Source organism: Lotus japonicus, chromosome 3 (genome assembly GCF_012489685.1).
Source record: "Lotus japonicus ecotype B-129 chromosome 3, LjGifu_v1.2".
In the NCBI taxonomy this organism is placed as follows: Eukaryota; Viridiplantae; Streptophyta; class Magnoliopsida; order Fabales; family Fabaceae; genus Lotus; species Lotus japonicus.
Genome location: NC_080043.1, coordinates 34153321 through 34225004, shown reverse-complemented (window position 1 = coordinate 34225004; position 71684 = coordinate 34153321). Strand labels below are relative to the sequence as shown.

Sequence of the window (71684 nt, the reverse complement as noted above, 5' to 3'; positions counted from 1 at the left end):
CTTTACTTTGTTTCAATTTTTTTCTAGCTTACTGCATCCTTCCCTTTCGTTTTCTGGTGTTTATTTTGGCCCTGCGTGGCCCCTGCTTTTATTTTGTTGTTTTGTAGCTTTTTTTCAGTTTAAATTTGTTTTTCTAGACTCTGCACGTTTGGGTTTGATATCTTTTATTAATATATGTATTTCCAAAAAAAATCATGTAATGATTAGGAAATTTTGTGGGAACTGTAGCTTCTTGTGGATCAATTTTTCTTGAACAAGAACATATGTGGATCTGAAGGTGTGGGGAGGAAGATGGTTGTGTGGTGGCTGGAACTTTCACGTGAAGGTTGAGGGAGGGAGGGTGGCTGATGATGAAGATTGAAGATGAAGAGGAAGAGGATGAAGGAAGATGAAGATGGTGATTGGACTGGGCGGGGCATCCCTAATGTGATGCCCGCCCAAAACACTCGTAGAAGATGGCGGCGCGCCAGGGCTGGCAAGGGTCACGGGCGATGATGAAAGGTCTGTTGTTCTACCGGTGGTCCCATCTGCCAGCTAGAAGAATATTTTGGATTTGTCTTATCTGTATAGGGATTTGGGTCTCGTCTGTAAAGGCTCAAATATGGGAACAATCTAGATGTTGACCTCACCCTCTATAAAAGGGAGGTTTTTACCATGTATCTGACAATTTTGATGACAATTAAGGAGAATATTTCCTTTTATTATATCATGTCTTTATTTGAGCTCTGCTAGGGTTTTCTGAGTGTATTCTTACCTAAGATATTCCCTAGTACAGAACAAATGTGTTAAGTTCCAAGTTTTTTCTGACCTGCATAAAGCACCGCCGGAACATCTGACAACCATGATGGCACCGTGGCCCTTTGCTATGTGGGGGACAGACATACTAGGTCCATTCCCTGTGGCCAAGGCACAAATGAAGTATATTGTTGTGGCGGTGGATTACTTCACTAAGTGGATAGAGGCTGAGGCGTTGGTAACCATTATCGCCGCCAAGATAAAAAAAAATTTATGGCGAAGGATAATATGCAGGTTTGGTGTTCCTATGACGATGGTAATGGACAACGGGACCCAATTCACTAGTAATTTGACAAGAGAGTTTTGTGGAGATTTGGGGATTGAAATGCGGTTTGCATCAGTAAAGCATCCTCAGACCAATGGACAAGCGGAATCGGCTAATAAAGTAATTTTAAATGGTTTGAAAAAGAAGTTAGATGAGGCAAAGGGTCTTTGGGCGGAGGCGTGTTACGGGCGTACAATACAACTGAACAGTCAAGTACTGGAGAAACGCCATACCGTCTGACCTATGGAACTGATGCTATGCTCCCAGTAGAAGTCGAGAATCAAAGCTGGCGGGTAGCTAGGTTCAATGAATCAGACAATGGAGAAAATCTGATTGCGAATCTAATCATGCTACCTGAGGAACAGAGGGAGGCACACTTAAGGAATGAGGATGGAAAGTTAAGGGTCGCCCGCAGGTTTGCAACGAAGGTCGTTCCGAGAACCATGAAAGCGGGAGATTTAGTGCTCCGAAAAAGGACGATACCCAACAAACACAACAAACTCTTGCCCAATTGGGACGGGCCTTACAGGGTAATTGCAGATATTGGAAATGGGGCCTACAAGTTGGAACAATTGGATGGGAAAAGGGTTCCACGAACATGGAACACTTCGCATTTGAAGCAGTATTTTAGTTGAAAAAGAAACAACAAAAGTTGAAGAAGCCGCACTCTTTTTTCCTATATAAGGTTTTTAATGAGGCGGCAAATGTAAATGAAGGGATGATAGCTCCCATATTTTGGAAAATCAATGAAAATTTTTCAACTTAAGTGATTTTAAGTTCTCAACAATTTATATTTGAATATCGGGCGGAATAAATCAACAAAAGGAACAAGTTACCGCGTGTAAATTTTTCGGAATAAGAAAACATCGTCACTGAGTACACAAAGCCTTGGCAATTCAAGTGGCGACTAGAAACCAAGCCTCGCCAACGAAATTGACTAAGGCAATAAAAGCCTAAATCTACAAAACTCAGTAAACAATAATAGCAATAACATGAATGACGGAACGAAATTTCATTAAGATAAAAAGGGGCGCGGCCCATACATGTTTCAAACAAAAAAAAAAGGGCGAAGTCCAAAACAAGGCATGGCCCATAAACAAAATGAACAACAAAACAAGATCAAGCCAGGTTTTCATTATTGGCGTTGTTGTCTTGGCTTGCAGTAGCTTTGGGGTCCCTTTCTTCTTCATCCCCATTCTTGTCCTTGCCATGACCATCTTCACCATTCTCCGCCTCAGATTCACTTTCAGAGTTAAATTGAGGAAGGAGGTCGATGTCAACATCATCATCGCCGACTACTTGACCATCCTTAATCTCCTTCAAAAAACCGATACGGGAAAGGTCAAAGCCAGGTTCAACAACACCGATCTGCTCTTTAGCCTTGAGAAAGCCTTGAGCAAATTGAATGGATGCACGCCCAAGAATGGAAGCCTTCTGTAAGACCTGGATTTACAGAACTAGTTACTTTTCCGACTCACGCGTAGGATCAGTGTAAGCGTGACAGGAGTTCGCCGTTTGAGAAAGATTAATGAAGAAGAAAGTTCAGGAATTGCTTGAGGAATGTTTCATAGTTGTTTTAGGAGTTAGTGCGAGTCGTCTGCACACCTGCCTTATGGCGAGAGTGTCCAGAATAGGCTAATTTCGCTCTTAAAGCAACGTTTAGGTGAGATTTCAAATCCTTGGGAAAATAAGAAGTTCTCTTTATTTTTCCTTCGACCAGTGTTTCATTTCGGAACCCTAGACTGTACGCACGATAGTATTCACTTCTCGGAAGTCCGACGACGCTAATTTCTTTGCTTCAAAACCCTAAATTCAATCACTGAATGAAGACTTTTTCTATTCGGAGCTTTTAACGAAGTTCCCGTCCGCGTTGCCAGATTTGTTTCGATGTTTCCAATCTTTCTTCAGAACGAAGTTTTGTCATCTGACCTTCACAGCAAAAAGTAGTTTTCCGGGACAGATTAACTTACACCGCTTTTGGGATTTTAGAGATCGTTTTTCCCTAATTATAGAGATTTGTTTTGAGTTCTGGAATTCTGTCGCCAGAATCTCTCTTAGAATTCACTGATGAACGTGCTGCAAAAATCGGAATCGCGAAATTTTCATTTTCCCGCGATTTCACCTTCTTATAAATAGTAAAAAAAATTCAAAATATCTCACAAAACACACCAAGGAGGCCGCGAGTTTAAGGGGAGAAGAGGAGAGAAAGATTTTCGCCGAAACTTGACCGATCTTAGCGCAGTTCGTCCCTACTTCAAGGTATCGAGGTAACTAGCTTGATTCTTACCTCTGATCATCGTTTTACTGCTTTTCTTTAGCCGTTTCTGTGCTCAAAGTTTCGAGCTTTTCGTAAAACCATCCGTTTTTCTTGATTTTTCGCTTGGGTTATCTTCTGTACTTACCCAAGAGCCTGGAACACTCGCCGATATACGCCGATTTTGATCGAGTTGTCAAGGATCTGAAAAACTGATTCAAAACCCTTTTTGCGCACATTTCGAAACTTTAATGTCGAAAAGTCGCAATCCGACTTCGTGCCTTTAGGATTAGTTGCTACAAATGTCGTTAGGAACATCGCTGTCAAATTTGTTTTCCGAAGTTTTAACTTTGATGTTTTGAGCTTTTATTCTGGACCAAAACGCCCCTGAATAGCCGTAATTCGATCCGATCGTCCGAAAATTTTTCCACAAGTGAAGAACGGGAATGCTTCACGAAGGTTGGGGAATTGCCTTCATCGAAGAACACCTGGGTGTATCTTCGGCATAGCGGGCTGAACCGACTATGCATGGGTTTGTAAGCGACACCCGAGCGGAAATGGTTAAACACTAGGCCGGTGTTAGGACTGACTCGATGGTGCCCATCCCAAACAACTATCCGGATCATATTGAATTGCATTTCACGCATACATTCACCCTGACTGGAATTGTGTGCTGTTTGCATTACTGAATTATTGTTAGAGCCGATAACATGCTAGGAATATATTTATATATATATATATATATATATATATATATAATGACATATATATATATATCCCCTAATCACATGTTGTTTGTATATCTACTCTATTCCGTGAGTTGACCCTAGCGCCTTGGCTTTGGTTTCATGTTTGTGTTTGGGCGGTCGGCCTGCTGCCAGATGTCGACGGTGGACTGGGTTTCGATAGTCTCTCCCTCGGGGGGGGATCAGGTTTGAGTTGGTTGACCGTTATGCCCCCACCGCTTGGGTGATCGATCTTGTGGATCATCAGGCGACGTACCGGGGAAGGGTCATGGAGGACCGGACTGACGAGCGTGGACGTCTGACGAAGGGAGTTTTACGACGCATGGAGCTGAGCTTCAACTTGCCAACTTCAGTTCGCTGTGGACTCGGTACTGGGAGGGTAGGTTTAGGCAGGCGTCATATTTTGTGTAGAGCTCTGATTCGTTTTGCTTTTGGGACATGGTAGGTTCCCGACACATGGCTTTTCGTGTGGTTCTCTTACTGAGGGATCACAGTGAGTCAGTCGGACTGTAGGGGTCTTGCTTAGGCCATTTTGAGGCCGACTTTCTCCTAGTGGATTGTACTTATAACTTTCTCACTCACACTTCTGGATCTGTATATATTTGCCTACGGGCACACTACTTTGGAGTCACTGCGAGTGCGCGTGACGTGGGAGTGCAGCTGAGGCTGTACTTGTTTATATATGTTGTACATCGGTTAGTTTAGTTTGCTGGGTTAAGTCTTTATTCCTTATCGCTTTAATTAAAAGGAAACAAACGAAAAAAAATACTTGTTTTTCGCGTAAAATTTATTTTTGTGTTACTAAAGTGACACCTGGAAATCGGGGTGTTACACCTTCAAGCGCTCATACTTTTCCTCCATCTTCCGGCACTTAGCCTGAGCAGCAGTTTGTTTGGCATTAATGGTTTCCTTCAAGGACTTGGTTTTCTGCAGGAGCAAGTCAGAAGTCGCCAGGGCTGCAGTTAACTTAGCACATTTTTCTTCAGTTGACTTCAGGTGCTTATTGGCGGTATCGGTGTCGCTTTTCGCTCGCTCATACGCAACCTTCCAATCAGCTGCCTTTTTTTCAAGACGATTCTTGGCCGAATGCATGTCCTTCACATACTGAGCCATTCCCGCCACAGTACTGGCGGCCGAAAGCGCATGATGAATGGCCATGGAAGCAATGTTGGGGGGACTTTGACCAGAGATGTCCTTGTGGAGCCTGTTGTCAAAAGTTCGGTTCATAAAATCCAAACCATTAAAATGGGGATCAGACAAACTCAGCAAGGTAGGAAGGGCATCGCCTCCAACGGCTGAACTAGAGCCAGCATGAACAAGTGGTGTCAGGGGGCGGTTAATCAGCGCATTTGGATCCCCACGGGGTGGCGGGCCGTTATCATGTCCCTTATTTTTCTCTGCCGGTTTGCCCCTTGAGGCCAAGCCGGATTGATTTAGGGTCGACTGGTGCAAGGGTTTGTCACCAGCAACTTTTTCAGCGGCGCCCGAAGTCTTCTGGCGCTTAGGGTCTCTGACGTTATCTGAGTCAGAGGTACCCTCATGTCTTTTCTTCTACTCAGCCTCAGCAACCCTTTTTCTCGCCACCTCAGCAGATTGGGCGAGATACTCCTTCATCTTCAAGGGGTTAGCATCAACCTTACCTTTACCCATCGTACCTGCACAAGAAAGTGTTACAGTTAAGAGTGATGAATGAATGACAAATCAAGTTATATGTAAAGATCATTAACTTACTATAAAATTGATTCAAGGTGCCAGTTTTTGACGCCTCAATCATGTCATGACTAGAGAATACCGTCAACGATCGAAGATAATCAGCAACCCCTCGCTCGGAATCGTCTAAGACGTCATACGAAACAGAGATTTTCCGGCGATAATTTTTTGTCCAGTAAAAAGGGAAGAGAGGGCAATTGTTGGAATCCCGGAACAAATTTTTTACTTCAGGCGACTCAACAACTTAAAATACTTTTTCTGCCACACTGTAATGACTCTTAAGAGCAGTGAACCGACTCATTTTCTTGCGGGCTAGGAGAGGAACCCACTTGACGGAAGTAGGTTTTTTAGTAACAGATTTATAGAAAAGAAGAAACAAAGGGTAGGTGGGCGTGAAGCTCAGATGATCACACAAGATTTCGAAACAACGGATAAAGCCCCAGGTGTTGGGCTGGAGCTGGCAAGGCACCACATTCAAAAAGGATAAAACATGACATAAAAAAGGTGAAAAAGGAAGTTTGATATTTAGATCAACGAAAAAATAGCCATAGACATAAAAGAACTCGGGCGACTCATCTGACGCGTCTTTTCGCAAAAGGACGCAATCATCCTCGCCACATGGGAGAACATTCAGCTGCAGATCATCATTACACGAAGTGGCGGGATTCACTTTCGTAAACCCTTGGGTTGATATTCGAAGCGAATTAATACTCCAATACTGCCCCAGATATAGCGCCACAAACACTTATCCTCAACTAAATGTGCGTCTGTTCGCCATTCAGGCGAGGATAAACCTTCATTGGAAGAGAAGACAGAATCAACAGAACCGGCTGGCCCAGAATCCTCGTGAATAGAAGGCGAGGAATGAATTTCAATGACAGAGGGGGGAGAAATTTCACCGCCCGATGAAGGTGAGGAAAGTTCTAAAGAGGAAACGCTAACACTATTCAATGACATACTGTGTAATCTCATGGAAGGTTTAAAAGAGGAAGATGAACAGAGTCAAGAAAGATAGAAAGAAAATAAAATGAGAAAGAAGGATGCAAAGAACTCACCGGAGGAGGGTATGAGAGATTGGGTGAGGAGAGCGTCGACTAAAGAGGAACACCGCGCAATGACGACGGCCGGAGCAAGCAGGACGAATCAGAGCAAGGAGGAAGTAGTTCTCCAGAAAAAGGGAACGAGCGGTAAAGTTGCAAAAAGTAAAAAGGGAAGAAGAAAGAAGGAGAGGTTTTATAGAGGAAAAAAGAAGAGAGAGAATGAGTGGGAAAGAGTACGAATCGTCGAGACTTTTGAAAAAGAATTTGAAAAGATTTGAAAAAGCGTAACTGAAATCCCGCGATCCAAGGTTTTCCTAAACGAAGCAACTCCTCGAGACGCACGCACACATAGATTGCATTCATTACTAATGATGGCAAAATCCGGGAAAAGAGGAATTCGTGTGTCAGTGAAAAAGATTTGATTGACGTTTGATTAACACTTAAACGAAGACCGCCAAGCAGGCAATACACGCCAGTATTAGGGAAGGATACACGCTACTAAAAGAGGGCGAAGCATGCACTAGGCGATGGACACATTTTGACTCAAGAATCTTGAACCTCATGTCTTGGGGGCTTGTGGGCTGGGCGGGGCATCCCTAATGTGATGCCCGCCCAAAACACTCGTAGAAGATGGCAGCGCGCCAGGGCTGGCAAGGGTCACGGGCGATGATGAAAGGTCTGTTGTTCTACCGGTGGTCCCATCTGCCAGCTAGAAGATTCTTTTGGATTTGTCTTATCTGTATAGGGATTTGGGCCTCGTCTGTAAAGGCCCAAATATGGGAACAATCTAGATGTTGACCTTACCCTCTATAAAAGGGAGGTTTTTACCTTGTATCTGACAACTTTGATGACAATTAAGGAGAATATTTCCTTTTATTATATCATGTCTTTATTTGAGCTCTGCTATGGTTTTCTGAGTGTACTTTTCTTACCTAAGATATTCCCTAGTACATAACAGTGATGAAGATGATGGAGGGTTTAATTTAGATTTACCTTACTTATTTACCACATGGGTTAATCTTAAATGAACCCTAATCATTCTCTAACTATTTACTTAATAATTGTATAATATACAATATTAACTATTTTAATTTTCAAAAATATAAAAAAATACAAAATACTTGAAGTAGCAGGTCAAAAGGTATATGTGCAACCTTACACAAGTTTTTAGGTGATCATAATAAATTTTCCCCCCAAATAATGAATGAGATAAAAAAAATTAATATTCTTATGATTTTAAGAATTCCTATGCCATATCAAAAAAAAAAAAAATCCAGCGCAAATTTGCAATTTTTATTTGAGGAGGGATCAATGGACTCTGGGAGTAAATTAAAAAAAAATTGACTCCAAATCTTGACCCTTGTTTTTATCATAAATGAACGGCTGAGATCAGTTTTTAAACTTGTCACGTGACCCCTCTAACTCTCTTTGTCTCTTCCTTGCCATTCCTTTTCGCAAGTCAGCAACGCCACCAGCCCACCGCCATATCCTACTCCAGAGCGGCAGCAACGACAACTTTGGGAGCCTGTCATCTGGTCTTTGATGTTGTGCATAGACTGAAGATTACTTTGATCTATCTCCACCGATGACATGTTTCTTTACTTTTCATAAATAGAAGATCTAGATACTTGATGCCATATGTGAGCAATTGGTATTTTGGTATCATACTCAAGGAACATACAAAGAAAGAGGAAAGAGAAGGAGACCCCATTGCAGAACTGTTTTTATTACTCTATAACCTTGAGATCTCGTGATTATGATGGAGAAGAGCTATTTTCTTGGGCATTTCTTCCAAAATGTCAAATAACAATTTTATCCCAAAAGTTTAAGCTGCTGGGTAAGAGCCACATTAATGGTTTTATATTAAATTCTAACACGCCCTCTCACGCAATAGCCCTTTGGGATTGAAGCGTGGATAAATGCACAGACCCACCTACCATGTGCTTAATTAAATTCCACTTTTTAATTAGAAAGTAAGGGGAGTAAGGATCGAATTCAAGACCTCTCGGCCATAGAGGCTCTGATACCATGTCAGATAACCACTTATCCCAAAAGCTTAAGCTGCTGGGTAAGGGTCACATTAATGGTTTTATATTAAATTCTAACACAAAATCTACTCTAAACTTGCATTCTTCTATGAAAACAGTACTTTGATCACTTGTAAAATTGGAAGCTTTTGCGTTTTCGCAAGACATCAATGGAGGACCTGGGTTGTTTATGTTTTCAGAAGACACCTCTGAATTGGTTTGCGAAGAAGAACCAGAAAGAAACCAGTAGTCACGTGACAAGTTTAAAAACTGATCTTTGCCGTTAATTTATGATAAAAACAAGGGTCGAGTCAATATATCCTCCTCTTTTTATTTTTACTAAAACTGAAATAATTGAACACATTCTTTTTGTATTAATAAAATTTTTATTTTTAAAATTAAGTGTTACATGCTTAATTCTCCTTAAGCAAAGTCTCGAGTTCGAGTCTTATGAATGAAAAATCTCTCGCTGAAAAAGTTAGCACCACCATGATATGGATATTTCTGGCTCGAACAAAATTTTCTCCAAAGAAAAACACCTGTCTTACACAAAAAAGTGGCTAAAAAATAACCCCATAACTTCTTGAATTGAAATACTCGTAGCTAAAAAAATACTGTGAGGTTGGCTCATTCAGTAAAATTCAAGTAGTTCTAAAAGCCTGCATATTATATTTAATGAAGCTCTCATATATTTTGTATATGCAAACATTGTCACCTACATGAACATAAGTTAGGTATATAGCCATTGGCATATCGCCGAGGGTTAACTCATTTTGTAAGAGTTATGATATATAAAGTTTGAAGAGAATTAAGGGTGAAGGAATTAGGGGTTATGGTTCAAACCTTGGTGAAAGAACTAATTTACCAACATTATTAACAACTAGTATTTGCCTATAAAAAAATATGGCCACCTACATCAAGTCGTGGTGCCCACTAGGGTGGACACTTTCAATATTGGTCCACCGGTGGACCAAGCCTGAACACCGTTGGATTTAAGCATCTTGGAATATTCTTTATTTAAACGGTTAGGATTAAGTGAATGGTAAAAGGGTGCAAATGTAAATTAACAACCCCTGGTCCCCCTCTTCTTCTCCACCTTCTGGAAAATGATGGTGGCTTCCAGCCTACACTTCTCTCTCTGCCGCCCGCCGCCGCCGCTACACTTCTCTCTCCGTCGCCGCTACAGATGCTAATGGTTGGCCCTCCTCCGCCGCTGTACTCAATGGGTGTGTGGTGATTGTGTTGGAAATAGGTACTGGGAAAATCATGAGTGTCATTTGTAGTGCTTTGCAATGGGTGCTTGATCGGAAACGGGAAGCAGCAGAGTTTGTAGGTGGTAGTAAGGATCAAGCTAATAAGTGATGTCGAGTTCTGCTAGCATTCCAGTAGCCACACTTATTGTTGTGCTCATATCTATGTCAAATGGGAAGTAAATACTTCTTAATTTATAAATAATTATATGCATATCACTCTGGTATTTGCTTCCGCAAGAGGCGAGGCGCGGGGGTGAGAACTGCATTGGGGATCGGAGGCTCGGCGGAGGATGGGGCTTCAAGGTGTAGTGCCAACTTGGTTGCTTCCATTCGCTGCTTCTATGGTGACCGAAGGGATTGTGTGTGTGTGGGGGGGGGGGGGGGGGGGTTATGGCAAGAGGAGAAAGGGGTTTTGTTTCCTGAAAGGGAAGGCTTGGATCGTAAAGGTTTTGTGGTCTATGTCTGATTTAGAATTTCATTCAAATGTATGTTCATAACCCCTTCACTCTTTCCTGCATTAAATTTCGTTGTTTCTTTCATGGGTATTGCTCAAGTAAGAAACTTTTTCAACTATGTTTAAACAACGCATTGAAAATCTGGGCACTGTGTTTAGATGGTTTCATCTGCGTGTAGTCGCTAGAGCAAGTTGATGCGTTGAAATTGGATATTGAAATTCAAAAGGATCAGATCTGATGATTTTGGATGTGTCTGAAGAGTTAGCTTACATGAACTTTATTTGCACACTGTGTTCATTTTCAAAGAGATTCAGATCTGTGGGGAAGGGTCATAGATTGGTCGGTGATGAACCAGAGAGGCAGAGAGGGTTCTTTTGGGATTTTTTTAACATATTTTTTTATTTGGTAGAAATTACTAATATAACCCTTGGTCCACCGGTGGACCAATAATGAAAGTGTCCACCCTAGTGGGCACCTCAAGTCGTATAACCTCAAAAGGTTTGAGGCTAGTTTGGCATTTTTTTTTTTGAATATGACTCCAACTTTCCAATTTTCTTTCTGCCTGAATAAGAGAAAAAGTTTTTTAAGTGGGACCCACAAAAAAATTTCCTTTCTTTCATTCCAGTACTAGGGGACATAAAAGTTGGAGGATTAATGAAGGGTGAAGGGGTCATGGTTCAAACCTTAGTGAAATAACTAACTTACTAACATTATTAACAACTAGCATTTGCCTTTAAGAAAAGTATGCCCACCTGCATCAAGCCGTAAAACCTCAAAAAGTTTGAGGGTAATTTGGTAATTTTCATGAAAAAATGACTCGAACTTTCCAATTGGGGGTTGGATTTGGAACCTCATCTATTAGATTTTTCACCCCACTTTAAAGAGGGGAAATACGGAAATGTCTCTGTGCGTTTAACTTTGGAAAATGAAGTTTCGAAGAGCATTAGAAGTTAAAGTTCCGAAGCACATCAGTATTAAACAGAACACGAGGACTCAAACCTTTCACTTTCAGTTCACATCTTTTATCTTGAAGTTCCGAAGCATCACTCAATCTTGAAGTTCTGAAGCAAAGCCCCAAACCTCTTGCTGTTATTCATCTTGGTGCGACCTCAAAGTCTTGTTTCTTCATCATCTTCGTCAATTAAAACCTCAATTCAACCCTTGAGGTAAGTTTTCGTTTACTTTCCTCTTAAATTCCATGTTGTTGTTGCTATATGCGTTAAATTAGGGTGTTAAATAGTGAATTAGGCATGTGAATTTGGTAAGTTAGGGTTTGAAATTGGAAAATTTTGGGGTTAGAGGATTTGGGGATCGTGGGGTTTCAATTTGGGGATTTAATTTCCTGCGTATCGAAGCAATTCAGAACTTCAAAGTTTCGGAACTTAAAGTTCCAAATGGTATAAACCATAGTTTTTGCTACCTGACTGAACTATTTTTGTTCTCATATTTCCAGCACTCACATTGTAGCTTAGTTATCATTTGTTTCATTAGGATTACTATTATCTTGTCCTTCTCTTGATCAGTGAAATAATCGCGGATCACGACAAATCGCGATGAGGCCAAAATTCGCTATGTCATATAGTGAATAGCGTCGCAGACAAATAGCGGAAACCGCATAGCGGTTAAAAATAAGTAAAACTTTATATAAAAAAAACTTGTCACCAAAGAAGAATGAAATAAAATACAGAGACAGAATAAAAAGCTGAAAACAGAGGGTGAAGTTCCGAAGCATCACTCAATCTTGAAGTTCCGAAGCAAAGCCCCAAACCTCTTGCTGTTACTCATCTTGGTGCGACCTCAAAGTCTTGTTTCTTCATCATCTTCGTCAATTAAAACCTCAATTCAACCCGAGGTAAGTTTTCGTTTACTTTCCTCTTAAATTCCATGTTGTTGTTGCTATATGCGTTAAATTAGGGTGTTAAATAGTGAATTAGGCATGTGAATTTGGTAAGTTAGGGTTTGAAATTGGAAAATTTTGGGGTTAGAGGATTTGGGGATCGTGGGGTTTCGATTTGGGGATTTAATTTCCTGCGTATCGAAGCAATTCAGAACTTCAAAGTTTCGGAACTTAAAGTTCCAAATGGTATAAACCATAGTTTTTGCCACCTGACTGAACTATTTTTGTTCTCATATTTCCAGCACTCACATTGTAGCTTAGTTATCATTTGTTTCATTAGGATTACTATTATCTTGTCCTTCTCTTGACCAGTGAAATAATCGCGGATCACGACAAATCGCGATGAGGCCAAAATTCGCTATGTCATATAGTGAATAGCGTCGCAGACAAATAGCGGAAACCGCATAGCGGTTAAAAATAAGTAAAACTTTATATAAAAAAAAAACTTGTCACCAAAGAAGAATGAAATAAAATACAGAGACAGAATAAAAAGCTGAAAACAGAGGGTGAATAAATGAAAAACAGAGATTGGAACTGTGAAGAAAGAACGAAGTGAAAGAGATAAGGAAAGAGACATGACAGAAAAAAAAAACAGATAAATGTGAATTGTGAATAACGAACAAATGAAAGAAAGAAAAAGTGAAGAGATAAGGAAAGGAAGCAGAGTGAAAAAAAATAAAAGCAGATTTTGAATTCTGAAAATGTGAATTGTGAATAGCGAACAAATGAAAAAAGAAAAAGAAAGAAAGGAGATTCTGGAAATTTGAAGAAAGGAAAGAAAATAGTAAAAAAAAAAAAAAATGTGGCATTACATTCTCCAAAGTCCAAGCGATGCCATTTTAGAAAAATCCCTCAAATCACACGTGAAATTAACTCCCACAAGATATTTCCGCTTTGCCCATCGCGGCGTTATTGCGAGTTGCGGCCGCGATCGCGTGTGTCGCGGTGGCCGCAATGTCGCGGCGTATCGATTGCGGCGGGTCAAATTTCCGCTACGCTATAGCGGGTTGCGGTCGTTATAACCGCTATAGCGGGTTGCAACCGTTATAATCTCTATAGCGGGTGGCAGTTATAACGGCAACAACCCGCTATAACGTAGCGGAAATTTGACCCGCCGCAATCGCTACGCCACAGCATTGTAGCCACCGTGACAAACGCGATCGCGGCCGCATTTCTCAATAACGCCGCGATGGGCAAAGCGGAAATATCGGCAGAGAGTTAATTTCACGTGTGATTTGAGGGTTTTTTCTAAAATGGCACCACTTGGAGAATGTAATACCACCGATTGATTTAATTGGATGCCAACTAGTGGAAGAAAATGGCACCGCTTGGACTTTGGAGAATGTAATGCCACCGACTGATTTTTCTAAAATGGCACCGCTTGGACATTGGAGAATGTATGCCACTTCTTTTTTTTCACACTATTTTCTTTCCTTTTCTCTTTTCGTTCCTTCTTTCTTCAAATTTCTAGACTCTGTTTTGTTTCTTTTTCTTTTTTTATTTGTTCACTATTCACAATTCACATTTTTAGAATTCAGAATCTGTTTTTATTTTTTTTCACTCTACTTGGTTTCCTTATTTCTTCACTTTTTCTTTCTTTCATTTGTTCGTTATTCAAAATTCACGTTTATCTGTTTTTTTTTTCACTCTTTTCTCTTTCCTTATCTCTTTCACTTTGTTCTTTCTTCACAGTTCCAGTCTCTGTTTTTCATTATTCACCCTATGTTTTCTGTTTTTTATTCTGTCTCTGTATTTTATTTCGTTCTTCTTTGGTGACAAGCTGTTTTTTAAATAAATTTTTACTTATTTTTAACCGTTATGCGGTTTCCGCTATTTGTTCGCGACGCTATCCAATATATGACATAGCGAATTTTGGCCTATCGCAATTTGCTGCGATCCGCGATTAATTACACTGATTCTTTGTGATTTACGTAGATGTTATTTATTGTAGCTTAGTTGTCATTTGTGGATGGAAAAATACAAGCTTAGTTGTTATTTAATGAAAACATTAGCATGCTTATTCTACATTTTGGGTGCCCACTAGGGTGGGGAAGTATGAAACTGGTCCATCGGTGGACCACCCATCTGGATCGTCCATCTATATTATTTTAAGGTTGCGGTCAAGATCTTGTACCTTTCACCTGGCAATCAAGTCACAATGATGTTGGTGACATATTTTGCAAAATTTGCTAAGGCACCCCTTTGTAGGACTCGTATTTGGTCCGCTATCCACCCCGAATTTGTGACGTCACTACTCTGTCGTCCCTCTCTCTCTCTCAACCCTCTCTCTCTCTTGTGATGGTCTGAGTTGTTACCCCAACTAATTCAAATGTAATGCTCTGGGTCTTGGTCTGTGTTTTTACCCTTTTTAGTTTATGGTTAGTTTCTCTCCACTTTTCTGAGTTTGTTGCCCCCGCCCCCAGTTATGCATATCTTGTTTGTTCATATGACCCATATATGGTCGAAGCGGTGGTTGATGTGTTCGTTAAGTTGTGGAAACGATAACTAGTAGGAAAAATGTTGGAAATTTCGGAAAAAAAGACGCGTTTGGTGAGTGGGGATGCATGCATGTCACCTGTTCGACGAATTTCTCCACTGGAGATGTGTCCATTTTGTGCAATCGGTGGGAGTAACTGTGCATTGGTTCCAAAAGTAATTTGTTGGGCAGTTTGCAGTTTTGGGTAAAAGTAGTTTATTGTGGTTCAGAAATGTGCATCTACAAGAGGGTGTGGTGATGTGGGTGTACGTGAAAAGGGTCGTGAAAAGAGCCATGTGAAACAGATTTTGAGGCTTTAATCCATAACTGGCTCTAGATGTAATGGCCTTTGACTGAGCCTTTAACCCCGTTGTCTTTATACCCTGTTGTACTACCCCTTTGTACCATGGTTGAAGATGATGTTTGAAGATGATTTTTGAACTCGTAATATAGTTATTTGAGGACACGATTGTTGTTAAGATTGGCCTTTTACTGAACTTGATCTTTTAGTATTGCAATAAATGCGGAACAGATATATTGAGTTGTTGATAGTACCACGATAACAATGTAGCTAATCCGACCGTATAGATGGATGGCATGTTTTAAATCCTGAACGCATTAACACTAACTTGAATTGCATCAAAATACTGAATTTGAAAAGGTGAAAACAAGGGTCACAAGATCTGATACATAAAAGTGTGAATAACAAGTTTGATAGTAGGATGAGATAGTAGTTTGTTAACAAGGTAGCCATAAACAAAACAAGAAGAATTTAAACATAAAGGATTTCTAATTGCCGCGCATGACACGCAGGAGCAATTACGGTTGGGTGTGTTCCCAGTAGACAGGTTTGAGTCCTTGCACAACACATACCAACCCATCATCAAATATGCTTCATTCTTGCTTCTTGTTTGGGGAAATATTTCACATTCTGCAGTCAATTCTGTCTGCAGCACGCTCACATTTAAGGTTGTCATTCCATTAAGTAGGACTATCCCTGCAACCCTTGCAGGTAAATGCTACAACAATGAAGTTGAAAAATATCATGAGTAACCAAAAGATATATGAATTCAACAAAGATGTAACCAAATATTTTTACAAAAATATGAATCCACCAAAGATCTAAATGTTGAGATGAAAGAGATTGTTACAAAAATACGAATCCACACCAAAGATGTAAATGTTGAGATGAACTTACCAAAGGTGCTCTACCATCAACAAACCTACTAGTCACACCCTTTTCCCATTGAAAGACTTGTTGTTTAGGTAAGACTGGAACGTTGTCCTCAGGTTCAGAGTCTGAATCAGAGATAAGGTTGATAACTGGAGGGTCACTAGGGTACTTAATCTCAGGTCCATTTTCATTGTTACGAAACATGCGGAGCTTAAAATAGCTAATTGTTCAACTCCGGTGGTAAACGCAGGCCTGTCGTGCTTTAATCCTACTGTCAACTGCCTAGAATTTCCATTGGGATCTGCTGCTAAAACGTCATGACCAGCTATTACGTGCTCTCAATGTGAATAAAACCTTCTGCTAATGTAGATAAAGTCCTACATGTAAAGGTGACCAGATTTGAATGAAATTATACTGAAGTAAATCTAAAGGATTGATAAACATGTACCATTGGTATAGATACTGTGATAATAAACACACAGATTTACCTTCGTATTTACCTGATTTGGTCTCAAGTACATTCCAAATCCCCTATGAAAGGGGTCTTCACCTACTGTTTTTGGGGTTCCATGACAAGTCGATTTTTGCAGAGAAACGAGAGAAAAAGCAATCTTTATCACAATTTTCTGCTACAAGACAAAGTGCATGTTGCTCATTTTGGCGGTGCATCCACACCTTGTCTCAATTTTTGTTTCCCGCTTCCGATTTGGCCTAATTCTGTTTTTCTCCTCACGAAAGCCTTCCTTGTGACACTCCAAATCTTGCTGCACAATCTCACCTTGCTTGTTTCTCAAAATTTTGTTTTTTTCGTATCGAGAATCCCTTCACTCTAGCATAGATGTTGTAGAACTCAAATGCTACTTGCCGGTTTAAAAAGTGATACTTCTTAAACTCATTCTCGTTCAGACAATCCCACAGAGTATGCGCTGCATCATCCATACTATTCACCGCCACACCTCCGCCAATTTCATCCTCACCAATTGACTCACAAGGGGTGATTGTAGGTGATGAAAGAATGCCAGCAACAACAACGCTTTTGCCTTTACCATTCGACGAAAAACCTACAAGAACATTGGGAGCGAATCAGCAACCAGTAAGGTCAATTGTTTTCAGCTCTCCCAACATAAAACATGATAAATTTTCTTAGATGATGATGTGTTCTCCACAGGATGATATCATAGCAATTATACCTTCAGCTGAACTCCAGCTTGGAATTCCTAAATCCTCCATCGGTCCTTGGTATCAATAGCCAAAATCTGTCAAAATAGAATGCAGGAGAACCAGACCAGATCACAAAAATGTCAGGAACTAAACCAGATCAACAAAACCTTTTTAACCAATCATAATCTTGAATCGAAATCATCTTGCACTTACATTAAGCTGTCAAAATCATTACACCAAATCCTTTTTTCGTAATGTTAAGCACCCAAATTCCTAAGTTACAATATTTGATACTGACTCCAAAACTCTTTTTCCAAAATCATACACAAAAAATCCCCAAATTATTGCCCTAATTTATTACACGATTCAGGAGAATTAAACGACGAAAGATAGATTTAATAAATAAATTTAGATCTCAGCTATTTACTTGGACTTACCAGTTTCGTCAGTGAGGGAGATCCGAATGGAGGAGTTTGTCTTACGAATCACCAACTTGAACACCAAGTTCAGTCCTCACAAATGGAGATCGAAACAAAGTCAGTCTTACATCGCCAACTTAAAGCAACCGCCCAAAACAGAAATGGAGATCAAAACAGAGTCAGGCTTACAACACCAGAGGTGCCGGAACCAACAACGGCAGAGCACGCGAGACCACACACACACAGGACGAATGGAGGTACAACCATATATAAGCAATTGTTTGGCCACATCTCTAGCCAATGTGGGACTCTAACACACCCCCTCACGTCCAGTGTAGAACATCTGGAGCATGGAATGAAACGGGTGGCCCAAATATGGGAGATCTCCACAAATGGATCTAGGATAGGGGCCCAGGCCCATGGTCAAACAACCATCAGCTCTGATACCATATTAGAAATTGGGAGGCCTATACTCAACCACAAAAGCTAGCTCAAGAGTTAAGGTTTGCACTATCCTTATAAAGCTTATCTTGGCTCTATCTCTAGCCAATGTGGGACTTCTAATGTAACACCCCAATTTCTCAACTGAGGAGTCACATTAGTAACCTAACAAAGTCTAAGGACCAATCTGCAATCCCTAAAAACCAAGGGAATTTTTTTCTGTAAAACAACTAAACACTTCGGCTAAAAGGTTGGAAACATACCATAACTTTATTTAGATAACTTGTTTCCCGATATACAGTAATAATAGTTTACAATACCATAAGTAAGGTTCAGAATAAACATGCGCACTTTAACAGTGGCGGAAGCAAGACTTTAATAACAGAGTTCTCATAAAGTAAAAGTGACTCCAACATAATCCACAAGAAGAGAAGCAAAGCTGCTTCTCATACCTCTACTCCACCGCTTACAACTCGATCTCCAACTCGAGTAGCTATGCATCGGCGGAAGGATCTCCATCGCCTAATAGCGTTAAGCGCCCAAACAACAAGTAGCAAATAGAAAGGGTTAACTCCATGCAATTACCATGTATAAAGAGAAAATCATGCTGTTCGAATTTAATTACCTGGCATGGTAAATAACTAGCAACATAACTCAACTCATATATCAACAACTTAAACATAAATCGGACTCAGATAATAATAACCTCAACAATGTAACATCAAATCAGATATCAATAAACCAATACGAAAATCCAACAACATAGGGTCAGGTGTTAGTTCCCTATAATGCAACTATATGCTGCTAACAAAATGGATCGATCAATATCGTCTCTCAAGACGGGACAATGATAGGACACACCTCCTCATCGCCACTTATAACGTCATACATGACGGGACAATCATAGGACACACCTCCTAATCGCCACTTAACGTCACACAAGACGGGACAATCATAGGACACACCTCCTGATCGCCACTTAGCATCTCGCAAGATGGGACAATGATAGGACACACCTCCTCATCGCCACTTAACGTCACACAAGACGGGACAATCATAGGACACACCTCCTGATCGCCACTTAGCATCTCGCAAGATGGGACAATGATAGGACACACCTCCTCATCGCCACTTAACGTCACACAAGACGGGACAATCATAGGACACACCTCCTGATCGCCACTTAGCATCTCGCAAGATGGGACAATGATAGGACACACCTCCTCATCGCCACTTGACTCAAGCCCTATATGCCAAGTCAGACAATAACAAAGCCCACCCAAGGACCAATCCAAAGTAACCACATGTTCCATCCACTAGGAAGCAGTAACGACAGAAACCAGTAAACGGCCGAAGCCTCTCAGAAAACATTTTCCAAATTCAGCATAATAATCATAATCATCTGCCAATCAATATAAACATCTTCATCTCAAACACAGGCAGTGCGATAAAAGCATGCAAGACTCAAAGACGCTCTAAAACCGAGTTACCCTTACCTTCGTGAGTAGAAGTTGGGCATGGAAATTGCGAACCTAGAACAAAGAAAACACAATCATCAACACAAGCTTCACTAGGAGCAACACGATCTACTAATACTAATCGAAATCGTAAAGAAAGCCTCTAAAGCTTCAGAGTTCCTATTTAGGCACAAATTGACAACGGAGACTTCGTTCGCTAAAACGAGCATAACTCGAGCTACAGAACTCAGAATGACACGAAACCGGCGCCAAAATTTCGACAATTGAAAGAGCTACGCAATGGCTCAGGTCATAGAGACCCAAAAATTATTTTTGGACACGGTACCCAAGCAATTAGGTTTCGGCCACTATGGAAAATAGGGTTTTCGAACTTTTTCTTCGATCTAAATCAATTCACAAGGTAGTTTTAGGGTAAAACTAAGGCAAAGAAATTGTCGGAACAATTTTCGGACAATCGGGTCGAAATACGACTATCCAGGGGCATTTTGGTCCAAAATAAAGGCTCAAAACTTCAAAGTTATCAGTTCGGAAAACAAATTTGACAGCAACGATCCTCATGATATCCGTGACAACAAATCCTAAAGGCACGAAGTCAGATTAAGTCTTTTCGACAATAAAGTTTCGAAATGTGAGACAAAAAGAGTTTTGAGTCAATTTTTCAGATCCTGGACAACTGAATCGCAATCAGAGTTTACTGACAGAGGTTTTAGACTCAGGGGAACATAAGGAACATAACCCAAGCGAGAAATCAAGGAAATCGGACAATTTTAGAAAAAGCTCAAAACTGTGAGCACAGAAACGACTTCAGAAACGCAACAGAAACAGTAAACAGAGGTAGGATTCATGCTAGTTACCTCAATACCTAGAAGTAGGGACGAACTGCACGAAGATTGGTCAAGTTTTCGCGAAAATCTCCTCCCCCCTTGCTCCCCACGAAATCAGCCACAAATGGAAAGAAAATGAGAGGATTTTGCTTTTTCGCGCTATTTATAGGCGGGTGAAATCGCGGGAAAATGAAAATTTCGCGATTCCGATTTTTGCAGCACGATCACCGAGAAATTCTAAGAGAGATTCTGGCGTCAGAATTCCAGAACTCAAAACAAATATCTAGGATTTGGGAAAAACGATATCGAAAAACTCAAAAGCGGTGTCGGTTAATCTGCCCCGAAAAACTACTTTTTGCTGTGATGCTCAAACGACAAAACTTCCAACTGAAGAAAGATTGGAAACGTCGAAACAAATCTGGCAACATGGACGGAATCTTCGTTAGAAGTCCCGAATAGAAAAAGTCTTCATCCATTGCTCGAAAATAGGGTTTCGAAGCAAAGAAATTAGCGTCGGCGGACATCCGAAAAGTGAAACCTATCGTGCGTACAGTCCAGAGTTCCGAAATGAAACGCTGGTCGAAGGAAAAATAAAGAAAATCTTTAAATTTTCCAAGGATTCGAAATCTCACTTAAAACGTTGCTCTAAAGCGAAATTAGCCTATTCTGGACACGCTTGCCATAAGGCGGGTGTGCAGACGACTCGCTCTAATTCCTAAAATGACTACGCAACATTCCTCAAGCAATTCCTGAACTTTCTTCTTCATTAATCTTTCTCAAATATCAAACTCCTGTCACGCTTACACTGATTCTACGCGTGAGTCGGAAATTAGCTTGTTCTGAAAATCCAGGTCTTACAATACTACCCCCCAAAAAGAAAGTTTCGTCCTCGAAACTTAAGGCTCAGTGAAGAGTTCCGGATACTGTTCCTTCATCCTCTCTTCTAGTTCCCAAGTAGCATCGCCCGTGACTTGGTTCCAAATCACTTTTACCAGAGGAACCTGCTTGTTTCTCAACTGCTTGATCCTACGTTCCTCAATCCTCATTGGTGCCACTTCAAAAGACAAGTTGTCTCTAAGCTGAATATCATCTTCCTTGATGATGTGAGAGGGATCAGGAATATACTTCCTCAATTGTGACACGTGTAGCACATCATGAATCTTGGAAAGAAAAGGTGGCAACGCAATCCGATAAGCTACTTTACCGACTCGCTCGATAATCTGATACGGTCCAATGAACTTCGGTGTCAGCTTCCTCGACTTTATCGCTCTTCCCACTCCGGTAGTTGGTGTCACGCGAAGAAACACATGGTCTCCCGCCTCAAACTCTAACTCTCTCCGTCGTGTGTCAGCATAACTCTTCTGTCGACTCTGTGACGTCCTCATCTTCTCTTGTATTTGCTTCACTTTCTCAGTAGTTTGTTGTACTAATTCAGGTCCAACGAGAAGATGTTCGCCATCTTGAAACCAACATAAAGGAGTTCTACATCTCCTCCCATACAAAGCCTCATAAGGTGCCATTCCAATACTAGCATGAAAACTGTTGTTATAAGTAAACTCGATCAACGGCAACAGCTCATCCCAGCTTTCTTGACTATCCAGAACACAGGCTCGCAGCAAGTCTTCCAATGACTGTATTGTCCTCTCTGTCTGTCCATCCGTCTGAGGGTGATAGGCAGAGCTCAACCTCAACTTCGTCCCAAGCGCCTCGTGCAACGCCTTCCAGAAATGCGAAGTAAACTTCGGATCTCTGTCAGAAACAATACTCGATGGTACTCCATGAAGTCGTACAATCTCAGCGACATACACTTTTGCAAGTGCCTCCACATTGAACGTGGTCTTCACCGGTATGAAATGTGCTGACTTCGTCAGACGGTCCACAATGACCCAAATGGAATCAAATCTCTTCCTCGTAGCTGGCAAAGCTACCACGAAATCCATAGAGATACTGTCCCACTTCCACTCCGGCACATCAAGTGACTGTAACATACCCGCAGGCTTTTTATGTTCTATCTTCGCCTTCTGACATGTCAGACATGCCGCCACAAACTCTGCTACATTCTTCTTCATTCCTGGCCACCAAAAATTCAATTTAGATCTTGATACATCTTTGTCGATCCCGGATGAATACTCAATCTGCTCTTGTGACCTTCGTCAAGAATCATCCTTCTCAACTCCATGTCCAATGGTACGCAGACACGTCCTTTGCAACGCAGAATGTTGTCGGTTCCTACCTCAAAATCCGGCGCTTTTCCCAAAATGATCAAGTTCCGTTTCTCGATCAGCTCCTCATCTAACAGTTGTTTCACCTTGATCTCGTTCAGAAAATCACTAGTGATCGTCACCATCCCAAAGCTCAATTTTCCAGGTGTCACTTGCATACCCAAACTGAGGTCGCGAAAAGTCTCGATAAGTTCCAATTCCTTAATCATCAACGATGAAACATGAATTGTCTGGCGACTCAGTGCGTCTGCTACAACATTTGCTTTTCCTGGGTGGTACAACAAAGTGAAATCATAGTCCTTGATGAATTCCACCCAACGCCTTTGTCTCATATTCAGATCCTTCTGATCGAACAGGTACTTCAAGCTCTTATGATCACTAAAAACAGTGAAAGTGCTCCCATAAAGATAGTGCCTCCAAATCTTGAGCGCAAATACCACAGCCGCTAACTCCAAATCGTGCGTAGGATAGTTCCGTTCATGTATCTTCAATTGCCTTGAAGAATAAGCCACAGCCTTTCGGTGTTGCATCAACACACAACCCAAACCTTGGTACGAAGCATCGCAGTAAACCTCGTAGGGTTCCTTCTCTTGTGGTAATGTCAGAACTGGCGCGGTCGTCAAACGCTTCTTCATATCTTGGAAACTCTGTTCACAATCCTCTGTCCAAGCAAAAGGTTGGTTCTTCCGGGTGAGTTTCGTCAATGGTCCTGCAATCTTAGCAAAACCTTCGATGAATCGTCGGTAATATCCAGCTAAACCGATGAAACTCCTTATATCTGTCACAGTCTTAGGACGCTCCCATGCAAGTACCGCTTCAACTTTACTGGGATCCACAGCAATGCCCTCCTTTGAGATGACATGCCCTAAAAACTTTACTTCTTCGAGCCAAAATTCACACTTTGTCGCGTTAGCATACAATACCTTCTCCCGAAGAACTTGTAAAACTTGTCGCAGATGCTCCTCGTGTTCTTCACGATTCCTTGAGTAGATCAAGATGTCGTCGATGAACACCACAACAAAGCGATCCAAGAATGGATGAAAGATCCTATTCATGTAGTCCATGAATACAGCTGGTGCATTCGTAACTCCAAACGGCATCACCAAGTACTCATAGTGCCCATAGCGTGTCCTAAACGCCGTCTTTTGAATATCCTCATCCTTGACTCTAATCTGGTGATATCCCGATCTCAGGTCAATCTTCGAGAAAATAGCAGCACCCTTCAACTGATCCATCAAATCGTCAATCCTTGGCAACGGATAACGGTTCTTTATCGTGACTTTGTTCAACTGTCGATAATCCACACAAAGTCGCGATCTTCCGTCTTTCTTCTTCACAAGCAGCACTGGCGCTCCCCACGGAGAAACGCTAGGTCGGATAAACCCCTTCTTGGTTAAATCTTCGAGTTGACTCTTCAGCTCAGTCAGTTCTGCCGGTGCCATACGATACGGTGCGATTGATATAGGTCCAGTGCCTGGGACTACATCAATTGTGAACTCCATATCTCTGACCGGAGGTATTCCAGGTACGTCTTCGGGGAACACATCCTCGAAATCTTGCACAACAGCAATTCCGTGTACTCCATTCTCCTTAGCTTCCACCACGGTTGTAGACATGAGAGAACTCAAAGCTCCTTTCCTCAAAGAAAGCTTTGAAAAGTACGAGTTCAGGAACTCAGCGAGTCCAGCATCGGGAAAGATAACTACCTTATTGGCGCAATCAAGAAGAACATGATGGTGGGACAACCAATCCATGCCTATGATCACATCCAATCCCTTGAGAGGTAAACAGATTAAGTTAGCTACAACGTTCTCTACCTAATACATGTTGTTCGATAATAACTAACTATGTATATACTTATATCAGATGTATAATTAACAATAACTAGCATAAGGTTATTCACTTACGAATAACCTTCAAAAATAATCTATATAAACAGTAATCAAGCACACTCTTCCTCCGATTGACACCCCATCAATCGGTCTCAGAGTTCAAACATCTTAAGCAGGCACTCTACCCAAAAGCTCTGGTTTTCTAGACCAAAGCTCTGATACCACAATTGTAACACCCCAATTTCTCAACTGAGGAGTCACATTAGTAACCTAACAAAGTCTAAGGACCAATCTGCAATCCCTAAAAACCAAGGGAATTTTTTTCTGTAAAACAACTAAACACTTCGGCTAAAAGGTTGGAAACATACCATAACTTTATTTAGATAACTTGTTTCCCGATATACAGTAATAATAGTTTACAATACCATAAGTAAGGTTCAGAATAAACATGCGCACTTTAACAGTGGCGGAAGCAAGACTTTAATAACAGAGTTCTCATAAAGTAAAAGTGACTCCAACATAATCCACAAGAAGAGAAGCAAAGCTGCTTCTCATACCTCTACTCCACCGCTTACAACTCGATCTCCAACTCGAGTAGCTATGCATCGGCGGAAGGATCTCCATCGCCTAATAGCGTTAAGCGCCCAAACAACAAGTAGCAAATAGAAAGGGTTAACTCCATGCAATTACCATGTATAAAGAGAAAATCATGCTGTTCGAATTTAATTACCTGGCATGGTAAATAACTAGCAACATAACTCAACTCATATATCAACAACTTAAACATAAATCGGACTCAGATAATAATAACCTCAACAATGTAACATCAAATCAGATATCAATAAACCAATACGAAAATCCAACAACATAGGGTCAGGTGTTAGTTCCCTATAATGCAACTATATGCTGCTAACAAAATGGATCGATCAATATCGTCTCTCAAGACGGGACAATGATAGGACACACCTCCTCATCGCCACTTATAACGTCATACATGACGGGACAATCATAGGACACACCTCCTAATCGCCACTTAACGTCACACAAGACGGGACAATCATAGGACACACCTCCTGATCGCCACTTAGCATCTCGCAAGATGGGACAATGATAGGACACACCTCCTCATCGCCACTTAACGTCACACAAGACGGGACAATCATAGGACACACCTCCTGATCGCCACTTAGCATCTCGCAAGATGGGACAATGATAGGACACACCTCCTCATCGCCACTTAACGTCACACAAGACGGGACAATCATAGGACACACCTCCTGATCGCCACTTAGCATCTCGCAAGATGGGACAATGATAGGACACACCTCCTCATCGCCACTTGACTCAAGCCCTATATGCCAAGTCAGACAATAACAAAGCCCACCCAAGGACCAATCCAAAGTAACCACATGTTCCATCCACTAGGAAGCAGTAACGACAGAAACCAGTAAACGGCCGAAGCCTCTCAGAAAACATTTTCCAAATTCAGCATAATAATCATAATCATCTGCCAATCAATATAAACATCTTCATCTCAAACACAGGCAGTGCGATAAAAGCATGCAAGACTCAAAGACGCTCTAAAACCGAGTTACCCTTACCTTCGTGAGTAGAAGTTGGGCATGGAAATTGCGAACCTAGAACAAAGAAAACACAATCATCAACACAAGCTTCACTAGGAGCAACACGATCTACTAATACTAATCGAAATCGTAAAGAAAGCCTCTAAAGCTTCAGAGTTCCTATTTAGGCACAAATTGACAACGGAGACTTCGTTCGCTAAAACGAGCATAACTCGAGCTACAGAACTCAGAATGACACGAAACCGGCGCCAAAATTTCGACAATTGAAAGAGCTACGCAATGGCTCAGGTCATAGAGACCCAAAAATTATTTTTGGACACGGTACCCAAGCAATTAGGTTTCGGCCACTATGGAAAATAGGGTTTTCGAACTTTTTCTTCGATCTAAATCAATTCACAAGGTAGTTTTAGGGTAAAACTAAGGCAAAGAAATTGTCGGAACAATTTTCGGACAATCGGGTCGAAATACGACTATCCAGGGGCATTTTGGTCCAAAATAAAGGCTCAAAACTTCAAAGTTATCAGTTCGGAAAACAAATTTGACAGCAACGATCCTCATGATATCCGTGACAACAAATCCTAAAGGCACGAAGTCAGATTAAGTCTTTTCGACAATAAAGTTTCGAAATGTGAGACAAAAAGAGTTTTGAGTCAATTTTTCAGATCCTGGACAACTGAATCGCAATCAGAGTTTACTGACAGAGGTTTTAGACTCAGGGGAACATAAGGAACATAACCCAAGCGAGAAATCAAGGAAATCGGACAATTTTAGAAAAAGCTCAAAACTGTGAGCACAGAAACGACTTCAGAAACGCAACAGAAACAGTAAACAGAGGTAGGATTCATGCTAGTTACCTCAATACCTAGAAGTAGGGACGAACTGCACGAAGATTGGTCAAGTTTTCGCGAAAATCTCCTCCCCCCTTGCTCCCCACGAAATCAGCCACAAATGGAAAGAAAATGAGAGGATTTTGCTTTTTCGCGCTATTTATAGGCGGGTGAAATCGCGGGAAAATGAAAATTTCGCGATTCCGATTTTTGCAGCACGATCACCGAGAAATTCTAAGAGAGATTCTGGCGTCAGAATTCCAGAACTCAAAACAAATATCTAGGATTTGGGAAAAACGATATCGAAAAACTCAAAAGCGGTGTCGGTTAATCTGCCCCGAAAAACTACTTTTTGCTGTGATGCTCAAACGACAAAACTTCCAACTGAAGAAAGATTGGAAACGTCGAAACAAATCTGGCAACATGGACGGAATCTTCGTTAGAAGTCCCGAATAGAAAAAGTCTTCATCCATTGCTCGAAAATAGGGTTTCGAAGCAAAGAAATTAGCGTCGGCGGACATCCGAAAAGTGAAACCTATCGTGCGTACAGTCCAGAGTTCCGAAATGAAACGCTGGTCGAAGGAAAAATAAAGAAAATCTTTAAATTTTCCAAGGATTCGAAATCTCACTTAAAACGTTGCTCTAAAGCGAAATTAGCCTATTCTGGACACGCTTGCCATAAGGCGGGTGTGCAGACGACTCGCTCTAATTCCTAAAATGACTACGCAACATTCCTCAAGCAATTCCTGAACTTTCTTCTTCATTAATCTTTCTCAAATATCAAACTCCTGTCACGCTTACACTGATTCTACGCGTGAGTCGGAAATTAGCTTGTTCTAAAAATCCAGGTCTTACATCTAACATTTACGAAGTCCTAATTTCAAAAATCAACAAAAGGTACACGCAACCGACGAACCTAAAAATAACTGGTCCATCGATGGACCAGTTTGTTACTTCCCCACCCTAGTGGGCACCTACATTTTGAACTAGTAGAGTCCATCAGTAGCCTTCTCTAGGAAATATGGAACCCTTAGGCTTCCCTCTGGAGCTAGTGTAACATATTCTAGAGCCTTAGCCTTAGGAAAGTGACATTCCGAAACACTTTGGAACTTAAGTTTCAAAACAGCTTGGGATCTAAAAAACCCAAAGTGTTTTACGGTAATTAAAAAGCAGATAATTAGATTAATAATTTTTTTATAATAATTAAACCTCAAAAATAATACTCTTGTGGCCAGGGACATCACCACTTTATCCCGAGCTAGATTAGTCACGTGGGACCCCTTTCCCCCGTTGAGACTGGTGGCCAAAGGACAAAAAAAAAAATTAAACCAGCTAATTAGTTTAAATAATTATGTTAATACGTAGTTAATAAGTAGTTGTAATTTTTAATAGATGGCGAGGACGAAGAACCTGGATGTCGGGAGGAGGAGAGCACGTTCGACCCCAGATGAGGTTGAGGATCGCCATATGCGCCTCCATGCTTCTTGTAGGCGACATGACTGTGCTGAGGATGTTGCTGGGATGTCAGTTGAGCAGCCGAGAGACCCTTCTCCTCTGCCTTCTCCTCAGTGTTCTGCTCAGGGACATGCATCTCCTCAGCCGACTCCTCAGCGTTCTCCTAAGCAGGAGACAGAGGCTGAGGAGTCTTCCAGTGAGTCTTCCGGGATATCTTCCAGTGAGTCGGACAGTGAACATGAGTTGGACCACTCCCAGGGTGCAGTAGAGGGGGGGGAGCAGCAGAGGTGGAGTCGGACCAGCCCGAGGGTGCAGGAGAAGGGGGGTGCCAGAGGAGGAGACTTTTGTGATCTAGACAAAGCCACTGTTTCCGGGGGTGGAGGAGCTTTCACTTCTCCACCATTACGCAGACCATATAGCATCGCGGACGTGGCATTCACCATCGTTACCTAAGTGAAGACACAAAAAATTGAGCCTAAAGTGCGATTTAGTGGATGGAGGAGGAAAGGGGGTCTCAAAAACTATCTGATTTGAGGAGTGCTCTCATGTAAGGATCGATCGCATTCTCGCCCTCGCCACAGTCACGTAAACAGTCCCGGAAAATTGTGAGAGCCCTATCGGGGGTTTGGCGCGTGAAGTAGAGAGCCATATGAGGCGATGTTATCTTCAAACCTTGGAGCAGGGTTCGATGTTCCGGCAACGATTAAGCCAAGAGGATGCGGAAGTGGTGCTTACGGAAATGAAGGCATCCAAGACTGATTCAATATACAACTGCCACACTCCATGCAGTTCAGTACATTCAGTAGTAAATTGTAAACTCTATGACAGTGTTAGACAAGGAAACCAAACAAGACAGAAGTATAAAAAAGAATGGAATATAACAGATTAATGGAATAGACAACTAATGTTATATATATAGCTGATGCTATTCAATTGACAAGAAGATCGATGCTAATGAATTTTTTTAGCGTCAATCGTAGGCCGATCCAAATTTATCAGGTCGGCGACATTTATTGACGATTAAAAACCACCACAAATTACTTGTATGCCTATACAAACAAGACTCAAACTTGAAAATGAAACAAACACTTCTACGGAACATTTTACGAGATTTGAAAATGATTATCATAAAGCAGGAGAACAATATTCTTATCAGAATGAATACATACACTAATAGAAACGCTTTGGCTAAAAAGCACATTTGACCCCTGATGTTTCAAGTATGTGCAAATTCTGCCCTTACTCTATTTTTGTCAATGTTTCTACCCCTCATGTTTTCAAATAGTGCACCGTCTACCCCACCGTCAGTCATATGTTAAAAAACTAACGGAATGAGCTGATTTAGCTTTTTTTTTTTTATATTTTTTAGACCTGCCACGTGAAAATTACAAGTGAAATTGAAAAAAAGGGAGCATGAAAGATTCAAACTCAAGACCTGTAAGTAGCAAAACATGCATTTAACCAGTTCAGTTACATACATAATTGATATATACATCAAGCAAATTTAATTTATATCATTTCCTTGATTATCATCAACTTCATATACTCATTTTCATCTCTCCAATCCACTTAGGAACCTCTCTTGAGAAAGCCTTACTGACAGAGGGGTAGACGGCGCACTGTTTGAAAACATGAGGGGTAGAAATGTCGACAAAAATAGAGTAGGGATAGAATTTGCACAAACTTAAAATATTAAGGGCCAAAAATGCTTTTTAGCCAAACGCTTGGCTAAAAAGCACATTTGACCCCTGATGTTTCAAGTATGTGCAAATTCTGCCCTTACTCTATTTTTGTCAATGTTTCTACCCCTCATGTTTTCAAATAGTGCACCGTCTACCCCTCCGTCAGTCATATGTTAAAAAACTAACGGAATGAGCTGATTTAGCTTTTTTTTTTTTTATATTTTTTAGACCTGCCACGTGAAAATTACAAGTGAAATTGAAAAAAAGGGAGCATGAAAGATTCAAACTCAAGACCTGTAAGTAGCAAAACATGCATTTAACCAGTTCAGTTACATACATAATTGATATATACATCAAGCAAATTTAATTTATATCATTTCCTTGATTATCATCAACTTCATATACTCATTTTCATCTCTCCAATCCACTTAGGAACCTCTCTTGAGAAAGCCTTACTGACAGAGGGGTAGACGGCGCACTGTTTGAAAACATGAGGGGTAGAAATGTCGACAAAAATAGAGTAGGGATAGAATTTGCACAAACTTAAAATATTAAGGGCCAAAAATGCTTTTTAGCCTTTTTTTTGAGTTGGTCCCTCAATTAATTGGATTCATCTTACATCATGAGATCAGGTATTTTTAGCCATGTCCATGATACTATTGTTGCCACTGCCCTTATCTGTACTTCACCCGAACTATTCTCGCAACAATATTCTATTATGAGAGCTTCAATTACAGTTTGTGAGTATGTAGACAAGGTAAGTCTTTATACTTATGATTTAAAGCAAATGTTTTGATTCTTTATTTGTATGTAAGGATACCAATTTTTCATTTGAAGCATCATCGTCGATCTCCAAATCGACGACGATGAGCTGATGAATCTGTGCCTAATTGAAATTGAAAGGAACTACAATGCGATGGCAGATATCTTAAAGATTTCTCATCTTTGTCGTATCCTACTTTTTCTGAAATAATGAATTTGGAAAATAAGTTCGCTGCAGATGAGCTCAAGTACAATAAGGAAGAGATGAACAAAATTAATGAAGAGTTTGTCGGTTCACTTACCAGAGAACAGAAGGTGGTGTATATAAGCAGGTGTTGGATGCGGTCATGTCTAGTAAGGGAGGGTTCTTTTTCCTTTACGGTTTTGGAGGAACGGGTTATGAGATTTTATTATATAATAAGGTGATTAAGTGATTTTATTAGATAATTAAGTGAGTAGTTGGGAGTGGGGCCCATTATAAGACTATTTTAGGGTTAGGAGTGAAATATAAAGAGAGAAATCAAAATTTGAGAATTGGAGGAGTTAGCAGTGATACCACTAAGGATAACAACTTTGGTACCAAAGGCATTTGCACGAGTCTCACTTGAGTCATATGTGTTAGGGAGTTGTTGATGCTAATTAATGATGATTGTGATATTTTTTGAGATTTGAAGTTGTGGTAATTGAAGACAATAATATTTGCTTACTTGATGCTATGAATTATGAAGTATTGTCATGTTGTCATAACCGTGAAATTGATTGATTATATTAAATTACATAATTTATTATTTGTTAGTGAAGTGTGAAGAATTTATGTGGAACATAGATAAGCTTTTACATTATTTATTATTATGTTTATCCATATGATATGAGTTCTCACCCTTCTGTTGGAATGATGTTATATGCGACATCGCTCAGGTACCAAGTATAGTGGAGCTTCTCGCGAGGGTTAGTTGCAGGAGCTAGTATTTTATAGGTGGTTTAGTTATGGGGGTCATGCTCTATTATGTAACACCGGGGAAACGCTTAGTTTGTACCTTGATGTTAAGAGTTATTTTATGAGCACTCTCTTTATTTATTCTTGGATTATGTTTTATTTTGGAGTTGAAAAATAAATCTGTTGTGCTATGCATATGATGTTATGACACTAAAGTTTGGAATTTATATATTTATTATGAGCATGACATGTGTTTTCATTTATGGTTTTGGAGAATAAGTGTGACACCCTCTGTGTTATGCATTTTACTCTGATTTAACCTATAATATTTATGCGGGGTTTAGAGGGTGTTACACCCTTGAACCTTCGCTGCTTACATAAAAGAGAGGTAGAGAAAGACTGAGAAAATCCTATTGGTTCCCAGTCAATGCTTCCCTTTTCGATCTGCCCCCCTTATCTTCGGTAACCTCACAATCTGGCTCCCATTTTCCAGCATTCCCATCTGGCAACGGTTCCAACAGTGCTAACCAAACCAGCCAAGATAGCAACGCACACACTGAAACAAGGCCCTATCTAACCAGAGATAAAAGAGCTCTGCTACTAGGTAAGCTTCTGGGGTAAATTTTGCGGGTTTCGATAGCCAAGCGGTGAAGGAATTGGAGAGGAGTTGTGTCTAATGTGCTTGCCTCACTTATAATAATAGAAAAAATTAATAAATATATATATTTTAAAAAAATATATTTTTTTTAAGCTCAATCATTTGTCGCTATTTAATTTATATCAAAGTTTCCCAAACATAATATAGGTCTACGGTTTATCCTGCTCTGGTCCTATTAGGGTCTTATACATAATACAACTCTTTTATCTACCTACCTTTTTTTTTAAATGCTTTTACCTACCTACCTTATTTTAAAATGGGTTGTCTAAATGACTCGTGATAAAGTTTGGGTTAAATAACTCATCATTCCAATCACATTAGAGATAAATGAGTTTGAAATAAATTAATAAATAAAATATAGAAATTTCAACTTACTTATCTTCAATGTGATTGGATGATGAGTTATTTAACCCAAACTTTATCATCGGTCATTTAGACAACCCTTTAAAAATAAGTGTTATTTTTCTAATTTGAAAACAAATCGAAAGAATATCCTATTTTAAAACTGAATTGCATTAATCAAAGAGGAGGAACACACACAGGAAGCAAAATCTTAACTAGATATCTTCTAGGTTAATAACTTTTTTTTTTGAAAGTTATCTTCTGTTAATGTTAATTGCAACTACTCTAGATCTAAAAAATAAATGGCGGATTCTACCATACCCCCAATGTATGGTACACGACTGACGAGTTATGACGTGTACCAATGGGGGATCGACACCTGGTACCGTATTTAAATATTTGTTTCAATTTTTAACATTTTCCAAAAATATAAGAAAAAGACATATTTATTATTCATTATTATTATATCCAAGTTGAGTTAAGGTTAGTGAACCCATGTGGGTCCCCCTGTGGTTAACACATTTCGAGGCTTTGAACTTTTGAGAGGGAAATTGAAGTGGGTTGTCACCTTTGGAGGGAGCAGAACAAAGAGTGCACGGCGGTGAAGGCGATTATGGCAGTGAAGGCGACAACGGCGGCGAAGGCTCCACTGTAAGCAGCGAAGGCTTGTTGGTTAGCTCCTGAAGCTATTTGAAGTGTTTGTTTGTGAGTTTCTTTCGGAATTCGACATTTAGGGTTCTAAGCTCTTGTTTTGTGTTACTGTAAGTCCTTCTCCTCTTTATTTAGTATTTGTGTGTGTTTCTTTCGATTTATGGGTTTTCCAAGTTTAGGCCTTTCTCAAATGGTGAATTTAGGTTGTGTTTGTTGTGTTGATTTAGTATAGCTTCGATTTTTTGGATCTGAAAATGTACCATTCTGAAGTTGGTTAGGTAATGGAAAGTAATGTACAATCCGGTGAAAATGGAGAGGAAGAAGCCCATGTCAGTTTAGGTAACAATGGGCATGAATTATCTGAGGAAAATGGTGGTTCTACTGGAGTGGAGGATGAGGACGATGATGGTGCTGTGTATGAGAAGAGCATATTAGATTTGACAGAAGATGATATAATGGGTATGGAATTTGATTCTGAAGAGGATGCGATTAAGTTCTATGAAAGATATGGTCAGTGTTATGGTTTTGGTGTAAGGAAAGACAATGTCTATCGTTCTGCTAACGGTTACATTGTTACTCGTCAACTGGTATGCAGCAAAGAGGGGGTGAGGCATAGAAAATACGTGCAGCGGAGGGACCGGGTTAGAGTTTCAAAAGGAATTACCAGGGTGTCATGTCCAGCTCGCTTCCGTGTTCGCTTTGAAAGCAACTCAGGTAAGTGGAAAGTTGCTTACTTTGTCAAGAATCACAACCATGTTCTGGCACCTGTGGATAAAGTCCACTTGATTTCTTCCTTTCGGCACCTCAATGATTCTGACAAGGCTCAGATTAATAGCCTAAAGCTACATGGGGTGAGGACTTGCAACATAATGGGCTTGATGCTGGGGCAGAAAGGTAGTCATGAGGCATTGGGTTTTACGAAGAAGGATTTGTTCAATCACATTGATAAGGATAAGCGGATAAGGGTAGGAAACGGAGATGCAGTAGCTGCTTTGTCATATTTTCAGGCCAAGGCTGAGGGTGATCCAATGTTTTTCTCCAAGTATACTAAAACTGAAGATGAAAATCTCAAAGACTTATTTTGGAGTGATGGAGTGAGCAGAGTGGATTACCATGCTTTTGGCGATGTAATTGCCTTTGACAGCACCTATAAGAGGAACAAGTATAATAAGCCTCTTGTGATTTTCTGTGGCTACAATCATCATGGGCAGACAACAGTTTTTGCTTGTGCTTTGGTTACGGATGAGTCGATCGAGACTTATAAGTGGGTTTTGGAGACATTTGCTGAGTGTATGTTTCAGAAGCACCCGAAAGGTGTTGTTACAGATAGTGATTTATCAATGAAAGAAGCAATAAGTTGTGTCTTTCCTAATGCTCGTCACAGGTTGTGTGGTTGGCATATTCAACAAAAAGCGCTACAGAAACTTAAGAATTCAGACTTTTTGGATGATTTTAAAGTTCTGATTTATGGCAACTTCAATCCGGATAGATTTGACCGTGTTTGGGCTAAGGTTATGGAGAAGTATGGATTTGGTGATGATGAGTGGTTGACAAGAATGTATGGGATGAAAGAAATGTGGGCAACTGCATTTATGAGGGACAAATTCTTTGCAGGCATAAGAACCACGTCAATGTGTGAAGGGATCAATTCATTCATCAAGAGCTATGTTCAATGTAAAAACAGTTTGATTGATTTCATTCATAATTTTGAGAGGGCTGTGAAGGAGTACCGACACAATGAGTTAGTTGCTGATTTTAACACAATGTATACAGAACCTTTGCCCACTACTTCCCTTGGTTATATTGAGCGAGGTTTCTCCCATAAATTGACAAGGAGCATGTTCAATGAAGTTAAAACTCAGATTCAATATGTGGGTGGCTTAAATATTATCCAAAGGACTGAGGTCAATGATGTGGTGATGGTGAAGATGAACAAGGCTTTGTATGAAAGGCGTGAGTATGTGGTGTTATATGACAAGAATTCTTCAAAGTTTGTGTGTGATTGTGGTCACTTTGAGTATTATGGAATTCCTTGTTCTCACATGATATGTGCAATGAGAAATGAGAGACTGGCTGAAGTTCCTGATAGTCTTATTTGTAAACGGTGGTCAAGGACGGCTAAGGTGGACTACATGAATCAGATTAATGACACTATTACTGGCAATGATTCAAAGAAATTGGCGATGTTAAGGAGGGGTGTGCTTTCTGCTGCTTGCAACATACTAAGTGAAATAGCTTGTGAGAATGTGAATGATTTCTCTCAAGTCTTGCAGGACATATATAAGTTGGCTGACAGTGTTCAAAGGCGTAGGGTGGGAAACAAAACCATCCGCACTGGACCATTCTTGATTGGTGATCTCGCTGTGGTGATCACAAAGGGCCGGAAGAAGAAAGGTGGGAAGAAGACAAGGTTATGCTCAAGATGCAGAATGCCTGGTCATACAATTCGTACATGCCCGGACATGCGTGAGGGTCAAGGAGTTGGTTCACACGCTGCTGATATGAGTGATTCATCTATGGAGCTTGATGATGTAAGTATACATTCTGAGTTCTTAAACTATAATATTTTTTCTACCCTACTTCATTTTAGCAGTGATTTAAATTGATTTGTGTGTGTAGGTTGATGAGGTATTGCCATATAATGTAACAATGCCTAAAGTTGGTGGAAAAGGCAAAGGAAAAGGCAAGGTAATTATCCTTGTGCCATTCCTTTTTGTTCAGTAGATTATATGTTAATAGCATGAGCATTTGAGATGTAACTCTGCTTTACAGGATCAGATTGATAATGAAGCTTATTCTCAAGATTTGGATTATCCTTTTATGACTCCTATGACTCAGGACTTTTTTCATCCTGGAATGAACAACATGGATGGGTTCACTATGTTCCCTCAATTTCCTCAATGTCAAAATTTGCCATCATACTCTGGGATTCGCATATGTGAACCTGGATCTTCTACCCAAGTCCCAAATGTAAGTGTGAATGTGTTCATGTAAGGGATTAAATATTGTCCACCAAGATTATGTTTTAAAATTTTGTAACTAAACTATTATTTTGACACAGTTTGTGGGTTACTTAAATGAAGTTGAGCGGAGGGCCAAGGCTGCACGCATTTATGTTAGTGAAAGCAGTGGAGAAGATTGATGTTGTTGGGGATGAAGTTGTGGAGGAGTAGATGGTGAAGACACTTTGATAGACTTTTGTTTAGGTTGTGGTAGTTTGTGGATTGATTAACGACAATGTTGTTAGCTAATAGCATCTGGTGTAGACACTTTAATGTGCACTATGTTGTGTTTTTGTTTAGGACAATTATTATTATCTTGATATGTAATTTGGATTCGATCCCTGGACATGGGACATAGAAGATGTTGCATCAACCACTGGGGCCAATCACATTTGTTGTTCTCCTATGCATTTAATATATTATTATTATTAAGTTGGTTATTGAATATAATAAAATAAAATTTGCATAGACCTAAAAAAAAATACGCAATTACGGGAGTTGAGATTCGATCCCGGGTCATGAGACAAAATTGGGGAAACATCTCCCGCTAGGCCGAACAAATGGAATTGTGAACTTTGCATTTTGTACATTTATATTCAACAGGCTTTAATTCACCTTATACAGAATACGGTTTCCGATGGCACACACATTATTCAAGAGGTTGCAATTCATGTGAGTAAGATAAGTCACGTTTTTAAACATGTAATGATGAATCTGATGTTAGAAATTAGCTCAGAAGGCCAAGATCTTGCAGAAAAGATTCTCTGTAAAATTATGGGCGTTGTGAATTTTCCGGCGAAGGTCCCGCCGGAGAAGATGACCGGAGGCGGCGAAGGTGCGGGATGGTCGGACTTGGGCACATGGTTGAGATGTCCTCTCTTCCAGAAGGACGTAGGCCTTGTAACCATCTAATTTGAAGGTCGGATTACGGAGGAAAACACGTTTTATTGCATGGATTTTCCGGCCAACTCGCCGGAAAATGCATAGGCATGAACCAGACATGAACGCAAACCCAGAAAGTGTCCATTCGACCTCAGAATGATGACAAACTTTCCAGAATCCATCCTTGGACTTCCAGTAAAGTGATTATGAAGTTCTTAGAGAGAATTGGTATGGTTTTGTGATATAAACCAAGAGGGAAAAATTTGGTGAAAATGTCGAAAGATCCCGAAAGCAAACCTCACCTTACGGTGTGGATCACAAGTGCCGAGGGATCCCGAAAGCAAACCTGATGTTCACAAGTGCCGAGGGATCCCAAAAGAAAATCTCACCTTACAGTGTGGATCACAAGTGCCGAGGGATCCCGAAAGCAAACCTGATGTTCACAAGTGTCGAGGGATCCCGAAAGAAAACCTGATGTTCACAAGTGCCGAGGGATCCCGAAAGAAAATCTCACCTTACAGTGTGGATCACAGGTGCCGAGGGATCCCGAAAGCAAACATGACCTTACGGTGTGGTTCACAAGTGCCGAGGGATCCCGAAAGCAAACCTGATGTTTACAAGTGCCGAGGGATCCCGAAAGCAAACCTGATGTTCACAAGTGCCGAGGGATCCCGAAAGAAAATCTCACCTTACAGTGTGGATCACAAGTGCCGAGGGATCCCGAAAGCAAACCTGATGTTCACAAGTGCCGAGGGATCCCGAAAGCAAACCTGACCTTACGGTGTGGATCACAAGTGTCGAGGGATCCCGAAAGCAAACCTGATGTTCACAAGTGCCGAGGGATCCCGAAATAAAACCTGATGTTCACAAGTGCCGAGGGATCCCGAAAGCAAACCTCACCTTACGGTGTGGATCACAAGTGCCGAGGGATCCCGAAAGCAAACCTGATGTTCACAAGTGCCGAGGGATCCCGAAAGAAAATCTCACCTTACAGTGTGGATCACAAGTGCCGAGGGATCCCGAAAGCAAACCTGACCTTACGGTGTGGATCACAAGTGTCGAGGGATCCCGAAAGCAAACCTGATGTTCACAAGTGCCGAGGGATCCCGAAATAAAACCTGATGTTCACAAGTGGCGAGGGATCCCGAAAGCAAACCTCACCTTACAGTGTGGATCACAAGTGCCGAGGGATCCCGAAAGCAAACCTCACCTTACATTTTATGATTTTAAATAATTTCAATATTTAGTGCATAAATATATGTTATTTTTTTTAAATTAAATATATGTTCTTAAATTTGAATAAAATTGATTTTTTTTATTCATGATTCAATATTCATTGAATCAATATTAATTGAATTAATATAATATGGCACCATATAATATATGATTTTTCAGTATTTAACCATTAATATTTTTTTATTTCGTTTTCAATATATATGCATCAATCTTTAAAAAAACAAATTAGTTTTAATTTCCAACACATAGATTATTTTTATCTAAGTAATTGAGTTTTTAAATGAATTAATGGCGGGTTTAGGTGATTTCAACGCAATTTTTTGAAAATAAAGGAAAATAAGATATGAAAGGCCATTATGAGCTGTTCAAACATGTACTTGAATTCGCGAGTATGCCCCTATTCATCACCACACTTGGGCGATTTCGCCCCTATTATATCGCCTACTTTAACCATTATGCCCCTATATCCTGACCGGAAATGACAGTTGTGCCCCTACTTTTGTCAATGTCAATGTGTTGGTACGCGGGAAAGTCATGAGTGCTTACTTCTTGGGATTTGGAATTAGGGTACCATTGAATCAGAAAGGGAAGAGTTTATCTCTATTCCAACAAGTTACAAATGCTTTCTTTAGTGAATTTTAATCAACCAAGCAGTCGTTTGGTGTCAACAATGCCAGCTAGCGTGATAGGTCTATATAAAGGTGCTCTAGAATTGTGTCTAGACGTTTTGAAACCCACCTCTCTCCAGAAAACCCACCACCAAAACCGCCGGAAACGCCATGGTTGGAAGAGGAAACACCCCGAGGAGAATGACGACGAGGAAGAGAAGGACTCGAGATGTTGAGTCCACCACATCCCCCTTCAAGTATCGCACCCACCCTACCCTTTCAATCCATTCAGACAGGCCAGTGAAGAAGCCGTCAATCGTTACCATCTCTTCAAGGTTTGTTCGCAACTGGGTTTCATTTGTTTGTTTAGGGTTTAGTTTCATCAAACACAGTGGTTTTCTAATTTGTGTTCTTTTTTTTCATTCATGAAATGGTTGCTGAAGCCGGTGTGACATGAAAGCCAATGTTCCCCACGCTGATGAACCCACACCGCCTGTTCCGGAGATCTGTACGGAGAAGGAAAGTACAAGTGAAAAGGTATGTTAAAGTAGAGATTTTTAAGGAAAATATTTAGGGTTTCTGTTGTATATTTTGTTCCGGTTTAGATTTTGGTCTTAAACCCAAAATATTTTGCTTTAACTGGAGTTTTTATTTGTGGTTTTGGCATAAACCCAACAAATGCACCACAAATCTTCCACATCACTGAAGTTGGTATTTTATTGTTAAGTCCAACGCGAAGTCAAAAGGGTTTTTTTGATGCAAAGGTCAAAAGGAGGTTTCGTTTAGGGTTTTGATTATTTTATGTCGCTGATTCTTTTCTTATGCGCTTTTGTCTGATATATGACATACTGTGTTGTGTCCAAAAGCAACTTTTAGGGTTTCGGTCATGTGTGTGTGCACTGTCCAACTGTTATTTTATTTTTTTGAAAGACCATTACTCACTCATGGCACCCTGACTTATTTATTCCCTTTATTCTTCATTTTCTTCATTTGTGTATAAAGATGTGGCTTGTTTGTCATTTACTTATGAAGCAGATTCTTTTCCCTGACTTTTTGGTCTTCACAGTTTTTGTGCCATTCTGAAATTTTCAAACTTTTGTCATGTGGCACAAGCATGTGGCTAATTGTTGTCCTATGTGGCACTAATAACTTCATTTTCACAGTACTTTGCTGACAACCTTCATGGCACCAACCTTTATTTGCTGATAATTTTTGTCCTTTGCTCACAACTTCATAACATCCTTTTGTTTGTCATAACTGAGTGAGTGAGAGAAAATGAAAATTTCCTTTTCTGGTTGAGGGTGAGTGGTGGTATTTCTCTCGTAATGATGTCTGACTGTGACTCAATTCACACCTTATTCATTGTTCATTATTTATGGCCACCCTGCAGTAACTTTTTTCATTATTTCTGACAACCATGTGCAGGATGTTCTAAAGACAGTGACTTCATTGAAGGAAGATGTCAACAAGCTCATGCATGCTGTTGGGTTCTTAACAAATGCTTGGTGCAGCCAGTACACCATCAATTCTCATCCAGTCACCCCAGGCAAACCGGTCTCACCAGGATCTGAATATGTTATCACCCCAAAGTACTCTCTCAGGACAGCAGCAACTGAAGAAATCCTTCACAAATTCTTCAAGACAAACCCAACAAATGACAAAGCTAAACCCACAGATGTAAGTGGTCTGGTGAAAAAGCTTTTCTCTCCATCTGAGTTTCAAACAATACACCCTGTTCCACTGGGCACCAAGACAGCTGCCCCTTCCTTTAAGGCAAATGACATTGATCCCACCAAGACAACAACTCCTTCATTCAAGCCAAATGACAACACTCCTTTGTGCACTCCAGTCCCTCCCATTGATCCATTATATATTCCATCTGTAAGTTCTTTATGACCCTCTCGATATATCAATGAATATTATTTAATTTTAGCATACCATGACTACTGTATTTGTCTTTGAATCAGTGGCTGCTTAGTCAGTTTGGACCTGCTGTGACAGAGTCCCTGAGCTACATCGAGGCTGCTGTGGCTTGTTATATCTTCAAGAGATGTACTGCTGGAAGTGCAGAGAGGTAGATAGTAGATTACTTTAATAATTTTTCGTTTACAATATATATCTTTTAGTATAAAATTTTTAATATTTATTATTTTCTAACACAGCAAGGAGACACTTATCAAACCAATCCTGAATAATGTCGATGGTACTCGTCGCATTATGCAATTCTTGAAGCCCAGAAGGTGTCTTGATCAAGAGATCCTAAACTTGAGTGCCTGCATGTTAACCTACTCTGAAAGAGCCTTCAACAAGAATCAAACCACTTGGTTCTTGCCTACGTACTTGTCTGTAAGTTTTCCCTCTGCAGTAGAAATGTTAGTTTAGGTTATATTATTCCATGCATTAGCAAACCTGACCTTTTCTAATTGACAGCAATACATCCTTGGCTGGACAACCCATCCCCGAAGCATGATTACCCATCAGCAAAGAACCTTCATGGGAAAGATTGAAACGTTGACAAAAGTTTGTTACCTCACAATAATTCCAATTTAGTTGTTCTATCTATCTATGTTATGCAAATCTATCTATCAAATTAATGTTTTGACATTATGTTAGGTGTTTGTGCCGATGAATGACAACAACGAGCACTGGTACTTGATTGTCTTTGATTTTGAAAAGCAAGAAATAGTCTTGTTAGACTCATTCCCTCAACCTGATAGGCTGGAATATAGGATAACAGATGCTAAGTTAGTTGTAAGTCTTCACATCTATTTTTTTCCCATTTTACTGATTCATGTACATGTGATTATTATTTAAGCTACACTAATTCAAACTGCATTCATTCAGGCACTCTACATGGAGATCATGCTTAGGGACAGCACATTCTACCAGTTTGAAACAACTCCAAGGCCACGCTGCTCCTTGTTTAGGGTTGTCATACCACCAGGACTGCCAGTGCAGAGAGCTAATTCGTAAGTGCATTTGACCTCTAAACCCTTATCATTTTAGACTGTTGGGATTTGATGTGGGATTGTAGGATTTGAGGGGAATTCTCATTATAAGCTCTTTGTTGCTTAATTTTGTATGTAGAAATGATTGTGGCATTTGGGTCGCATGTTGGATGAAGGACAGTATGAGAAGTGGTTACAATCTTCAGGTTACTTTTCTAAAACTTTAACAATTGTGCTATGAAGCTTTGAGAAGTGGCTACAGAATTGTGATCAATGTATGTCTTTTTTGCAGGTTAACAATGGAACTCGCTTGACACTGGCATTGCAGCTTGCTCTCCACCCTTTCAACGAGATGCAGGATGTCTTGATAAGGAAGTCCTTTGACAACTATGGGACCCTTGTTAAGTCGGCGTTCACTAGGAAGAATTGACCTGCTTTTGCAAAGTTGTGCATGTTTTGAGGATGGGGAGAAAGCTGCTGTTTAGCTTTGGTGCATGTTTTTTTGAACTCTGTCTATAATGCCTGCCCCCATGATTTTGTGATTGTAATTTAAATTTTCTCTTGGACAACTTTGGCCTGTGTGCCATTATTTTCTCATCTTGCTGGATGTTGGGAACCTTTAACCCTTTAATGTCTGAGGTGCCATTTGGTTTTGGTGGCCTTCAGGTTTTATTTCATGGATGAATTTGGCTCTGTGCATGAATATTCTGCTGCTGTTTTATTTAGCTTAGACTTAAAAAGAAGTCTTATTATTTTAGCATGAATTTGATTTCCATAATTTTATAGCTCCATATGGAAATGGATAACTATTTTGAGTGGATTTGTTGTGTGCATGATATAGGATCGATCATTACATAGAATACATAGATGCATAAATTATAGTTATGGAGCAATGTAGTTCAAGTCTCAATTCAATTTACTTCTAAACTTATTTTATTTCAATTTATATCATGCACTAATCTTTTTAAAGAAAAAACAATTAAAAACTACATGACATAATCATGCTTATACATTAGATGTTTACATACCAAACCTCATGATAGCATAAATTATAGTTATGGAGCAATGTAGTTCAAGTCTTATTGGATTTAAAGACTCAATTCAATTTACTTCTAAACTTATTTTATTATAATTTATATCATGCACTAATCTTTTTTTTAAAGAAATAACAATTAAAAACTACATAATATAATCATGCTTATACATTAGATGTTTCCATACCAAACTTCATGATAGCATAAATTATAGTTATGGACCAATGTAGTGCATTACATAGAAGCTACATAGAAACATGAAACATAAGGTTCAAGTCTTAAATACGTACTACATTTCAGACACTTCAACTTAACCCATTTTGCTTGCAAAACCTATTGCAACAATCACAAGCACAATACAAACGAAAGCAAAGACCCAAGTGCCCCTAATAACCTGCTCATAAGCTTCCTCCCTCCTCTTTGCATCAGCCAGCAAAACTTTCAAAGTGGCTTCCTCAATCTGAGCACTGGTCTCCCTGATACTTTGTGAATTACTCACAGTAGAATGGTTAACTTGAGGTACTTCATCCACAGCTTGAGTAGGAGCTTCAGCCCAATCAAAATAATTGCACCCCTACACATTGAACTTAAACTAAGATCAAGAATTTCAACTAACACAAAGTATAGTCCGGACAAATTAGTTTATATACCCCAGTAGGGCATTGATAAAATGTGCGCCCATAGTTGAACTTAGTCCATGACGTTTTAAGGGTAGGATAAACACCACTCTTGCAACGCCTTCCATCATTCACAAAATTTCCAGATCTAGGGGAAGTAAAGGATTGGGAGGCCATTTCTTTAACTACAAAAAATTGAAATAATAACATAATTAAAATTAACAAAGGCAAAACAAATATTAAAGCATAAGCATAAGCAGTAAAATATAAAACTTATTTTAAGCAAAGCATGTTCAACCAGCGCTAAACATAAACAGTGCAATAGAAAACATCATTTGTCCTCAACATGAAATCATGGCCACAAAACTACTAATCTAATTGCCATTGGCACCATTGCCATTATGGCGCTCAATCCTAACATGCAGAATGTTATTGGACCCATTAACAGTTCTGAAAACCAGCCGGTCGTGTTCGGCTAAAGAGTTGTCAGTGACAAACTTGTAAAACCCATCTCCAAGATGGCAATCCGTAATTCTTCCATTCCTCGTCCTCCAACAGAGCTTGCAAATGTACCACTCTTCATCCCCTTCATTCTTCAATAAAACAGATTGCCAGTTCTGTCTAAGGTGGCCACGGACATATGACCGTGGCAATGCCTGAAAAAAATAAAGTAAAAAGTCGCATTAGAGAGACATATACATATACTAAAAGCATCTATCTAAAAAATACAAACATCGATGCTTACCACAGTCTGACCACCACCAGCAAGAGAACTAGTCACATTCTTCTCAAAGGTCTGAATTCCATTTTGAGCTTGGCCAGGTGCAGCAACTTCTTCCGCAGCCACAACCTCTTCAGCAGCCACAACCTCTTCCTCAGCCACAGCCACAGCCACAACCTCTTCCTCATTGTCAGAACTCAAGTATATAACCTCTGGGGTTGGGGGATTCGGAGAAGGGGAAACAGTTGGTGTTTTGTTCTTCCCTTTTTCACTATGATTTGGATACGGGAAATGTTTTCTATTTTCATCATAAATTTCAACTTTGAACCTATTCCCCCCTTGATGTATGAAAACCATATCATGATCTTTTTCAAGACCATAAAATGAAACCAATATAGGAATAGCCTCAAAAAGAATCCCTCCAGACGGCCCCACAACAACTTTCATCTTCAAACAGTTTCCCATAGGATCAGTCAGCTGCACCTCATTCTTAATTTCATTTTTCTTACTTTCATAAAAAACCTTTGGCAATCTCATGTTAAAATCTCCCAGTTTTATAGGGATTGAAAACCTTGGGGCATTTCTACGAGAGGAACAACCACAGGGATAGGGATCCATTGCTTCACAATAAAAAAATTTAGGTAGATTAAATCACCTAAAAGATATCAACAGAATGGACAAAACAAGCCACTTATGAATCAAAAAAAAAATTATCAACAAGCATATGTCATACACATTACCAATCCTGAACATATGTCATATCTGTAAACAACAACATCAACAACAGAGAAAAACCTCAACCAAAAAACAAAAGAGAAAAGTCAAAGAGATTACCAACCACAAACCCTATCCCAGATCAAAATTCCGTTGAATTTTTTTTATTCAATATGCCAACATTAACCCCATATCAACAAAGATTGGATTAAACCTATAATCGAAAAACAAAACCTCAAACACTGAACCCATGGGCAAACACCGCAACAATATCAACATGCAACACAAAATCCCTAAAATCCCTTCACGAACAAGACACGAACCAAAGCATGTAAACAAAACAAAAACCAAAAGTAAATGGAAACCGACATCAGATACAAAACGGAAAACTTAAACTGAAACTGAAAAACGTAACGATAAAGGAGGAAGAGAGGGGAAAGGGAAAGAGTGAGACGAAGAACTAAGCGGTACCTTGAAAGAGTGAGACGAAGGACCGGCGGAGTTGCACTGAGCTTGGTCTTTGCTTGGAAACAGTAGAGCTTCTCCGGGAAGATAAAGCTTCTCAGCGAAGGTGACTTTGAACTTTGAAAATGTTGGGAAGGTGAAAAGTGGAGTAGTCATTCAACTCTGACTATCTGCCACCTTGGGTTAACTTCGGTTAACTAAGGTTAACTTAATTTCTTTTTCCCTTTTTCGGTTATTAAAAAATGAAATAACAAAAAATAAATTCCTTGCCACATGCACCTTTCTAATTGGTCCACGTCATACCCTAACTTATTTCTGTATCATACCTGAGTAAACGTTGAGGTATCCTAGTATGCACCAAAATAAATAATGTTTTGAAAGAGCCACGCCAATTTAGGTTTGTGCTTCTGCATGTGTGTGTCATGGCTTCCCAATCGCAGCCACAAGAGACAAAAACCCTTCCCATCAAAATCTTGTTCGACAAACAAACCAACAAAGTTGTCGCAGTTGAAGCAACCAACGACTTCGTCGACACCCTCTTCAGTTTTCTGTCCCTTCCACTCGGCACCATCACTCGCCTTGTCACCACCACCACGAACAGCAACAACAACAACGATCAACAGCTCCCAGAGCCACCGTTCCCTAGCAGCATCAACAATCTCTACCAAAGCGTCCAGAATCTCTCCCCTAACGATGTATGGAACCCTGTCTGCAAGCAGATGCTGCTGCGTCCCCGGAACCCCTGTGAAGCGCTTTGCTCGAAGCTGGTTTTGAATGTTGATGACACAGAGCCCGCAAGGAAGGTTTATGTGTGCGGTTCCTGTGACAAGTTCACTACTTTTCCCAACCTGGTTTGTACCTGTGGAAAACCCGTTAGAGAACCCCATAATTTGGATTCCCCGGGTAGTGTGGAAGCCAAAGGTGGAGTCTTTGTGAAACAAAATGAGACATCGTTTCTGGTCTTTGATGATTTGAAGATTGTGCCTAATTCTTTTGTGAACTCTGTGCCGCTGCTGCTGAAAATGGGGTATTCAGACTTGACTCAATTGGAGGAAATCACACAAAATATTGGCAAGCACGAGGTAATTCTATCAGAAACTCTATTTCGTGTACCCCATAACATGAAGTTTGTTTTACTTTAGAAAACTAATGAATTGTTATTTGATATGTCCCCGAGAATTAGCGCAAGTGGTAAGAGCTATAGGACATAAGGGTTGGGGAGGGGAAGGTCAAGGGTTAGGGTTCGAATCCAGGAAGATAAATTTGAAGGAATTTTCTAACTTACTAACAACTAATCACTAACATTTGCCTATAAAAAAAGAGAATTGTTATTTGACATAGGATCTAAGCGTTCATGTCTCGGCATAAACTGCTTCTAAATTTCTTGGTGTTACTATAAAGGAGATGGGTGAACATCAGTTAGTTAGTGGTCACTCTCAATATTATGAAGGATTACTTGTGAGACTTTGTCATACTATTATTGTATGGTTTTAACATCTTGTATGTTCATCATGTGATTTCATCTTATTAGTGAAATAAAAAAACATAAAAAAAAAAGAGAAATGGAGAGTTAAACAGATGTGGTTTGTTTGTTATCTTGACTAAAAGTTCCCTTCTGTCAACTTAATGTTTAGATATTGAAGATCCTCAAGTATGCCTTAACCTCTCATGAGCCTCTAACCAATGCAATTTTGGGATGTGACTCTAAGAAGAAAGATGACCCACTGCACCAGTTTGCATCAGCAGTTAGGGCAAGGCCTAAGACTGATGACAGTAAAATGGATGTTAAGGTAGTGCGAAGTAAATCTCAGAACAAGATAATCTTTGCCGAAGCCAATGAAGATTTTGTTGACTTCATTTTTAGCTTTCTTACCATACCATTAGGGTCCGTTGTAAAGCTTTTGGGTGGTAACTCTTTTGTTGGATGTGTTGATAACTTGTATATGAGCGTGGAAACCTTGGACTCTTCATGGTGTACAGACTCGCATCCTTTATTACTCAATCCTGGATTGGCACTGCAGTTTGGTTGTCCAAATCAGCCTCTCAACATTCCTGATGTAGAACCCCCTAGCTATTATTATGGTACTGCTGATACAAGAAAAACAAGGACGGTTTATGTAAAGTATCAAGGAAATGTAGATCAAGTAGTAACAATAGAGGGAGGAGTTATTTCTAAATCAAGGGGATTAGTTTACAATCCAAGAACCTTGACCGCGCTGGACCCGAGATCCCCCAACAGATTGAAAGAAGGTGTTGTGGGATTTGTGAAGAGACCAGCATTATATGGTGTAGGAGATGATCTAAAAGTGAAACTACTGTCTGCTATTTCTTGCTATTCATATTTGAAAGAATTAAACCTTCCCCTTGATGATATTGAAGTGAAGGTGTTGACCATTGGGGAAGCAGAGGTAAGGTTACTGTTATTACTTACTACATTTATCATTTTTTTTCGGCTTAAATAAGTTTTTGGTCCCTAACCTTTACCATATGTTTGGCATTGGTCCCTCGCCGGAGTAAAGGTGAGCTTTAGTCCCTAACCTTTATCAAAAGGTTTGGTTTTGATCCCTCCGGAGCTCTCGGTCAACGCCGGAGCTCCGGTGGCCCATGTGGCATTGCCACGTGAGATTAACGAGGTCAGGTGTTAATTTTTTTTTTTTTAAAAAAACTAATTAATTAAAAAAAGATATCTAATTAAATTCTTAATCCCCTTTGACTACCTGAGCCCAAAACCTAATTTCTCATTCCCCAACCCTTCTTCTACCAGAGCCACCACCAACACACCGCCGTCACCTCCAAACGGTGCAGCCATCGACCATCAAACGGTGTTCCAGATCTGTAGCAGAGTGGCTTGGAAACCCAATTCTTTGTCTGCAGTGTCTATAATTCTGGATTATTGCTTTGCAAGTTTTCGATTCTCTGTTGGGAGTAGTGCTTTTGGAGGGTCTCGAATCATTTCTGATTGTGTGATGGGAATACTTCATGATCCTTTTGATGTGGTAGAGTGCTTCTTTTTTGGATGCTCTTGTCGAGTTTGATACATCTTAAACCTGGTTTATGAATTTCTCCCTCTGGTTTTTTGTTTCGTGAGGTCTGGGGATTTTGGCAGGTTTAATAGGATGTGGTCATGTTTAGTTAATAGGATGTGGTCATGTTGATATCAACTGGAAGGAGGAAAAATGTTGAATGGAATTTTTTTGTTGTTGAAGATGGTTCTGGGTTGGGTTTTTTTGTTGGAGATGATGATGGAAATGTTGAACATGGTGATGAATAAGGGTTTATAAAAAATTGTTAATTTCATTTTTTTCGTTAATTTTAATTGGAAATAAAAAAAATTTCACATCATGTTCATTAATCTGATGTGACAATGTCACATGAGCCACCGGAGCTCCGGCGTTGACCGAGAGCTCCGGAGGGACCAAAACCAAACCTTTTGACAAAGGTTAGGGACTAAAGCCCACCTTTACTCCGACGAGGGACCAATGCCAAACATATGGTAAACGTTAGGGACCAAAAACTTATTTAAGCCTTTTTTTTTCTTCTTGTTTTCAACATCTCTGATCTTCCTTCTTTTCTCTCCCCTCCTTTGTGGTACAGGCCTTGAGCCTCCTTGGAGCTTCCTTGACATCAAAGTTTACCTTGACTAGTGGCCTGGAGGACTTTTTGGATGTGGCAAAACAAGGATCAACATTGACATCGAAGTATACACAAAACAAGAGGCAGAGGCTTGATGATGTTTTAAAGGAGGAACCTAATCTAGAAGCCTAAGTTCTCGATCACTTGCTATTTCAGCCTGTGTAATGAACAATATAGCCAAGAATATCGTAGACCGTGGTTTGCCTTCACCTACTATTATTTCTAGTTACTGTTTTTCGTTTCTTCTCTTCAGGTTCGTGGAGTTTAAGTGTTGAAATATTGAACGGCCAGGTTTTGTGGGTACTACTTGAAAATGTATTCATGAAATATTCTTTAGCATTCCACATTTTTCATGCTGCACAGTTTTTAAAATCGGGTATACAAATAGAAAAAAAAAGTACATTTAAATTTGTGTGTATCTTCTCAGTCAGATTTCAAGATTGAGCTTAAAAGAATTCGTTTTGGTCATAATTTAATGCTCTAAGAATATTCTGTTAGCAATATTATCCTGATACAATTTTTTCCTAAGATTTTCAATTGAGTATAAGGCTAAAAGATCTGTGTTAATTCTTCATGTCTCAATAAAACTTGGAACATAGACTTGTGGCACTGCTCTAGTTCTGCTAGGATTACCTTTGTTGAGTTAAAAAAAAAAAGATTACCTTTGTTGTTCCTGCAGAGGTATTGGGTATTTGTTTCCAAATTAAAGGACTATAGCAAATTTGTAAAAAAATTATTGAGGTTGAATGCTTTTACTTTTATTTCTTGCATCATAGCTTGTACTAATGCATTCATATTGTGGTTCACCTTAATCATAAATAGAAGTGGACAAATATCAGAGAAAATAAAATTAATTTGATGCCCAGTCATTAGCTTCTAGGGAAGATGAATCCTATAAACTGAAGAGAAAGGAAGCTTTGCACTCTTGGGAAGCATAAATAGATAAGTGCTATTTACTGAATTCTTCTTCACCATACTCTTGCACTGACATACTGGTGGTATCTGGAATCCATATTTTTGCTTCTTTCTTCCTAGCAGCTAACTTGTACTTCTCAGGTTCTTTGGCTTGTATAATGTTAATAAAGAAAACCTTTTCTTATTTCAAGAATTCCTTTTTGGCATGTTGCGTCACTTGGGCCTTTCTCTCCATGGTCCCCATCAAGAATCCCTGTGACTTTTTGTAGCGCCTTGCAAGCTGACTCGTCTATGTGAGATGGGATTGCTTCATTTTGTGATGAATGATGATTTAGGAGGAATTTAGTACATTATGAAAAGAAGGAAGAAGAAAGAAAGTATTACTACTTGATATTGTAACAGAAAAGATTTGCGTTAGTTTATTTATCTTATCATTCATGTACTAACCTTCTGAAATGGTGTCTTTCTGCTATATGTTGATTGTATGCTGGTAGTTAGCTATTGGATAAAGTTTTGCTTCACCTCACTTAAAGTGAAAGTGAAGTGGAGAGAAGAGAGAATCTACTAAACTTGAAAAGAGAGCTTGAAGGAACATTGTTCCTAAGAAAGCTCTCAATCCTGGCCGTTAATTTCCTTTTTTAGTGGCCCCACTTGCTTATATTTAGTTTTCACCATTGATCATTTGTGGATGTTGTTGGGCTGGCCCAAAGAGGAAGCCCAGTAGTTTCTCTGACCTGACTCCTCTCAACCTGATGTCATTCTTTGGTTGAAGATGGAGATGATGAATGGGAATAGTGTTGGTTGCGTTTTCCGGTCCTCTGTAATGATGTTAGTCTGTCGTCAATTGTTTGAGGGGTAGGTTGATAGTACCTGATGTGTGTAAGTGTAGTGGGTAGAATTTTGAAGGAGAAGAGAACGATTTTGATTTTGAATGGTGTAGTCGGTTCTTCTCCATTGGGGATTAGGTTTGGTGATTAGTGAATCAGATTGTGGAAGTACTGAGGACCTGTCTTATGATTGAGTTAAATATTAGAAAGAGTTGAGTTTGTTGATTTGGTTAGTCTTTCTCGTGCTTCTTGATTGATTTGCTGAGTGCTGGAGATTTCATCATACTGACGTAATTTGAGTCAATCGAGTATGGGTTAGCCAAAATTTTCCCTTGATGTGATTTTGGACTAGGGTTAAGTTTGAACGAACATAGGGGAATAGTGAGATGCAATTGTCAGAAAGAGAGAAAACTGAGAAGGAGTTGCTGTTTGTTCTCCTGCTGAAGCTTCTATAGAAGTCAGGTTAGTACAAGAGTGGTTGGTATCCAATTTGATACAGCCTGTATATTTTTGGTCATTTAGATTTAATTGTAAATTGTCAGTTGTTTTGCTTTAAGAAAGAGAGAAAACTGAGAAGGAGTTCGTGTCAGTTGTTTTGCTTTACAATTGTCTATAAATACTGTCATGCTTTGCTGTTTCTTTGTGCTTGCTCACTTCATTTTACCTTTTGTGATTTGTGTTTTTATCTGAGAATTGCTATCCAACATAATCTTATTGATGGCTTATACAGCTGGTACTTTTAATCCGCTGCGATCTTTATTCCCTGGGAAAGAAACCTGGAAAGTCAAGGTTCGCGTTCTTCGTGTGTGGGAGATGTTTCCTGTCGGTGATCCTTCCAAACCTTATGCCATTAATCTTGTCCTAATTGATGAACAGGTTGTTATTTGTGTTTTTTTGTTGGTAATTTGCTTTATTCAACGACATTATGTTTAATATTGTTTGTGTGTTGATTTTTCTTTTTTGTGTAGGGAGTCAAAATTGAAGCTTATATTAACAAGAATTACATGCCGAAGTTTCGAGGTGAATTTGCTGATGGTAATGTGTATAAGATAACCTATTTTGCTGTTGGTGTAAATGGTGGTGCATTTCGTGCATGTGAACATGAGTACAAGATATTTTTCACTTCAAGGACTCGTGCTGTCCCTGATTCTTGTGATATCATTCCAACTGTTGGGTTGACATTGAAGAACTCTGCTGAGATTGAGGCTACTTTGGGGGATTCTGATTATCTCATAGGTAAATCTTTGACCTTGTAGTTATTAGTACAGATTAGTATAGATTCAATTTTTGTTAGCAATGTATATGATTTTGTTAAATAGTTTTTTGTTATGATAGATACCATAAATAGTTTTTCTTTTATCAGCAATGTGTAATGTGTAATGTGCCTTGCTGTTGATTTGAAATAATATTTTTGTGTATTGTTTTTGTTTTAGATTATACTAGATATAAAACCCGTGCGTTGCACGGGTGTTTTTACAATTTTATCAACATAATATAAAATTTATTATAGTTTAAAAAAATAAACATTTTTTACATATAAATTATAATAAAATAAAAATAATTGTGTTAAAACATTTCATTATGAGTATTAGAGTTTTCTTTAAATAATTAATACTATTCAAATTTAATAGTTAGCATTATAATAATTTTAAAAATTTAAAAATGAATTTATTAAAACATACAATAAATTATAAAGTGCATTTCAAATATTTTAAATCAATTAATAAGTTTTAATATCACCAGTAAAATTATATCAACGTTTTCTTATACTTTTTATCAACAATTAATTAACTTTAACTTTTATAATTACAATAAATTATAATTTTAATATTCTAAAATATTATTTAGTAAAATAATTAATTTTTAATTTTAGCCTTAATTATTTTTCTCTGTTATACTTCTTTAAGTTTTTTTTTTTGAAAACTGAATAACATATTATTAAAAAGCCTCCAAAAACAGGTCAGCAACGAATCACATGTCCGTGTCGCATACAAAACCCCCACCCAATGACCACATAATGACTTTGAGAGAGGGTCTCATTAAAACCTTAGTAGGAAGAAACTCATTGGGAAAAAATCCTAATTAGGAAAAAGAGTACCCAAATCTCAAAGGAGTCAAAACATCATAGTACATGGCCAAAAAACCCCATACAAACACCCAAAAGCAAATGAAAATTACACCCTCTGTATAACCAATGCATTATCCAACTATCTAATAACCTGCACCTCCAAACAAATAAAAGAAAAAAAAATAGATAAAATTTATAATTGAATAAATTTCTGAAAAAAATACACACACGTCATACTTTTTTGACATCCACGTCATACTTAATAATGTTAATTTTAAAAATATTTTTATAAATTATTGCGGCATTTTTTAATTTTAAAACTATTTGCTAATTTTTTATTAGTAAAATTAATTAATTTTAATTATAAATAATGTTTCCATATAAAAATATTATTTAATAAAATTTTATTCTAAATATCATCTTGTGTATACTCTATACACTTTTTAATGTATATAAAAAGATATTCTAAAAGACTTAAATAATTATAATATATTAATTTTTTATGTATGTAAAATTATTTTATAAAATAACACAAAACAACATTATAACAATCTATATTAAACAACACATGTAACTATTAAAAAAATTATAAGTATATCTTTACGAAGAGTATTCAATCATTGACTATTTCTGATATTTCATATATTTATTTTATATAAATTTAATTTTTTCTCAAGTTGAGGTCAATAATTAATATTTTATCTACATATGTTAAAATTTTTTATCACATTATATTTAGCTTTTACTTAAATGTATAGGAAATTTTGTAATTAATATATAATATATAAATAATTATAAAAATGAAGATAAATAAGTTTATAAATATATTATTTAATGTTGGTAGTTGAATAGTTTTTGACATTACAATTTATTCAGTTTTAATTTTATTATTTAACATATTTATTGCAAATGAAATTCTTTATTTTTAGTGCATTTTAATGTAGAGGTAGGAATTACTTGATGTATTTAATGTAAAAAACTCAAGTCTCCTTTATATATATATAGATAGAATATTTTGAATTTTAAAATTATTTTATGTAAATTATTTGCTAATAAATATTATTTTCTTATTTAATTTAATTTTTAATATTTGTGAAATACAAAACTCAAGGAAATTTTAAGTTTATGAATGTTTTTATTTAATGGTAGTAGTTGAATAGTTTTTTACAATATATATTTTTTTAATTTTAGTTTTATTATTGTTTAATATATTTATTACAAAGTTTTTTATTTTTTTGGTTGCTTTTAATACACACTTGAGTTTTGCTTATGTATTTAATGCAAAAACTCAAGTGTGCTTTACATATATATATAGATTGGATTACTTACAGAAGTTCCAAGTGAGAGGCAGTATGAAAAATCTGGAAATGTAACAAGGAAGATTGAGCTTGAGCTAATTGATGACAAGTATTTTCATCTAATATTATGTTTAGTTATTATTTTTTTATCAGTTGTGTTTGTTTACTTAATTACTTTATTTTGTGTGTGGTTTGATAGGGGTAAGGTCAGGTGTGCTCTCTTTGGAAACTATGTGGACATTGTGAAGGAATTGTTAGCTGGAAATGGGAGCAACTTACCGGTTGTTGTTGTGCAGTTGGCTAAAATTAAGTCATTTAGAGGTATTTTTTAAATTAATTTGGTTATGTTGTATCTGAATTTTTTCTACCTTTTAAGTATTGTTAGTTGATTGGTAGTTGATGATTTTAATTCTGTGGTTATATATTTTAGGTAATGTGGTTATTCAAAATGTCATGAATGGGACTAAGATTCTTTTTAACCCTGATATTCCTGAAGTGACCTCTTTTCGGAATGGGTATTGTTTTAATTTTCAAGTTAGTTTTCATATTAATATCTATATATAAAATTTACTTGATTGTGCTTTGTTATTATTTGTAGTTTGGCATTGCATGGGATTGATTTTGACATTCCTATTGGTGAGATTGATGGTGGGGTTCCTTATGTGACTGTTGATGAGGAGTTTATTTCCCAGTTTCCTAGGAAGACAATTCAGGAGTTGCATTCCACTGCAGAGGTAATCTGTATATTGGAATTTGTTGATATTTGTTAGATATGTAGATGTGTTAATTTCTATATATAAGAGTAGTGAACCCTATTTATGTGTTTATGTTTTTTAGGAGGGTATATTCATAGTATTGGCTACAATAAGTGATTTGGTTGATGGGGAGAGATGGTATTATACCTCGTGCCGCTGTCATAAATCATTAACTATTGAGCAAGGTCTCTATTACTGTCGGGGATGCGCAATGTTTGTGCTTGAATTGATTCCAAGGCAAGTTCTTTAAGTCTATAAGTTTAGTTTGATTGTTAAATTTGAGGTAATTTGTATTGGTGTTTAAATTATTAGATGTTTCTTGGTATTTATGTAGGTTTATAATTAAGGCTGAGGTCTATGATGGGGAAGAAGCAGCTACATTTGTGATGTTTGATACTGATGGTGAATCTATCATTAGAAAGAGTTGCAAAGATTTGGTTCTGGGTAGCAAGGTGCATGTTTCTGTTTGAAATCTATTTAGTGTGTAATATATGTTGTGTTTTGGTCATTTGTTCCCTGAACATTTGTTTATTTTCATTTAATCTTTTATTGTAGATTGATTCTATTGGTGAATACCCTGATGCTGTGAAGGACATAGTTGGGCGCGAGTTCCTTTTCAAGGTTGAGAAAGTCTGTGACCATGGTGTGAAATTTGATGATTCTTTTAAAGTAAAGAAGATCTGTGATAATCTTGGTGTCATTGAAATGTTCAAGTCTAAAGTTGTTGTTAATACTCCTACGAAGGTATTATTTTGTTCTTCTATTGTCAAAAAAATTGATTTTATGTTGACTAAGATTAAAACTTACATTTCCAGTTGATAACCGATGCATTTGTTTCCAAACTTGCTTCTGGATCAAATGATCATCCATTGAGTGACAATATGGCTGATTATTCTGGTGAACTGTCAGAAATTGGGGGGATCGCTGTTTCGCTTGATGACATTTCACCTGTGGAATGTTCTTCTGTTCTTTCTGCTGCTGGTTGTTCTGCTGATCGCGATTCAAGTTCTGGGAACGTGCCAAGAGGATGAGGACAAGGAAGGTCAAACTTGATCTTTAGGGATTTGGCTATGAATGAAGTGGGGAGTACTTTTATGTAGTAGTTTGATGTTCAGGACGTTATGGCTTAGTTTGTACCTTATGTTAATTTCATCCTCTTTTTGGGACTTGTGTGGCAGTGAATGTTAAGCTTATTTTGTTGTTTGATCCTTGGTGGTGATATAATGTTTTGGGTGGATAATTTGTAAGTTTGCTTACAAGCTTCTGTGGGAGTAATTTGTTTCAGTTATGTACTTATGATGTACTTAAATATTGTAATTTTCTAAAATTTTAATTATCAAAGGATTGTACTGTTAGTTGATAACTCATCATGACTGCATTTTGTTTGATTTTGTTTGGATTGGTATTAAATATTTGAATATGTTGTGGTATGTAGTTACTGTTGAAATTGTTGTAGTGATTAGGTATTGTTTTGTTCTTACTAATTTTCTGTTAGTTTGTTTTTTATGGCAAAATTGGATTGATCAAAATCCGCAAAATATAGTCTGGAGATAGGTATTAAATCTTGTGCAGATGCAAAAACCTCATGAATTGGTTAAGTTGCTTATTAGTAATAGAGAATGAAGGACTTTATTATTTCTTTCCTAAAAGATAGTGATAGAGATGACGAAAGACATGATTATCATTTCTAAAAGATAGTTTTGAAATTACTATGATTCTTATGGTTATTAATTATTATATTATAGATAATGAAAGATTGCTAAGTTGAGTATTAAAACTAGGGGAGAATATGAAGAAAGGAACTTTATGGTTGCTTTCACATTGAAGGAACTTGTGAACCTTTTTGGATGATATGAATGATTAGACCTCAAAGGGAAGTATATTCTGGTGGTTTCTTTGGTAAGATGTAAAAGAAATTTCTTTCCTCCGCCACAAGATATAAGAAATGGTTACCAGAAGACATGTTTGGTTAAAACATAAATCTGACGCAAAGCACATAATAAGAAGCTTTCAAGGGAATCAGTGTGAAATGCTGAGGAATAACAACTGGTGAGTGAGTCAACACAAAAAAAAACAAATCGATGAAACTCCTACAATACATCCAAGGTATAGATTCTTAAGTTTCATCCGAATTTGACTTAAGTATACGGTAGTATGGTGGAAGCCGTTTGAGAAGGTGCAGAAAAACCCATTTTAGTGTCATCATGGCTTCCGAAGCGCAGCCACAAGAGACAAAAACCCTTCCCCATCAAAATCTTGTTCGACAAACAAACCAACAAAGTTGTCGCAGTTGAAGCAACCAACGACTTCGTCGACACCCTCTTCAGTTTTCTGTCCCTTCCACTCGGCACCATCACTCGCCTTGTCGCCACAAACAGCAACAACAATCTCTACCAAAGCGTCAAGAATCTCTCCCCTAACGATGTCTGGAACCCTGTCTGCAAGGAAATGTTGCTGCGTCCCCAGAACCCCTGTGAAGCGCTTTGCTCGAAGCTGGTTTTGAATGTTGATGACACAGAACCCGCAACAAAGGTTTATGTGTGCGCTTCCTGTGACAAGTTTACTACTTTTCCTAATCTGGTTTGTACCTGTGGAAAACCCGTTAGAGAACCCAAGAATTTGGATTCCGAGGGTAGCGTGGAAGTCAAAGGTGGAGTGTTTGTGAAAGGGACTGAGTCATCTTTTCTGGTCTTTGATGATTTGAAGATTGTGCCTAGTTCTTTTGTGACCTTCATGCCGCTGCTGCTGCAAATGGGGTATTCAGACTTGACTCAACTAGAGGAAATCACACAGAATATTGGCATGCAAGAGGTAATTGTATGGGAAACTCTATTATGTGTAATGTGTGTATGTCTTACAATTCCCATGCCCCCATAACATCAATTTTGATATACTTTTTGTACTTGCATTGGATTTTTAGAACATTCATGAACCCAACTCTATAAACATTGGATCTGTTTAGGGACATGAAAAGTTTTGCAATTTAGGTTAGGCCCAACTTTACCCCAATTTCTAGAGTAGTTGCTAACTTGCTATTTGACATAGGAACTGTTAGGGACATTTGGGTGAGACCTAACTCTTGCCCAAAAGTTAGCTTATGGATGAAGGTTTCTTTAACATTCAAAGGAATGGGGTAAAATTAAATGTGGTTTTCATTGATTGAATGAAATTGAGCAAAAACAAAGAGAAAGATGTCTCCTCCAAGGGTTTTCCCTTACAACTGAGTCATGGCTCTGGTTACTTGATGCTAGCAAATGTGAACGAGTACTCTGCCCCTACTCTAATTGACTAACTTCTGTAATCGTTTAACAAGTTAATTAACTTTTGTCCGCTTTACTTCCATGATCGAGTCATTGACTGCTCAACAAATCATTTATAGGAAACCCCAGCATTCTCATACAGAATTGAATTTTAACACAATTAGCTTCCGCCTAAGCATTGTTCATGTCTCGGCATAAATTGCATCTAAATTTCTCGGTGTCCAAAAAAAAGACGGGCGAATATCAGTTAGTTAGTACTTTGTAGTCACAATTTTGGTTAGGTCTTATGTTATGATGGCTTACTTCGTCAGTCTTTGTCATACTATTATTGTTTGGTTTATCTTCTTCTATATCCATCACGTGATATCATCTGATCAGTAAAACATTTTTAAAAGAGAGAAAATAAAAACAAAAATGGAGAGTTATACGTGTGTGGTTTGTTTGTTATCTTGACTAAAAGTTCCCATCTGTCCTTTTGATGTTTAGATATTGAAGATCCTCATGTACACCTTAACCTCTCGTGAGCCTCTGACAAATGCAATTTTGGGAAGTGACTCCAAGAAGAAAGACAACCCTCAAAACCTGTTTGCATCAGCAGTTAAGGCAAGGGCTAACATTGGTGACAGTAAAATGGATGTTAAGGTAGTGCGAAGTAAATCTCAGAACAAGATAATCTTTGCTGAAGCCAATGCAGATTTTGTTGACTTCATTTTTAGCCTCCTTACCATACCATTGGGGTCCATTGTAAAGCTTTTGGGTGGTCAATCTTTTGTTGGATGTGTTGATAATTTGTATAAGAGCGTGGAGAGCTTGGACTCTTCATGGTGTACAGACTCGCATCCTTTATTACTCAATCCTGGATTGGCACTGCAGTTTGGTTGTCCAAATCAGCCTCTCAACATTCCTGATGTAGAACCCCCTAGCTATTATTATGGTACTGGTGATACAAGAAAAACAAGGCCGGTTTATGTAAATTATGAAGGATATGTAGATCAAGTAGTAACAATAAAGGGAGGAGTTATTTCTAAATCAAGGGGATTAGTTTACAATCCAAGAACCTTGACCGCGCTGGACCCGAGATCCCCCAACAGATTGAAAGAAGGTAGTGTAGGATTTGTCAAAAGACCTGCATCATATGGTGTAGGAGATGATCTAAACGTGAAACTACTGTCTGCTATTTCTTGCATTTCATATTTGAAAGAATTAAGCCTTCCCCTTGATGATATTGAAGTGAAGGTGGTACGCATTGGGGAGGCAGAGGTAAGGTGACTGACTGTTATTACTACATTTATAATTCTTTTTCTTGTTTATAGCATTTTGATCTTTCTTTCTTTTCTCTCCCCTCCCTTGTGGTGCAGGCCTTGAGCCTCCTTGGAGCTTCCTTGACATTGAAGTCTACCTTGACTAGTGGACTGGAGGACTTTTTGGATGTGCCAAAACAAGGACCAACATTGACATCAAAGGTCACACAAACTAGTCAGTTAGATGATCTTTCTATGGAGGAGCCTAAACCAGAAGCCAGAAGCCGGCAGCTATATTTGGATTAATGAAAGGTGATGGAATGGAGGGGCACGTAATGGAATCACATTATATCTACTTATTTGTCAAAAAATTATGCAACGGAATGGAACAAAATGAATAGAACATGATGGAATCCATTCCGTCGCACTGCATTGTAGTATCTACTTATTTTTATTTCCTCCCAATTCGGATGATTGAATCAACATTAAGTTTATTTTTATAATTATGAAATTACTTCTTTATCCTTCTTTTTTAATCTTTCACAAAAGATATTATCGTGAGAACTTTAAAGACAAGGGTAATAAAGGAATACCAAAGTTATAATTTATTTCGTTCCGTTCCTTCTCTGGCACAAGATGTTTTCTTGAATGGTCTTCACCCAATCTGACAAAATGCTGCCTTGTGATGTGATTTTTAATCGTAATCTACAAGAGGGAGAAGAACTTTGGAACTAAAAGAAGAAACTACGGAGTGCTTTCAGGAAACTAGAACACAAATGTTGTTTCATAAATCATCACATATACTATAGGTATCTCCATTTGAAACTACTGGCTTTCCCTAATTTTCATATGCAAAAACATATTACGCTCTTTCAGGAACAGATTAATTTCAGAACAAATTCAATGTACGAACCTACATAAAAACAAGGGGGTTTTCCAACTATTTTGGGTCAATTTCATGAATCTTTGTTCACTCTTCCATAGTCTACCAATTTTGGAAGTTCATAAAAACTTTAGTAAGATCTTTAAATTTGACACTCTTATATTATTCCAGAGGATGCTTGATCTCACCCATTTCGACAAATTCATTCACATTATCCTCTATGAAAGGCTGAAGCTGAACCCTTGCAGCATGTAATGTTGCTTAAATTGACAAAACTGAAAATTTCTGTTTTCTCAAACTTGACAGAAAGAGCCTCAAAACTACAAATGGCAACTAGTTTAAACCAATACAGACATGCAATGCATACTTAACAATTAGTGAAGAAACTTCAGAAAATTGAATTACAATGTTATTGACTGCTGGTAAGGAAGGCCTAATCTGCGTCCCGAGGACTAGATACAAAACAAAATATATTGTTCTAAACCTCAGGATGCAGATTACGTGATACTGACCCAACACTGATTCTTCCATGAGGGATTGAACCAATGGAAGTGACAGATGAAAATGAACAAATAGTCTATAAGAAGAGTCCTTGTAGTTGTAGTCAGTAGGAATGAGGCTGATGGTCATTACTTGGTTTATATTTATAGTCTCTTAAAGACTTAAAAGTTAGTAATATTCTGGTAGAAGTGATATGATATGTTGGGTCCATCTGATGCCTGTTCTTACCCCAATCATGAAGTTGGACTCTCCCTTTCAGCAGAAATGATGTTCTTTCAAAATTTACATGTTCCTTTGATGAAATGTTCCTTGCAGGTTATATAAATTGGAATGGAATACCAAGTATGTGTTTGAAGCTATTAGCCTATTACTCTAGTGTAAGAATCTTCAGCATTAAAATTGAAATGTAACTCTAAATGTAGAACTTGCGTGCTTTCAGTACTCACATTCTAGGACAGAACCAGAAATAAGTAAGGGGTGAAAGTTAACACATTAAGCAAAATTAGTAATCACCAGTTGAAAGATGCAGTTTAAAAATTTTCAGAAGGGAGGGGGGTAAAACAACATTTAAGTACTATTCTATTAAGGAAAAAGTTTCTTTTAGTGGCGACCACCCTATTTTACTCCTAGTTGGGTCCATCCCTGCACACAGTAGATGATGATGAACTGAAAAGAAAGGAAGCCCCCACTGTCTTTTAGCAGTAGCATACATTCTATTCCTTTGGCAGTTTGGCCATTCAAAAACGCTCCTAATTGTCCCTTTTTCACTTGTATGTGAATCTTAAAGATATGTATTAACTGAGCCATGAACCCTTTGCTTAAATTCAATTTATTAGGGGCTCGAATACCATCTTGAATTGAGCTAGTGTGTAACTCTACCCTAAAAGCTTACTCATGAAAAGAAAATTGTCTCAGCCTTTGTAAGCTCTACTCTAGCATTGAAAATTGTCTCTTTTATGTGGGATCTCAACATACCTCTTCACGCTCGGGCCTGAATGTTTGGATCATTGTTAAATTGCACAAGAAATCCATACTGGGCCAGGTTAATTTTTGGATAGCTATGGGTGGCCAAATATTAAATCTAGAATAAGAATAGACTCTAAAACCATGTCATGAACTATTCTTTGTCCAAAAAAAAAACTAACTATTCTGAAAGTTTAAGCTATTAAGTGAGGATACGTCATTAATGACTATATTAAATTTCTAACTAATTAATATATGCATTCATTGAACTAATGCGTTCGATCAAGTAAAAATCATTGGTAATTTGGTAGTAAAATTTCACAATGTATTCTAGATCTTAAGTGAACTCATTACAATCTAGTGATCTGTTGTATCCTATAATCTGATTTTCTTTTAAAAACACCCCTCCTGAAGTTGTGTAAGGAAATCCAGTATTGAGAAGCTGAAATAGAGGCATTATAGTATGAAAAGAACTCATGTACATTTATGTGCTTGGTGTATATACGTGTTCGGTATATGATCAAAGATAGCCTATGCTCCTGTAATGTTGTTCCCAAAGGTCTACATCACCTTTATCAGGATGACATAAACATGAAGCATACATATTATAAAAGGAGAAGCAAATTGCTCAGGTGGCAGAAAATGGTTTTCCTCATATCATTTCTTTCATGCATGCACTTTCGGTTTCTTACATAGGAATAAATGCCATAAGTGATAAATTTGTAGCTTCCTTGCAAGTGGCAAGATTTCCAATAAAACAACATTCATGTAATATCAGCTGCAGAGTTAGCCAGTACATCACTTTTGTAGCCCATGTCCTGTACTTAAGGACCATAAGAATGTTATTCTTAAAGTTGATTTGAATTGAAAGGTACATAATCCCAATTTGATAAGAATAACAATGATATTGAGCATAAAACAGGGTTGGTATGCAGGTTACAGGACCATTCTCTGCCAATTACAGGTTTCCATAAAAAGAAATGAAGTTCCCAGCTCCGGTGTCATCACTTTATTGAATATATACTGCATTGAAGGATCTAGAAGTTTTACCTTGTAGGGGAAATATATGTGATTTTTTTGTCAAAATACAATTTTTTGTTGTCAAAAGGAGGGGTAAAAGGCCTAGAAACAAAAACACTTAAGTTTTTTTGGTACATAACAAAAACTCTAAACTAAGACCGAACTCGTGAAAGAAACTCTCATCCCTACAATCATGAGGAGGAGGATCATCTAATACATATCGAACTCTTGAGAATTTCCAATTAACCAGTCAAGCTACTCTACTAGGTCCTCTTGTAGAGTATAATAACCAACTTGATCAGTGGCGGATCCAGGACCTCAGGGGTTCAAATTTTTCAAACGAAAACATCGGTAAAAATATAATCAAAAACAATTTTAATATGTTTATACTAATAAATTATACAAGTCATAATTGTCTTTTACGTGATTTCATATTTTGAAATCGTTGAATAATAAGCTCATAGTCAATGTTCTTGAATACATCACACTCAATGTAAGTAATTAAACAGTCGTTCATCCATGTATCTCTCATTCGGTTACGTAACCTATTCTTCACAATATTCATAACAGAGAAAGGAAAATGATTCTTCCTCCGAAACCAGATGGCTGAAATATCCTACGAACCGCATTTTATTGACATGTGTACCTCAATTTCAAAATTTTAATTTTTTTTTATAGGTCAATGTTAGTTGTTAATTGTTTGTAAATTAGTTCATTCGCCAGGATTCGAACACTGACCCTTCACCCTGCAAATCTCTTCGTTCCCTTACCCTTCCCCCCTCAAAATTCTAATTAATGCTAACCTTTTCAGTTTTTTTTTTCTTTTCCAAACTTACCCCTTTCTACCCACTTGCACACCAAATCATTCTCTCTCCGAAAAATTTCCTCTTTCTTTCGCTTTATCATCGGTAACTTTCATCACAACCAAGGAAATGAAAGAAAATTCCAAAAGCATGCCCACTGTACAAAATAATTGCAGAGGAGATAATGTATGCCCACCCAAGGTGTGTATTGAACCATTTAGACCAAACTCCTCAAAATTTTGGGTAAAATCCCTATCTCTGCCATGCCCAAAATCTGGTAGGCGTTGTTGCTTAATAGTGCTTCAAAAGGCCCAATTGCATACAGAACTACACCAATCTCAAGCCAAACTTTCAGCCACTTCCCAGCAATGATTTCTGCATCCTGAGCAGAACTCAGATTCCCACTCACTCTGATCGCAAAGAGGGGAATCAAATAAGATACACAAGTAAAAATCACCGCAACTACATTATGCTAGAAATTCAAGTTCCATAAGAGGGCGTTGAAGAACACGTTCCAATCTTTCTTGAAGCCCTTCTGCCCCAAACTAAGCCATGAATTTAGGGATTGCAAAAGACACATCAATATGAAAGGGGAAAGAGAAATAATGGCAAAAGAAGTAGAATTTGGGTTTTTGGTGTAAATATGTGCAAAATTTAGACTACTAATACAATTTAAAATTTTTAGGGGATTCAAAAAAAAATTATATAAGGGGTTAAGTGTAAATTTATATTTTTCAGGGGGTTCAACTGAACCTCCTCATCATGCTATAGGTCCGCCCCTTAACTTGATAACACTGGATTATGATCTTCTTTTGTGAAATTTCTCATGTTTCCCATGTTAAAGTTTGTATCTCTTCATAAAATTTATGAAAATGTTGTGGGGGAAATTTCCCCTTCGATATGAAGGAAAGAAGAAAGGGAAAAAAGTTGGCGACTTGGGTTTATGTTTTGGGTGCAGGCAACTTTTTTTTTGTCCACCAATACTCCATCATTAATCACCATTAGATCTTACCATCTTGGAATATTCTTTAATTAAATGGTCATGATTTATTGAATAATAAAAAGGTAAAAATGTAAATGACAGACTCATCTCTCTCTATTTCTATGTAAGTTTCTACGAGCTTTTCATTTCACTATCAAAATGTTTCATGTGGATCATCATTCAACATCATCACCATCTACGTTTTTAAAAAAAATTAGAGCTGGTAAGCATTAAATTGTAAGCATGCTGAGGCTTTTCTTTAACATCATCATTCACCATTAAACTCTACGTGCTCAGGTTCCAACCGGTAATATCATCACCATCCAGATTTGATATACCTTTCTCTAAACTCTACGCAACATCATAATAGAAAATTTATGAATTTGGTAACATCATCAATCCTCAATATATTCATAAAAACTAATAGAAAATCCAAGCAACAACCATCTTCAAATGCAACCCAGATCCAAACCTCCAATCCAGGACTCGTCAGCTCCTACTCTCACAAACCCCAAACCCATAAACCATACAAAATCGAAGGGAAAGAAGGGAAGAAAGAAATTGGGATTGGTGTTTGAAGTCTGAACAATGAATGTGGTGGGGCTTTCTTCGCACCAGACCCTCAGTCATCGCGCCGCGACCAGAACCCCCACTGAGCCGCTCCTCGCTGTCGTGTCTCGTGCCACTGCGGCTATCACCATGTACGACCAGCGCGGCTGCCACCATCGCTTCACCTACGAACTTGACACCCAATTCTGAAACCCACCCTACTATGCCGTCTTTTCTTGCCAAAATCCTTCCAGATCTATGAAAGCCAAAACCGTCGCAACCACAAGCCCTGCAACAACATTAGGTTGTTCCCCAAACGGAGCGTTTCCGTCATGAATTTCTTCAATATCGTTTTCGTAGACGACCCAGATCCTCCAAAACCCGAATCCGGCAACAAAGGCGGCGACACTTGGAACTTTGGCGGCCTGATCAAAACCTTGACAGCCAAATCCGAATCCATAATCGAGACCTACCGTCACGATCTGCATGAATTCAGCACTGGATCGAAGACCAAAATCGAGGTCGCCCAGGGCTCTGTCGGCCACGTCATCGACGAGTTCGGAAACATCGTCATCAAAGGAACGACTCAGATCATATCTCAAGGCAAATACGCCATCCTCACTGTCAACCTCGATTCCGGTTCTGACAACGGCGCGGAAGCAACAGCCACTGTAAGCGCACGCAGGGTGGTGAGAAGGGAGAAAAAGGGTCGGGCTCGTCCTTGCGGGAAGGCCATGGAGTGGACATGAGGGATTGTGAGGAAGCGTCTCTGAGCTTGTGGAGGAGTGGAGTAGGGGAAGGGAGAGAGTCTTCCAAGGTTTCAACGAGTTCGAGAAAGAAGGGGTCAAAGGAAGAGAACAAGGGTTGGGGTGAGAGGAAGAAGGAGAGAAGGAGAAAAGTCTAAAAAACCCTGAGTGTAAAGTCTAAAATGTCCATGGAGCACCGGTGGACCAAAAAAAAAATTGTCCACCCTAGTGGGCACCTATGTTTTGAATCATGGTGTTGTGGCTTTTAGGCAAAAAACTTAAGGAAGTGATAAAAGGATATGAATCTAATAGACAACACACAATAGAAAACAAAATAAAAGAGTGCAAGGTTCAACTTTACTGATAAATAAATGGTAGTGTGGGGCTATATTTATTACATGGGGGCAACATATAACCCACAATCTTCATAATCAAGTATATTGTTGTTGAATTTTTGGAAAATTCGGCCCCCACCTTGGCCAAGGTGAATTCGTCTATGATTGTTCCTCTCCTGTTAAAATTAGGATATCACGGTCGTTAACCATGGCCTATGTGTTGATAATGTCAAAATGCACAACTAATGTCAAAATGCACAACTAATGTGGCTACCTTGAAGGCCTATTCAAGGAAGTTTGCTTGGTGAATTACGTCAAAGGTGAGAATCTAAAGATCTAACTTAGTACCTGATTTAATGTTGATGGTTTGAGGAGTCAGAAAGCATCATAGTTCAATCTTGAAGTCAATTCGAGCCCGTGCGTATAAAACTCACATGGAAAAGTTCGAGGAGCACTCAAACTGGGACCGGCCCGACTGGTTCGACTATGACCGACGTGTGATCAGTTTGGTCCAATGAGTTGGAGCAGACATTTTATCAAATTCGGCATGAACCGCTCAAACTCTAATTTAATGTTGAAGGTCGAGAAAGAATCATAGTTCAAGCTTCAAGTTAATTCTAGGTCATGCGTAAGACTTACATGGAAAAGTTTGAGGTGAGATGTAAGTAAATAACACAAGAAAGGGGGGTTTGAATTGTGTTCTTTTAAAACTTAGTTTTTCGAAAAGAATATATGTTTTTGAAAACTTTTCGTAAACGTTTAGTGCAGCGGAAATGTAAACAAAGTTATCAGACGATCAACACACAGATTTATACTGGTTCACCCTTAAACGATGGGCTACGTCCAGTACTTGATCACCACCAAGATTTTCACTTACAAGTATCAAGGACTTCTCCAATAGAAGTATTCTTCAGGACTTCTCCTACAAGTATTCTACAGGACTTCTCCTACAAGTATTCTACAGGACTTTTAATGTGCCAAACTGCAAGTGTATAGTTTCGCCCGGGGTTTTAATTATCGAACACAAGGATTGTGTGAGTTTACTTCTAAATTTACCAATTTAGTTGTAAGGACGAAAAAACAAAGATAAAAATAGAGGATTGATTGATTGTAACTATCACGAAAAGAAATTAAGAAACACAAATAAACGGTTGTTGATTTGAAAACTTTGGGAGAAAAGCTGCACTAGGGAATTGAATCCGTTACCCTCGTTATGCTTGTATCCGCTCCGATTCCATATGAATTCGACTAAACCCGTTCAAGGTGTTATGTCTATGTGATTACTTACTAATTCCTTAGTCAAGTTCTCCTTCTAGTTAATTAGTGATAGCTAATCCCTTAGTACCTAATCCTAATTAACTAGAGATTTAGTTCAACATCAGACAATCAGAGATTAATTGCTACCCTTATCCCTAAGGTGTAGAGACCAAAATCCAATTCCTCTCTAGATCCCTAGTTCCTATCAACCAATTGTATAGAATCAAGCAACACAATCTATGCACAGTAGATAACAATCAAAACAAGAGAGAAATTCTGGAACGAAATATAGTCATTCATATAAAAATCGAAACGAATCCAAACATAATCAAAGATGTAACTTCATATATCCCTAATGCAAAAGAGGATTAGTTCATCATAGTCATAGGAAACAATTCAAGAAAAAGATAGCAAAACATCAAAACTACAATAGAAACCTGTAGGGGACCCTAAAGAACTCAGAGCTCTGCCTCTAAAAGTCTCTCCCAATGCTTCAACGTGAAAAGATGTCTAAACTAGGTTAAAAACACACTTAAATAGAGTCTTGCTGATATTACGCGCAAATGCGCGAACTTTGTGAAGGAACTCGCGCAAAACGTTCCAGCAGCTACTTCCTTGGCGCGTCTGCGTGAAATGCAAGAGGAAATTGGTGCAGAACTGGCGCAAATAAATCCAGATTGTTCCAGGTTTCGAAATTCATATCTTTCTCCCTTGATTTGCTCCTTGTTTCCACATCTTCTCCTAAAATAACAATAACAATAAGGGAAAATAAGTAAAACCTAATAGAAAAGATTAACTAGAAGATAGAATAAGATCACCAACCCAAATAACTTAAGTAAATCCTAATAAAATATAAATAAAAATCATAAAAATTATAGAAAATACTAAAAACACATAAAAATAATAAAATGCATGGAATAATCCTAAAGTGACCTAAAATGACTAAAATATCCTAAATAATATATTAAAATGCATGAAAATTATATAGAAAAATAGCATTTAATCCCGGGTCATCAACTTCTCCTACAATCTTTACAAGATCATTTGACTCTACAAAGATTCTCTTCTTACAAGAGTGATGGTAGAGAATTTATGGCATTGGAACTCTAAGTGTTTTGTAATTGGTACAGATATGACTTTGGATCACTCAAGAGTTCTGATTCTTAGAGAGAAATAAATGAAGAGATTCGACTCTTTAAGGATCTAGGTTCTCTCTCTCTTTTCTCACAGATTTGGTGGTCAAGGATTTGACAATAAAAAAATTTCTGCTGTGAACTGGAAGAGCTTTGAATGCTTAAAAGAATGAGGGAATGAATGCTTGGTGTTCTTGTTCTTTCGGTCTTAACTCTTCTACTCTTCTTTCTTCAGAATCTCCTTAAATACTTTCTTGCATTTGTTGTAGCTTTTGTGAGACAAATCCAACCGTGGTTATGGCCGTTGTGAGATAGATCCATCTGTTGATTCAAATGGTTCTAGTTGGTAGATGCATTAAATGCATGCTACTGTTTAAGTCTGTCCTTTTTCCAAAAAGGTGAGGCTTGTCAGCTAGTAGGTGGAAATAGACTTTGGCTACTTCTCAGAAGTGAGATAATTTGGAAATTTGATGTTGACATGTTGTACTTTTCCTCGCTGGTCAGCGTGCTTCAAGGAAAGAGAAAATATTCACGTGATCTCCTTTGAATCTTTAGCAATTGGTTGCATTCTGACTTTATCTTTGACGCTTTGACATTTGTCTTTAACTTTTCTGAATGACGAGATGACATTAAACAGACCAGAAGTGGATGTGGCTCAACTTGTGCAACTTGTGTGCCAAACAGTCTGGTAGATTTGAATCTTTATCTTTAGGATAAGTTGACGTTGAAGTCCTTTATTCATAATAGAATAAATCCTGAAATTCAAATTAATTGAGAAGGTTAGATTTCAGCGAAGTGCTTTTTTATATATACAAAAATTGTTATTCATCGAAATTAGATTTTACAACGATATGATGCGTTTGAACTCAAAGTCGGACCGGGCTAGTCGGTCTGACCTTGATCTGGGCATGTGATCGGTCCGGTCATTAAGTGGGATCGGACATGTTATCAAGCTGGTCAAACTCGGAACGAGCCAATCAAACTCGGATAAACGTAAAGATATACTACTAAACCAATTAAGAAAATGTTTAAATATATATATATATATATATAGGGAGCATATTAAGTGAGAGTAATGTTTATTGTGAGAGATGAGAGCATTAAATCGTGACCATTTAATCTAACATGAGTGGTTAAGATTAAATGCTAATTAATGATCAGGTGAATTTTTAAAAAAATCATGTGACTTTGTGTTTTAATCTTGATCATTGATGTAAAATCAAACGGTCACAATATAATGCTCTCATCTCTCATAATAAACATTACTTTCACTTGATCGGTTGAATCAATAATCTAGTACCTCGGTCGAGTCAATCACCGAGTCGAGTTTAATAACATTGCATCTGAGCCTAAAGATGATCTTAAGATACATGAAGATCTAAGTTATTCAGATCAATCCAAGACAAAAAAAAAATCAGGGTTACTCAAAGTCACATTCAATTCGAAGCATTCTTGGTCAAAGACGCGTTGCCACGCTCAAGAGCGAGTACTCACCCAAGACAAGAGGAAATTATACACGATTAGAGACAGCAGTCCACGTTCTAAACTAGGTAATGGATTTGAAGACGGGACTGATGGGTTCGAGGAACTCTAGAAGGTTTCAAAGTAATAGTGCCCATATCGAAGCTTCATAGTTAGGCTAAATGTATATCGTAGATTAAACAATTTTATCTTGTTTTATTTTCATATGTAGAATTAGATAGCAATTTGTAATTCAGAATAAAGTTCGGACATATTACTACTAAACACTTAAAATGTCTAACATCTATTATTACGAAAATGACTACAAAGAGTTACTAGTAAACATAACGTCCTCCACTTTTGTGTTTGTTTTTCATTTAAGGCAATGTATTTCTGCCCTCAAATTCGCAAATTTATTCTCCAATCCTTAGTTCAATTTATTTTTGTTAACTTCACACTCCTTGAAGTTCTGGACCTTATTAAAATTGAAAAGTTTCTATCAATGCTCACCGGAGCATTGTTCCTTCAAATTATCTAACTTGAGTCTCTAGTAACTTTTTTTTTTTCACAAAACAATTTCAAACTTAAAGGACGCACAATCTTTTTTTTTAGAAAGCAAAATTATATTGATATAATAATGAGGAAATTGACAAGATTCACAACCCTCCTTAAAAGAATAAAAAAGAGATTAAAAAAAAACCTTAAAGCCTAAGAGAAACAACCCAAAGATCATTACCAAACCCCCAAAACCAACCCAAAGGACGCACAATCTTATTGCTTATAAACTACTAGAATTAAAAGTTCCTAAAGCGGACCTTATCAAAGTTCTTATATTACTCTTTGGATACATTGATTTATTTGTACTTATTTCAAGTGTAAACACAATGATATCAGGGCAGTGTTGAGAGGTTATCTCGTACTGTTGTAGCATGAGAGGAGATGTGAATATATTTTTTATAGGTTGTTTGCCTTGTTCGAACCTTCTTGTTAATGGGTGCCTTGGTTGTCCTTTTTAGAACAATAGGAGTTGTTATTCTATTTTGTTGTTGTGTTTGTCGTGTAGACGATAGACGTGTAGTATTTCATTTTGTGTTTTAGTTTGAACTTTGGTTCCTTAGTTGGGAAATGTTGTTCTCATCTTTTTCTATCAATCCAATAATAGTTCAGTTTTCAAAAGACAACATGTACGTATGAGTTCTTTCACTTATATACTTCTCAACGGTTTCTTTTTTTCATCCAATGCACGACTTATTATTATTAAATTATTATAAAAATTATTATTATTTATTTTTACTCACTCTTAAGTTCTCAATAATAAAGATGATTTATCATATTGTGCTTCAATTTTCCTCTTAATTTGTAGCTAACAATGTCAAGAATTACGATGAGGCATAAAATTTATTCTCATTGATTTAAATTTATTAGCGCTAAAAAATTACTTTTGAACATAAAAATAATTTT

At 38.4% G+C, this 71684-nt stretch overlaps 5 protein-coding genes and 1 long non-coding RNA gene across 7 annotated transcripts; 5 read left to right on the top strand and 1 right to left on the bottom strand.

The window, feature by feature from the left end:
• Positions 1 to 15552: 15552 nt before the first annotated feature.
• LOC130749614 (uncharacterized) lies at positions 15553 to 17955 on the bottom strand. 2 transcript variants are annotated; one of them, XR_009023004.1, is made up of 5 exons: positions 17691 to 17955; positions 17283 to 17348; positions 16581 to 17153; positions 16117 to 16469; positions 15553 to 15937 (listed from the first exon to the last, which is right to left on the bottom strand). It is a non-coding gene; the product is annotated as an uncharacterized LOC130749614 (long non-coding RNA). The 2 variants fall into 2 exon arrangements; XR_009023003.1 differs by having other exon boundaries at positions 16593 to 17153; positions 17691 to 17933.
• Positions 17956 to 33243: 15288 nt separating this feature from the next.
• On the top strand, positions 33244 to 36508 carry LOC130744017 (protein FAR1-RELATED SEQUENCE 5-like). Its single transcript, XM_057596214.1, has 5 exons — positions 33244 to 33476; positions 33637 to 35897; positions 35986 to 36054; positions 36139 to 36336; positions 36428 to 36508. Exons 2-5 carry the CDS (start codon positions 33648 to 33650, stop codon positions 36506 to 36508), a joined length of 2598 nt encoding a protein of 865 aa, XP_057452197.1. The 5' UTR covers positions 33244 to 33476; positions 33637 to 33647.
• A 9507-nt stretch (positions 36509 to 46015) lies between these two features.
• LOC130744016 (uncharacterized) lies at positions 46016 to 49358 on the top strand. The gene is made up of 3 exons (XM_057596213.1): positions 46016 to 46675; positions 47228 to 48001; positions 49188 to 49358. The coding sequence occupies exons 1-3, from the start codon at positions 46016 to 46018 to the stop codon at positions 49356 to 49358; spliced, it is 1605 nt and encodes a 534-aa protein (XP_057452196.1).
• Positions 49359 to 51685: 2327 nt separating this feature from the next.
• On the top strand, positions 51686 to 56453 carry LOC130744015 (uncharacterized). Its single transcript, XM_057596212.1, has 10 exons — positions 51686 to 51844; positions 51937 to 52204; positions 54368 to 54443; positions 54534 to 54655; positions 54765 to 54849; positions 54933 to 55068; positions 55172 to 55326; positions 55424 to 55541; positions 55645 to 55833; positions 55905 to 56453. The coding sequence occupies exons 1-10, from the start codon at positions 51686 to 51688 to the stop codon at positions 56118 to 56120; spliced, it is 1524 nt and encodes a 507-aa protein (XP_057452195.1). The 3' UTR covers positions 56121 to 56453.
• Positions 56454 to 57261: 808 nt separating this feature from the next.
• Positions 57262 to 61063, top strand: LOC130749598 (uncharacterized; the record flags this gene model as incomplete). The annotated part of the gene is made up of 3 exons (XM_057602975.1): positions 57262 to 57900; positions 58836 to 59609; positions 59708 to 61063. Coding segments are annotated over 3 exons (1602 nt in total), but the record flags the coding sequence as incomplete, so codon positions are not given.
• A 4560-nt stretch (positions 61064 to 65623) lies between these two features.
• Positions 65624 to 66040, top strand: LOC130744014 (uncharacterized). The gene has a single exon (XM_057596211.1). The coding sequence runs from the start codon at positions 65624 to 65626 to the stop codon at positions 66038 to 66040; it is 417 nt and encodes a 138-aa protein (XP_057452194.1).
• The last annotated feature ends 5644 nt before the right edge of the window (positions 66041 to 71684 follow it).

What these genes read in the sequence shown, in the direction of transcription:
- LOC130744017 (XM_057596214.1), top strand. Translation starts at nt 33,648, where the DNA reads ATGGAAAGTAATGTACAATCCGGTGAAAATGGAGAGGAAGAAGCCCAT. An exon ending in CATCTATGGAGCTTGATGAT is followed by an intron (nt 35,898 to 35,985) that starts GTAAGTATACAT and finishes TTGTGTGTGTAG; the next exon opens with GTTGATGAGGTATTGCCATA. An exon ending in AAGGCAAAGGAAAAGGCAAG is followed by an intron (nt 36,055 to 36,138) that starts GTAATTATCCTT and finishes TCTGCTTTACAG; the next exon opens with GATCAGATTGATAATGAAGC.
- LOC130744016 (XM_057596213.1), top strand. Translation starts at nt 46,016, where the DNA reads ATGGCTTCCCAATCGCAGCCACAAGAGACAAAAACCCTTCCCATCAAA. An exon ending in AAAATATTGGCAAGCACGAG is followed by an intron (nt 46,676 to 47,227) that starts GTAATTCTATCA and finishes CTTAATGTTTAG; the next exon opens with ATATTGAAGATCCTCAAGTA. An exon ending in TGACCATTGGGGAAGCAGAG is followed by an intron (nt 48,002 to 49,187) that starts GTAAGGTTACTG and finishes TTTGTGGTACAG; the next exon opens with GCCTTGAGCCTCCTTGGAGC.
- LOC130744015 (XM_057596212.1), top strand. Translation starts at nt 51,686, where the DNA reads ATGGCTTATACAGCTGGTACTTTTAATCCGCTGCGATCTTTATTCCCT. An exon ending in GGATTCTGATTATCTCATAG is followed by an intron (nt 52,205 to 54,367) that starts GTAAATCTTTGA and finishes GATTACTTACAG; the next exon opens with AAGTTCCAAGTGAGAGGCAG. An exon ending in ATTTGGTTCTGGGTAGCAAG is followed by an intron (nt 55,542 to 55,644) that starts GTGCATGTTTCT and finishes CTTTTATTGTAG; the next exon opens with ATTGATTCTATTGGTGAATA.
- LOC130744014 (XM_057596211.1), top strand. Translation starts at nt 65,624, where the DNA reads ATGAATTTCTTCAATATCGTTTTCGTAGACGACCCAGATCCTCCAAAA.